The sequence below is a fragment of the Helianthus annuus genome, chromosome 16 (assembly GCF_002127325.2).
Source record: "Helianthus annuus cultivar XRQ/B chromosome 16, HanXRQr2.0-SUNRISE, whole genome shotgun sequence".
Taxonomy (NCBI): domain Eukaryota; kingdom Viridiplantae; phylum Streptophyta; class Magnoliopsida; order Asterales; family Asteraceae; genus Helianthus; species Helianthus annuus.
This window is the reverse complement of record NC_035448.2, coordinates 105876785-105948873: the sequence shown is the minus strand read 5'-3', so window position 1 is coordinate 105948873 and position 72089 is coordinate 105876785. Positions and strand designations below refer to the sequence as shown.

Below are 72089 nucleotides of genomic sequence, written 5' to 3'. Positions count from 1 at the left end.
GTTGAAAAAGAAAAAGACAAAAAGATCCTATATATGTTTCTCATTCAACTCTGTAGGGGCATTTCCTGTGTGTAGCAGGCAGTTTCGCTATCAAGCCATTCATCGTGGTCAAATATATGACCAAAAAACATGGACCCTTTTACAAATTAGATTTCAGTTAACAATATTATCATTAGGCAGAGGAGGCGGAGGAGCGGCGGCAGCGGCTTGCCGCCGTTGCCGCTCACGAAGGTATAGAACTGTCAAGAGACAGACAAATAGGGTGAGAATCGTTGCGTTTCCTTCCTCCATTACAACATTTTTTTATCCATTCATCGGCTTTTGGGTACACACTTGGTAAAGAATCTATAAAATCCACCTGTAAAAAATTACACAAGTAACAAAAATATAATATAATAACAACAATACACAAACTATAAATACAAATTTCTTACAGGTTGCTTATTAAAACTGTTTATTTGTTTACCGTGTTTGGGAGGTGATCCGGGTTATGGCTAGGGGTGTTAAACGAATCGTGTTCGCGGGTTGGTGGGTTCAACCCGACCCGAACCTGAAAATTTTAGACGAACCCGAACACCACCCGTTCAACCCGAAATTTATTACAAACTTTTTTTTCCGCAAAAGTAACATTTTAAAATTAAATTTTAATAAAAAAAACACAAATGTACATAATACAATTACATTTAAATTATAAAAGCTTCTGTCAATTTCTCTATTTAAGTTATAATTATAGCATAAAGTACACACTCAATTTAATTTATGACATAAATCATATTGTAAAATAATAAATAGGTTAAACGGGTAAACCCGAACCCATTTAGACTAAACCCAAACCCATGAATTTCGTGTTAGGTTCGTGTCGTGTCAAAAATTCACACCCCTAGTTACGGGAGAGAAACAAGTCAAGTGGGTTAAGAGCCACCCCACCCAATGTGTATATTTACAGCGTAAACCTCGTGTATCAATTTATTTCAGATATTATTACTAAAATAACTTAAATACTGGTTATTCATTTAAAGGTAAGTTAAAGATTTAGACAAAAAAGTCTTTTGGATCAACCTGGCCGCTCTCAACCCGTATAAAAACTTTCCCGTTTAGACCATTAAAAAAAGGAAAATTGGATTTTACTAATCCCAACTATTCGTCATTGGCCGCTAAGAGTCTCAACTTCAAAAATAACCACTGTCAGTCCCAACTATTGACATATTGGCCACCAATGGACCCTGACTAACAGAACCCTACCGCCGTTAGTCTCCGGTCGCCGGAAAACCGTTTTTGCCCGGAAAAAGGTTTCTAAAGGTTCGATCTAAGGTTACAAAGAGGTTTGGGACGAAAACGTTGAGTTTTATGGCCAAAAAGTTGAGTTTTCCGGCGACTTTAATAATTGGGGCTTTTACTAGAAAAAGGTTTCCAAAATTCCATAATAAGATTACAAAGAGGTTCGGGACAAAAATGTTGAGTTTTCCGGCCAAAAATGAGTTTTCCGGCGACCGGAGACTAACGACGTTAGGGTTCTGCTAGTCAGGGTCCATTGGAGGCCAATATGTTAAAAGTTAGGACTGCCAGGGGTTATTTTTAAAGTTGGGACTGTTGGTGGCCAACGACGAATAATTGGGATTATTAAAATCCAATATTCCTTAAAAAGAATAAAATTGCAAAGGAAGCTCACGAGGAAAGTGTCTGCATAGTTTCTTCGGACCCACAAGCTAGCAAGTGCCAGCATTACAGGTAACTGGGCAGCAGGATCGATTTCTAGGGCTTGATCATAGTAACGTTTGGCAAGATGGAGATCCAATGGAAGTCCTTGCCCGTGCTCATGCATGTATCCTAAGTTAAACATTGCTTGAGCATTTAATTGGGATTTTGCATGCATATATGCATCTGCTGCACGATCATAATCTCGTTCAGTACCCTACATTAACCAACAATGTAAAACGGGTTAAAACCAAAAATCAATGCCACAAACAAATATACAACAAAAACGTGGCTGTGGGTCAACAGGACCTGACGAGGCCTGTTTGGACCCCTTAACCCAATAAATTAAACCCATATTTTTTCTTAATCACAATTAACACAAATTCTTAATAACAAAGAACAAAAATCTGTTTGCGGCAACCAGGACCGACCAGGCCCATTTTGACATGTACTATAAAACGACATTTTTCAATCCAACCCCGTTCTGTCCAGCCTAACAATCTTGCACCTCTAGTCATTTGGAGGAATGTTCTCGAAAGCAATTGGTATACCGTGTTAGGATCAAATACAAAGTCTTCTAAAAATAAGAAGTCGTAAGAAGGGTATCAAATGGACTCCGATTGACCTCATTCAAGCGGCACTAGAACTATCTCATCGAACTCTACGATATGGGATTATAGGTTTTCACTTTTGGATTTATAGCTTGTAGATTTTAGAATTTTTGTTTATATCATTGTGTCTTTTTATTTAGCATTGTGTCTTTTCTATATTTGCGTCGTTGTGTCTTTTTTCCTCGACATTGTGTTATAGTTTGCGATCCATTGTGCCTTTATACACTTCTTAGATTTAGAAGACTTTGTAGGATAACTTTACCCATGGTAGGCTTCCCTATAATGCAATAAAAAAATGTGCAAACTCAGTAGTGCCAGAAAAAGAACATACCCTGCCATAATAATACGCATCCCCAATTAGCAACGCAGCATGTTCATTTCCCTGCTCAGAAGCTTGCCACCATAAAGAATGTGCACGTTGGTGCCTTTCTGAATCTGTGCATAACCCTAATTCACCCATGCACATGCTGGATTCACCATATTTATCAAGAATCCAAGCGGCATTACTCTGTGCCACCTCATATCCTAATTCCGCCATTCTTGAGTACAACAAGAAAGCCTTCCCGATTTCACCTCTAAGGTACGATTCTAACGCCCATCTAGATAAGGAACTCCATGGCCCTCTTTCTGCAACTAGTTTATACAATGATGTCGCCTGTAATAAACATTAGAAAGAAAAGATTTTAATTAGGGCTGCATACGAACTGAACATTCAGCGAACAGTTCGTGAACCATTCAGCGACAAGTTTGTTTGTTTAATAAATAAACCAACACGAACAAAAAATTCCATTCTTTTAGTTAAATGAACGAACATAAACACAGGCCTTGTTCGTTCACTTATGTTCGTGAACGTTTGGTAACGTGCTCGTTTATGTTCGTTTGTGTTCGAGAGTTCATTAGTATTTTTAATTTTTATATTTTATATTTTATTTGTATACTTTAAAATTCCGACAAATAAAATATATAATAAGTATCAGTACTTTATATGTTATGTCCATGAACACTTGTTTGTGTTCGTTTGTTTTCATTTGTGTTCATGAACATTGGTTTGTGTTCGTTTGTGTTCATGGACGTTCGTTAGCTAAAATTAACAAACGAATACGTTCATTTCCTTAAAGAACGAACACGAACTGAAAATCTCGTTCGGTAAGTGTTCATGAACTGTTCGTCAATGCATATATTCCTTAACAAACGAACACGAACAAGATTGTTAACCCCAACAATATTGAACAGATGTTATAACTGTACAATTGTACACACATACCATTGGAAGATTCTTCTTTAGCCCTATACCAGTGTGGAACATTTTAGCCAACTGATAAAACGCTTTTGGTTGACCAGCATTAGCTGCTACTATGAAATACTTGCAAGCTAGTTTCACGTCTTTCTTCACTCCAATTCCTTTAAGATGCATTACACCCAAGTTGTAATGGCCACCAGCTTCCTCGTTATCAGCAGCTTTCTCAAAGTATTCTTTCGCCTGCAATCATAATGCTATTAATTTAACAAGATGTAGTACTACAAAGTAGACTATCTAGTGATTGATGTAACAGTGCAAATATATGTGATACTCCTAGAAAAAAAATTATGTTCTCAACCTAACAATGGTGCTTTATATTAGTTACCATATTCCTACATCAAACTTATCAATTCTACAACAGTCTTTGGTCTATAATACGAACGTTTTTCTCAAAAGCTAACCAGGACCCTAATACTGCAAGTTAGAGGCTAATGTTTTGTATCTATCGAAGTTTCCTTTTCAAAATACTAGCATTAACCTTCATGTAAACTCCATTTTAGTGGAAGATGATCACATTAAAGGGTAAATGAGATATATTTCTGGTTAAATCCAACACAACACACTGGATAAGAATGGAGTATAAATGTATAACGATCTTAAAGCAGTATTATGACCATTATGTAGACACACATACATAACAAATTCATGCGTGTATCACGTTTTAGCTTATGGATTCAAATGAGTTTAAAGAGCTATCCCTTTTCTTTGATTAACTGAAAAATAATATGCTTCTTTTACAATTTCAACGGCTTTTGAAGTCTGAAGTACATGGTAGCTTAAAATATATGAATTTCGACTCATTTGATAATCACCACTTTATATTTCCTTTGGTACGGTTAATTACTTTCTTAATATACTAGACCCAAATTAATTATGTTCTTAATATAGTAGACGCAAATTAATTATGTTCTTAATATAGTAGACCCAAATTAATTATGCTCTCAATTTAGTAGACCTAAAATACTAAAATCCTAAATGTCAATGACTTCTTTTTGCACCTCATTCAGGTCTCAGAGGCCATAAAATTCATTTGCACAACAATTAACAAAAAATAATAAAAAAAACTAGAATTTGACTATGAAAAATTGACTGGATGGATTTTAAAATTAATTGATGTGATTCCAATTGTTGTGGGAAATCTTGGCAAATGGATTAACTTTATGAAAACCATTACCGGCTCAAATGTGTCCGTGGAACGTCTGTGACAATATCAATATCAAAACTGATTTTCGGTAAAGTTGATGCATAGCTCTCTTAGTATAGTTCAGATTTGACCCAACAACCATAATACCACCTACACTATATATAAACCTGAAAGTAAAGGATAAGAAAAAGACGGTACAAGAATAAGATGGAAAAAGACTATATAGCTAATAAGAGCATTCACATTGGAACCTTTATATCTATCACTTCTTTAGAATATAGAGGAAAAAATTAGAGAACACAACTAAAACACCACCACATTGAATTCTCTATAATAGAGAATACTTTAGAGAAAACTGAAGTACACCTCTGCATTTAGAGGCTTATATAGTACACTACACATCTATATTTTGTTGTGAGCGTATAAGAAAGAGAAACAAATAATAAAATAAGTGTTTGTGAGTATGATAGAGATAGAGATAAAGAGTTGGATGTGTGAGGTTTTTGAAAAACAAACAAAATTTAAAGAAAAGTGTGGTTTTTAGTTATATTATTATATAGATGGAGATGAAGGCTCAAATGTGAATGCTCTAACAATAACAGTGTGACTTGTTTCCATACTTTTAGATAGTCTAAAAGTGACACTCAACAGACACTGATAAACAAGTGTTGCTAACTCAACCACAAAAGAGCATTAAATGTACATTCCTAAAACGTGTATTTCAAAAGGGTAAATTTGGCATTTGTCTATTATATATACATTCCTAGAACTGTATTTTTTTTCTTGTGGACACTTACTTTAGGACCTACGGAGTACGAAATTGATTCTAAGTTTCAACAAACTTACTTTCGTGTAATTCTTTTGTTCTACTCCATAACCCTTGACATACAAGTATCCCATCCCATTGTAAGCAGAATAAAGCTGCTGTTTGGATGCTAAGGTTAGCCATTCGAGAGCCTCTGTGTAGTTCCGCTTGACACCAGCACCTCTTGCATAAATCTCACCAAGAAGCTCCATGGCTCTAGGTTCACCCTTATCCACCGCTTTTGAAAACCATGATAATGCTTTGGCATGATCACGCCTTACTCCTCTTAACCCGAAGTAGTAAAATATGCCCATTTTATACATGGCTACGGCATTTCCTTTCTGTGCCTGGTATTCCAAGATCAGAAAATCTTCATCGTCTTCCCCTTTCGACTTCCTGAGAGCATCTTTGTTCTCTTCAGCTCCATTATGAATTCTAACCGGTTCGATCACTGGAGAGTCTTTCGAGATCAAGAAGCTATTAACAGCAGCTTCAGCTAGTTCAGCATACAAAATAACTGCCTTTTCATACAACTGCAACAGATGACATCAAATCATACACTCAAAAAGCGCAATCAAATCATATGCACATGGAAACAAATCATCAATTAAATGTCAATAATTCTAGGTCACCAGCTGTATACATACAAAACGGATATGATGTGTGTTAGTTAACAGACAGGTTACCTCTTGACGAGAATATGTATTTATATGATATATACATGCAAAACCTAACAGATATACAAGAATATGTATATGTATAGACAGATATATACATAGAAAACTGAAGCCTATATAAGATAATTCATTGAAGCCTATATAAGATCATTCTAATCTTCCTCCCAATCTGATATTATGGTGCCGGTATAGACCGAAATTCCGTTATCGTTTAATTCTGACCGGTAATAAATACAGGGACTCTGCAATATTTGAATGATCACAACTCTATAGATTCCATTTACTATAAAAGCTCGCAGAGAAGTCACTAGAGGGATCTTTCCGATCAAAATTGTGTGTTCTTAGATATACCTATGCCTATCGTTTTTTTTCCAAATGAGTCTCGTCTCGCGGAGATGAATATGTGAATTATTCATACACAGGCACACAGCAACTAAATCTATGAATAGAAAGGTCTGAATGATCCACACTTCTTATCGCTCATTTGAAAAAATTGAAACCCTTCTTATTGGATGATCATGAGAAGTTCCAAGAATAATTGGAATTCTTGATCAATGGGGTAATATCACCAATTTGTCCAATAAGATACCAAAGTGGATGATTGTATATATATGATATATACATACAAAACCGAATAGTATATATATAGACAGATATATACATACAAAACTGAAGCTATCATATGATAACTACAAGGAGGCAAATCATCAATCTAATTTCAATAACTCTAGTTCACCAGGAGCCACTAACAAACAGCAAACAGTTCACCATAATCAAACAAATATATACAAACAAATACATACATATGAAACCGAGATGATATGTGTTATTTAAAAACGCCTTACCTCCTGACGAGAATAAGTATAAGCTCGCGCCAATTTCGATTGCGTATTGCCGGAATCAGCAGCAAAGTAATGATACATAAAAGCTTTTGCACCGTTACGAGCCCTAGCCATGCCCGTACTATACAAAAACCCTAACAATGACTGCGCGTGGGGATTACCGGTACCGGCGATTGATTCAATCTCCAACGCAACCTCTGCCATATTTCCACCACCTTCGCTCACGGCGGCGACTAATTTCCTAACGGCGGAGTAGTACTCCTCTAACCTAGGGTTTAATACGAGCTCCGATTCAGAATTCGATTCATCAGGCTCGAATATAGGGCGCCAGGAGCCAGGATCGAGATCTTGTTCTGACCTAGCGTCTGATTCGCCGAATTCGTCCCAATCGGCGGTGGAGGATTGGTCGTCGGAGGTAGGATCGTCCTTGAGGTCGTCTTGAGAGAGGACGAGGACGAACGGCCGGGAAGTTACGGTTGTGGAGAGGAGGAGGAAAAAGAGGAGGAATAGTGTCCGGTGGGCGGAGTACGGTGGTTTCCGGCGAGTTCGCATATCTCCGGTGGGGTGGTTTGTTGGCAGTTGGGTGAAATGTAGGGGATAAAGTCGTCATTTAAAAGATTCCGGTGAATTATAAAAGTTAACAGGTAAAAAAAGATATCTCTACAGAAATATCAGTCTTTTTTTTTACGGCAAATTTCACTTATTCCTTTAGTTTATGGGACTTAACCCAATACATCTCCCTTTCAAGGTGTATAAACGCTTTGTCTTTATCAATGGACCACCATCATATTGGTAAATTTCAGTCTTTGATATCATGTTGTTTTTATTAAAATGAAACTTAATTTAGATATTATGTTGTTTTTATTAAAATGAAATTTAATTTATGTAAAAATATTTAAATTTAATTTATGTAAAAATATTATTTACTATTTTACCAATGGGTTAGGGTGTAAGGGGTTGTCACCCCTCTACAAGAGGTAAACTTCCACCATAACCAATTACCAATCAAATCATGTCATCTCAACTCTTCTCTTGCACCCAAACATAAAGGTGTAAGACCACCCGTAGTGGGGCGTGTTTTTTAAAAAAAATAAAAATAAAACGCCCCAAAACGCCGTCCCCACCACTATACCGGGCGTTTTGGGCGTTATATTTGACAAATTTGCATGTTTGGCATTTTCATTAAAACGCTTCATTGTCTGACATCCATGTTGGGTCCTCCAATCATTTTTGCCCACCCACACTTTTCAAGCTGACATCTTTGACTTTTTTTTTGCATTAAAAATAATATGGGCATTATAATTCTTCACCACTATACCACTTTATGCTATAATGCCCCATGCTGACTGGGATGACACATGTCGAATAATGCCCCATGGTGGGGGCATTATAATTCTTCACCACTACACATGGTCTAAGGGGCACTCCCCTAAGAGGGGGAGTCCCCTCTCTTACGCACCACCAATCAGCTAGTGTCACGTCAACTCCCCTCTTAAACTCCTCTAACACCCCATTTTGATGGCGGCACTCCCCTCTTAGGGGACTTGGTTTTTTTTTTTTCTTGTAAAATTATGCATGTTTATAAATTAAAAAAATATTAATAAAAATAAAAATTAAATAAAACCTAGAAAAATAAAAATTACATTCAAAGTAGAAAAATAAAAAATACATTCAAACTAGAAAAATAAAAATTACATTCAAACTAGAAAAATATAAAAACAAACTACTCGTTGTCCGAACTCACTTCAAGGTGAGGCAGATCTAAACTTCCGAGATGCTCAACGAGATCGTGTTTTAGTCTCCAATGCGTGTCTTCGTCAATGAGCTCGCTATAAGCTGTATCATCGAAGACGGGTTCGACTGGAGGATCTTGAATATGTACCGGTGCTATCGCCCTTCCGTCGTCTTTTATAATCATGTTGTGTAAAATAAGGCACGTATACACGATGGACCTTATATTTCTCACCGTTTTCGAACGTATTGAACGATTTAGTATTCCCCACTTCGCCTTTAACACACCAAACGCCCGTTCCACATCTTTTCTTGCGGCCTCGTGTTGCCTCTTGAACTTTTTTTTCATTCGGGTCGTGAGGATATGGAAAAGACTTCACAAACACGGACCAGGTAGGGTAGATCCCATCAGTAAGATAATACCCGCGTTTGTATAAGTGGTTGTTCACTTGAAATGGACAATTTGGCGCCGTTCCGTTTCGTTGAGCAAGAAATAATGGAGATTGTTGCAGCACGTTGATGTCGTTTTGTGAACCCGCCGGGCCACAAAAAGCATGCCAAATCCACAAATCTTGAGACGCCACCGCTTCTAACATAACCGTCGGGTATTGATGATCGCCTCTCATGTATTGTCCACGCAATACTGTGGGGCACATTCTCCAGACGAAGTGTGTACAATCCAGACTACCCAACATACCAGGTAGGTGATGCCTCTCCTCATGAGCCTGATACAATAGCACAACGTCGTGGCTCGTTGGTCTACGTAGGAATTCACCGGCATACCTTTTACAGACCGTCTCGCAGAAATATTCAAGGCACTCACGAGAGGTCCTTTCAGACATATTTAAATATTCGTCGTTTTCGTCTGGTGGGTTACCGGTTGCAAGTTGCTTAATCGCCGAAGTAACCTTTTGCAACGGCGTGAAACTTTTCTTCATTCTCCCGTCAAAGCCCTCTTTAAACCACTCGTCATACGCTTCCACGTCACTAACAATTTTTAGGAACAAAGACTTGGACATATGAAATCTGTGACGAAAAGTATCGGCATTAAATTTTGGATTTTCAACAAAATAATCGGCCATGAGTGTCTCATGGCCTCCCTCACGATCTCGACGGACTACTTTTTTTTACTAGACGATGTCAGTCTAGTAGCTCCGCTTGTTGGATGAGATTTTGGAAGAAAATTAAGCTACCATCGCTTGACGATGCATCTCCATCGTCGGGAAAGTCGGGTAGGGTAGAAAGAAACGGAAACTTGGAATCCATTTTGTGTTGTATTTGAAAGATTTGTGAGTTTGAGAGTGGTGGGTGTGAGTTTGAGAGTGGTGGGTGTGGTAAAAAATTTGATTTAGGTTGGTTTATATTTATATTGTTAAAAAAATTGATTTTTTTTTAAAATTTGACCGTTTGACAACGGTCCATTTTGGAAAATCGTGCCAAACCAACGCGGTGACTCCACACCGCTCACCCTCACCGATTCGGGTCCCCGCTTGGATGGCGGCGGTGTTCCCGATCGGTGACTAGGGTCACCGAAGCCCTCCCCGCTGAACGCCCCGTGCACCCTAAGGGTGGTATGCCCAAATAAAAAAAAGAGTAAACTGCAATTTTACCCCATGAGGGTAGCGGTCATTCGCATGTCTACCCCCTAAGGAAATAAATGCAATTTTACCCCCCACTGTTCACTGTTATGTCGCAATCTTACCCCCCCCCCCCCCCCCCCGCGGCCTCAAATTTGTTGACTAATCTGTTGACTATAACTTGAAATGACTATAATGCCCTTTCATATTACCCCCTGTGTTTTGTGCACTCTGTGATATTACCCCCTGCCACCACTGCCACCGCCATTCACCACCACAACCACCACTGCCACCTCCAGCCACCACCCACAACCACCACTGCCACCGCCATTCACCACCCTCACCCCTTTTCTTCTTCTCCCTCACATAACACAGACAACCATCGCCACTGCCATTTCATTATTTCCAGCCGCACACCCACGAACCATCTCCTTCCAATTCACAACATTCCCTATCCAAAACCTTACCCTCTGCAGCGACTCCCACCGCCGTACCGTCGTCAACTTCCCCTGCCAACACACCTCTGTTTCTCCCTCCACAATTCATCTGGTTTGCCTTATTTAAATGAAATGCGGTTTAGTTTTTTTTTTAAATAATTGTGGAATCTTCGTATGTTATGTTCCTGAATCTTCATGATTGATTGTAAAGTGAACTTTTGATCTACTTAATCCGTTTGAAATGAAGATTGGTTCAGTTTTTGTTTAAAAACGGGTATATGTTGTTCTTCTGCATCTTGATGATTACTTGTAAACTGAATTTCAATCTACTTGGTCAATTTTTAAATGAAAATTGGTTTGGTTTTTGTGAAAAGAACTGGTAGTTATGGAATTCTCATATGTTCTGTTTCTGCATCTTCATGGTTAACTAGTAAACCGAACTTGAATCCAGTTTACCTTTTTTCTGAAATGAAATTTGGTTTAGTTTTCGTCAAAAAAACTGGCAATTAATCATGGAGTCTTGATATGCATCTTCATGGTTAATTATAAACCAAATTTCAATTTAGTTTGTGGTTTTCAAATGAAAAGTGGTTCAGTTTTTGTGAAAATAACTGCTAATTATTCACGAAATCTTCATGAATTTATATCCAGTTGTAGTTTTTCAAATGAAAAGTAGTTCAGTTTTTGTTAGAACTAATAGTTAATCCCGGAATCTTCATAGTTAATTGTAAACCAAATTTCAATCGATTTCGTCATATTCAAATGAAAAGTGGTTCGATTTTTTAAAAACCGGTGATTAGTTGTGGAATAAATATGTTTTGTTTCTCTATCTTCATGGTTAATTGTAAACTAAATTTCAATTAATGAAAATTGGTTCAGTTTTTGCTAAGAAACTGGCAATGTATCATGGAATGTTCATGTTTTCTTCATTGTTATTATGTTTTGCAGCTTTTACAAGCTCTATCATGGTTTGCGATTGCATCTTCACCCTCTTCAACCATTTCATTTTTCACTATCACCATTTATCTCCTACTGGGAAACCTTGGTGCTGCCATTGTTGAAGTTGCAAATGATGCTGTAGTTGCAGAATGTGCAAAACAACCCACCAACAATAACAATTCTGTTGATCTTCGGTCATTTGCGTTGGAGAAGATGACCGGAGTTGCAGGTTTCCGGTGACGGAAGTAGTGGTGGTGTTATATATGAAAGGGATATTAAGTTGTGGTGGTGGCTGGAGGTGGCAGTGGTGGTTGTGGTGGTGAATGGCGATGGCAGTGGTGGCAGGTGGTAATATCACAAGAGTGCACAAAACACAGAGGGTAATATGAAAGGGCATTATAGTCATTTCAAGTTATAGTCAACAGATTAGTCAACAAATTTGAGGCCGGGGGGTAAGGTTGCAACATAACAGCAAACAGTGGGGGGTAAATTGCAATTATTTCATTAGGGGGGGTAGACATGCTAATGACCCCTAACCTCAGAGGGTAAAATTGCAGTTTACTCTAAAAAAAAATTAAAAGAAAAAACAAAAGAAAAAATTATCATTGGTTGAAAGAGGGTGGAACCCACCATTAACACACTCACTCTATTCTTCCTTGTGCGATGATTAATCACCGAAATCAACTCCCCCATAAGGTAAAGTCAGATGGCAATGTGCACAAGAGGTAAAGTACTTTACCCCACCACTTTACCGCTCCAAACGCATGCACCCTTATTTTAGTAAGGGTGACCTATTATATTAAATTAAACTAGGAAGGAGAAGAAACACATAATGAGTGATAAAATTTAAAACCGATTTTTACCTAGATAAAAGCTTGACTTTTCTGTGAAAATAGTCTAGATGGTGACTTAGAAACTTCATTATTTGAGGTCTAGAATATACGTTAATGTACATCTATAAAATTATTGACCCATAGTATCTGTATACCGATTGTGACACCCGACATTTTTTTGATTCACTCCATTAACACAAACTCCATTATCTCAAACACTCATTCATGCATTACAATTGATTAGGGTAAATTAAGCGTGTCGGTTATCTCACAAACACTCACGTAATTATAGAATCACACATGAGTTTGTACTTGAACGTCGATAAACAACCAGAATAGCATTCCTAAACAAATAAATAAATATAGATTAGGTGAGTTTATATGCTATGTGACTCTATATGTTATGTGACTTATATGTTTATTCTATTAACCTTGGTGAAGCCACGTATATGTGACTTATATGTTTATTTTACTAACGCGTAACATATTTTTTTTTTTGAACGTCCAACATAAGAATCGCCGGGTACTCCGTACGCGGCACCCATTGGCCGAAAGGTAGCCCGCGGCAGCCCAACCTGCACGCACGGAGCCCCTAGCCCACCATGCCACCAGTTCCGGGGAAAACCCGACCCTGCACCCGCCCGAGGGCACGACAATGCAAAGCCGGTAAAACCCGGGTGGATCAGGAATCGAACTTGAGACCTTTCGGTCAAAAGTCTTCCCTCATTTCCATAACCACTGAGCAATAAGCCCAGGGTTAACGCGTAACATATTACTGATGAACTCATAACTAGAGTCTAGAGTGTACTGTAGCCTAAATTTCGAGGACGAAATTTCTTTAACAGGGGAAGGATGTGACAATCCGTATTTTCGACCCTGGTTAATTACGGAAATTACCCGTAGAAATGTTATGAATTATTATTTAGTAAATAATAACAACGGGCGAACACGTTATTTAAATGACAATCATAATGACGCCTTGGTTTTCAATCAAATCAAAATCAATACCATGGGCAGGGTCAGTTTGTTAGTGGGGGTTCGAATAGTCAAGGTTCAAATAACCAGGATTTGGGTAGTGGGTTAGAGGATATTAAGACCATGTTGGCAGAATTAATCGTTAGAGACCAAAACACCTAGAACACCTTAGAGGAGCATGCTACCATGTTAAGGAACAATCATTCCAACTTTCTAGATCTCCAAAGACAAGTATGGGAAATCTCTCATCAGTTACAAGAACGACCACCAGGTCAGTTCTCAGGCAACACTCAAATCAACCCAGCCAACCATCACGTTAAAGCCATAACCACTAGGTCGGGTAAAGAATCAGGGGAAGTTGATATGCCATCGGTTCAAGTAGAGGAAGAAGAACCAGTTGATGAGGAGATAGAGTTAGAGTCCCCCCTGTTAGAGAAAGTTGTAGGAAACCGGTTGAGTTAGTTAGATGGAGTCCTGAGATTGATCATGCTCGTATTGCTTATCCTGAACGTGTAAAGAATGAAAAAATACACTAAAGAATACAGGTATTTCCTAGACATGTTTAAATAACTTAAGATCAATATATCGTTAATCGAAGCCCTCAAGCATATGCCGAAATATGCTAAATTCTTAAAAGATCTCCTGAAAGGGAAGGATAAGTTAGAGGAGCTTTCGAATGTCTCGTTAAATGCTGATTGCTCTGCTGTGGTGACGAACAAGCTACCGGAGAACCTCACAGATCTGGGTATCTTCATGATCCTGTGTTTGTTTGGTGGTGATGTTCAGAATCACGCGTTAGGCGACCTTGGCACTAGTATTAATTTGATGCCATATTCATTTTAGGAAAAACTAGGCCTTGGTGATCTTAAACCTACTCGCATGACCTTAGGCTTAGCTGATAAAACCGTTAAGTATCCTCGGGGAATAGTAGAAAATCTGCTTATAAAAGTTGATAAATTGGTTTTCCCGGTGGATTTTGTAGTGCTAGATATGGAAGCGAATGAGAATGTACCTCTAATTTTAGGACGTCTATTTTTGTGCACTGTTAAAGCCCTCATATATGTTTTTTTAGGCACTATTACACTTAGAGTGGTTGAGGAAACGATATTCTTTAAGGTAAATAAGACGAGACGTTTGAATGATCGAGCAGAGGCGGTAGCATCGGTAGGGGAAAGTGAAAAGGAGGTGAGAGATGAGAAGGGGTGGACGAGTGATCCTAGGCTAGAGAGGGTGATCGAACCCAAGTGTGGGGATCCATCAGATAGAAAAGTAGAGGAACTAGAGAAGAGAATCTTGTGGTTACAATCTAAGATAGAGACACTGAGCAGTGTGGGGGTGGATTTATAAATCAAACATTTAGGTTCAAACCACCTGACCACCTGATGATGAGTTGAGAGGTTGTGAGAGGTATGAGGGATTTTGGAGAGATTTGGGTAATCATTGTTATGATAGTGCTACAGCCCGAGAGTTAGGATACGGAGGTGAGCTGGGTCTACATGATCCTCCGTGAGTGTTAGAAAATTTGAGAATTTAGGGTGACAACCCGTTTGTAGAGTTTGTAGAGTTTGTGTCGTTATCATAGTTTTAGGTAGTTTTTTGTATTGCGTTTTCGTGTTTGAGTTGTTTTGCAGGTAATCATGTCCGTAGTGGAGTTCAGAATGCGAAGAAACGGAGTTCCAAAGTATTTTCTAGCAAAAAATTTGGGTTAGAAAGTGTTTTGGAGGAGTTAGGAAGATTTTGAAGAAATTTCTAAGGCATGGAGGTAACAAAAATAAGAAACCTTCTCTGAAAATAAGCCCTTTGCATCACGCAAAAGGTAGATGGTAGTTGGTTCGCGTAACGCGAGCAAGGGAATTTAAAAATGCAGAAATTAAGCGGGCCGCGACACGCGAAGGGTAGATGGTAGTTGGTTCGCGTAACGCGAGCAAGGGAATTTAAAAATGCTGAAATTAAGTGCGCCGTGGCACGCGAAGGAATACAGTGGAACCCGTCGCGTAGCGGGACGAGTGTGTTTCGCGGCTGATTTGTTTCCTTGTCCGGTTTTACCTGTTTCTTGCATCAACTCCCTATACGGTACGTGTTTGCTTATATTTAGAGTCATTTATTTTGTACTATGAGTCTAATTTAGTGTTTTTGAGTTGGTTACTTTTGTGTCGAGTCAGTATTGCTCTGGTTTTTACTTGTTTTTTGTTTATGCAGGTTTGAATCGTACTACCCGTACGCAATCTCCATTCGGGTGATTTCGGAGTTGTTTATCAAATTTCAAGGCATTAACCAAGTATACCAGTCAGAGTAGCCGATCATGAATGAAATGTTATACGATCGACCCGGTTTCTAGGTTCCTTTGATATTAAAATACTTAATTATTAGTTTGCTAGTGGGTTCTCATCTAGGAAAAGTAGATAGCCGGAACCGCCAAAAATAATGTAAGAAATGCCGTTATAAGATAAAACTGGTAGAATTTTTTATCAAAAGAAAAAAAAATAGAATAAATGAGCTAGATTGAAAGAACGAGGCCTATGTAATCTTCGTTGGGGATGATCACTCTGACTTAGATTGCCTCTAGGTTAACTTAAGAAAAAAAAATGAAAATTACCGACCCTCACGTTATCGCCATCGGGGATGGTGAATCTGGTTGAGACAGCCTCTGGGTTAGGTAACACAAAGTTTAGTGCTCAAAAGAAAAAAAGAAGAAGAAAAATAATAATAAAAAAATGATGTTAAATTCTCTTAATTTTCATATAAAACGGTTAGGAAAGAATCTAGTGATTCATTCCTTTTGTTTCATGAGCTGAGGCGGGATTAGGTGAACTGTGGCTTTTAGTGTAAGACCCTAGGTAGATTGACCAAACTTAAATATGAATTGCTTCATAAGGGCTTGGAACCGAGTTTGGGTTTAAGTGGACAAGTATATTTGCAATCGCGGTTAATAAGAGTCCTAATTGTTATAAAGTAATGTAAATTTTGAATTTGAATACTTGTTTTGACTATGATTCCATTTGCATAATCTTTTCGGGGACGTAAAAAAAGTAATTGGGGGGATATTTGATGTATTACAAAATACATCCGTTTATCGTGTAAAGCTTGTTTAGTTTTCGTTAGTTTTTAGTTAGAATTAGTTACTTCTGAATCATTTATATTTCACAGGTCTTGGTTAGTGAAAGTAGCTGAAAAGGGTGAAAACGAGTTAAAATGTGCTAAAATTAAGTACCGGGACGTGAACGAATAATCGAGAGTTGAAAAGAAAGGAAAAAAATCAAGTGTTAATGTCTGTCGTGCCAGGCGACCAAATTAATGAACACCTCCGCGTGTCGCGAGGATCTTAAGTTGACTGGATTGACTTTCAGCATGCCGCGTGACGCGAAGAAGATGGATCAAACCCTTCGCGTAGCGCGAAGGGGAGTAATTACGTGACAGAAGTTGTTTTGGACCAGGATTTTTATTCTAAACCATATTTAAACATCTTAAACCCCAAATAAACCCTAGTTACAAATTAACAGCCTTTGGGAACGAAATCCAGAGCAAGTTTGCAACTTTAGGAGTGTTTTTGAAGGCTTGAAGCATCGGGTTGAAGATTGGAACCTGAGGAAGTCATCCGGGTCATCTTTGCATCATTCGGGTTTCTTTGTCAATGTTTCTTATTCTTTAATCATGTTTCTTGCACTTAAAAATACTCGTATGTTTTCAATGACTTTGCTTGGCTAATTTTTTTTTTACTGCCTAGACTATGATGATGGATTTATAAAGTTTTTATTTTTATTATGTTTATTTAATTAATTATGGATTTTTACAAAGGTAGTCGGTTTGGTTTATTGGTTTAATGTGTTTGCATGCTTTTAGTTGTTTTATTGTCTTTTATTACTTCGTATGAACTTTGGTGGATGTCTTTCACAGAATAGATTCATGCTAAGTTATAAATTAATTTTATAATCTTTAGGGTTTATTGCGCAATACACCTTAGATGTAATAATTGGTAATTTAATAAATTAAAGTGTTCTATTAATTTCAATAGCTGTGAGGTGCGAAATTATTGTTAGGTCTTCGTCATTAAATTGCTAGGTAGGGTCTTTGTGAGGAGTCTGAACTAGTTTCCTTAGTGATAGTTGTCTAACAAGTTAAACTGAAATTCCAAACTTATCCTAGGTTCATAACCTGTGAGGGAGTGAATCGTATTAGGGTACCTTTGTAAACCTAGATAACCTGTGAAGGAGTCTAGTTAACCCGTAAACATAACAGCCTCTAGAGTTTCATAAGTGTCTCCTTGGGAAGGGTTGAGAGTCTTGTTCGGTTTCTCAATAGGTTTAGAATATAAAGATCCCGGTTCCATAAGAATTAATAAACTTAATAAGTCATTACAGTCATAATCCAGGATTCCAGTCTAGGCAGTCGTTTCCATCAATTGATTAAAATCCAAGTTAATTCGTGCTTAGTTAATTTTAGCTAATTAAATTTAATTTAAATTGCAATTCTTAGGATATTTAGAACCCCCCGCCCCCAATATAAAAATGGTTAGTGTAGTGTCCGTGTCCGTCTAGGTCTAGATAGAGTCTAATTAGCATAATTAGAGAGTCTCGTAGGTTCGATACTCGACTTACTTTAGCTATACTACATTGATCAGTACACTTTCCGGTCGTGTGGTCTAAGTTTTAGAGAGTATGTCTTTATAAATTTAAAGCTTAGCGTGTCTAGTTTAGGTTAATGTTAGTAGTTTTTATTTGACCACTTTTAGCACACCAAGAAGTTTCGAGTCCTAGTTTTGTTCTTGGATCAAATCAATGAACTAGAATGGATGGAATATGAAATTGATTGAGGGGAAACTCGTAAAAAATGCGAGGATTGGAATGGTGTCAATTTTATATGCTGGGATTGACGAATTAGAGCGAGTCCGACCGTGTTCTTGATTAGGAGTTAATGGTAGTGTTAATGGAATTTAATTAGGGCAGTTATGGAGTGAATTATATCGGTTAAATGGTATACATTTCATTTTGGCACTTTTTTGATAAGTTTGGGACCGTTTGGAAGTCGAATAATCACGTAAATGTGGAGTTTGGGTCGGGTTGGGTTGGGTTTGTGACTAGTTTCTGGTTTGGTCGGGTAAGGGAGGTTAGTTGGGAGGTTTTAGGGCGTGTGGGGGTGAGTGTGGTGGGCGCGTGAGGTAGGGTGGAGGTTTGGGTTTTTGGCATTTTTGCCCCTAACACGTATAACTACACTAACTTAATAAGCTAACTTTGTTAATTCTTTCCTTTTAAAAAACTAACCACACTAACTGATTTTTTTTATAAAATTAACGTTTTTAACCCTAATTTAATTAAACTAATACGTATCAATATTAAAAACACTAAAATAATAAAATTCTCATTTTTCATAAATTTTCACTTAGGATCTGGTTTACAAAACGAGTCGGGTTTTAGGATCCATTCTTAACGAATGTTACAGATCGTTCAGTTCGGTTCAGCTGTCTTGATTTATTTTTTAATGAAATGACTAGAGGCCTGCATTAACAATGTTTGGTCCAACATTTGATTAGAGCTCATTTAAGTAATTACCAATTGTCCATTGTCAGATACTTTAATGTTCATTTGAGTAATTGAGTCAAAATGACAAATATTGAAATGTGAAGCGTCGATTAATACTCAAGTCTCAACCTACCATTTGATTTAGATGTACAAGATCCTAATCAACCCCCCATAGACTATCATTATTCGATTTCTCCATCGCTACTCGCCAACTCGCTAGAGTTTTCCTTCAATCAGTCAGTTCATGTAAGACCCTTATTATAATTTAATGGTTTTCGTATAGTTTACGAAAATAAATATGTAATTAAGATTACAAATACATTGAAAAATACGGGCTTTTTAAAACTTTTCAAATTTCAAACTTTACAACATAATATATAAGAGTTCGCCGTTTAAACATAACGACGAAAACAACGTGCGGAAGCTTGTATCTAGGTCGTGTTCGGTTCTTTGACGAGCTTGATCATCACCCGGCATCCTAGATATACCTACATTTCATAAACATGAAATGATTTTAGTTATATTACGTTTATAACATATATATATAAACTCATCAAAATATCAAAACGAACAAAAATCAGCAAAAAAAAACCCAACTTTTGCGTCCCTCGCGGGGCGCGACAGACTTAGGCAAGTCCTTCACGGTGCGCGACAGCCCTCGCGCTACGCGACCGTGTTATCAGGTCCTCGTCGCGTGCCGCGACGACCCATTTTCGACAGGATGTTCATTTTCTTGATGCTGCAGATGCCCAGCTCAATTTTAGCCAACTTACAAACTTATAATTGCCATAACTTTTGATCTAGATGTTCGTTTTACACGATTCTTTCTCCTATGTGATCGTAATTTAATTCTCCATCATATGGAGTTATAACCCGACGTCTGAACTCATCAAATATTAGATTTCAATCCCTCGGCTTGAAATTAATTTATAAGGAGTTTTGACCTGTTCAAGTTAAAAATTACCAACTTGTTTCTAAATAATCAAAATACATACGCCAATGTATTTAACTCAAAATCTCTATCTCGAGTTCATACTTTTTTAGTGAATTACGCAACTAGTACCCAAGCTATGCGCACAAATCCGTTTTGACCCATTTAGAGTATTTTTATGCATTCAAGCATCTGACTCGTTCTTTTCATCTCACACTTCGTATTCCCATATTTGATTAACTACTTATATTCCACCACAATTATTTTTGTGGTGGGTTTAACAAAATGAACCCATTAACCCACTATCGTAAATTTTTACCTTTCGGTTAGTCATTTTACGCGAATGACCCGTTCTTAGGTATTTGACCAACGAAAGTTTATGCCTATACTCTTATACGTATCTAAAGGGTTACATAATCATAATACAAGTTCCTAAACAACCTCTAAGGGTCGTTTGCCCGGTTTACCCATAGAGGGCTTTTTGGTCAATTTTAGTCCCTCATTTTACTGCAAAGGACTCTCACTAATTAATTTACCAAATATCACCTTTTTTTTTAACTATAAATCTATTCATGCGGACCTGGCTCGGGTCAACATATTGACCCATTTTAATACCTTGTCTCAAGATTGCTAATCAATTGCATCACTAATCCATAAGCCGTCTTATCCTGTGAGTGTATATCTCAACAAACGCTTATTAGTCGTTAATTGTCAAATGGTATCAACGTTACCATTTGACCCGTTTGGTCTAAACGACCAAATATTTTGTGCTTATAATGAATGGTAATTTATTTTTTACCATCTCATTAAGTAACTCATTTCGGATTTTTCGCTAATTTGTTTAGGTTTCTTAAATCCGTTTCTTACGGGTTTATCCAACATGGCTTATGCCATTTAGTGCCGTTCTAAACATTGACTTTGATTCATTTATACCTGACTAAATCACCGTTCTACAATTTTTATTCGTTTAAGCTTACTCACAAAGTAGCCGTTCGAAAACTCATTTTTACCTTAGCTTTTTCATGGCTAATTTACTGTTTTACCTCTATTTACCATTCAACATGGTTTTTATCATTTATATTAGTTCTGATCCGTATTATTTTGCGTCGGAAACCATATCTTGAATTTTATCCTTATCGTATTTGCAACTTATAGAATAAACACGTATTCTACAAAAAGGTGTAAGTTTCACTTACCTTGCATTCGGTTATGCTCTTTTCCGCGTACTCGATCCGTTTGACCCGCTTCTTTCCCAAGCCTCCACCTAGCTAGTTAAGCGTCAAACTAGCATCATAATTCGTAAGACGATTAAATTAGTCATTTCTAATTACGACTATTCCATCTTATGTGTTTTACGTCAAAATTATTATTCGACCTTAGCATTGGTTGATTTGACTTTTAAAAGTCAATTACCCTTAATCGTATGAAACATATATTTACATTCAATAACTCATTTAGGAGATCTCGTCAATTATCCGGTAGACATTATAATGATGCTACCATTTTAAACTACTTTTCTATCCATGTCCATGCTATTATTAACATCAAGTTAACCTAGCTCCCACTTATCAAGGACACTTTTTTCATTCATTACACAAAATCTACGGGTTTTCATCTATAAGTGAAACCCGTTTCGTCATGTTATTAGGCATTCCTCCGGATACCTAATCTAATCTAGTTCTACTTACAACCGAGTAGACGCGCGATTTCACTTAGGCATTTTAACAAACACCTAGCGGGCAAGATTTTTATACATCTTTTATCTAGTTCTTGACTAACATTTTAACCAAGCTTTAACATCAAAAATCGAGCTTCTATGTCTAGTGTACATGAACAACATCTAGAACTTATATCATATCAGCAAATTTCACATAGTTATCACCAATTTTCAAGTGTTCATCCTAATACCATAAAACCCACTTATCACACATATGGGTAATCATCGAATCCCTAGTCATTAATACTAATTCAGCAAGTTTTCGACTAGGGTTCATTTTCTAAACATAGATTCATCCTAATTTCACCCAAACATCAAGCATTCAAGCTTGAATTTCAATTTTCATAAGTTTATCAAAAATCTCAACTTCATAAATATCAAAAAATTGACATACCTTATGATCCCTAAGCTTAGGTGATCACGAATTTGTGTTCATGCATTTGATTTTGGCTAGATTTGACCTTCAATTTTGTTAATTTTGGGTGAACTAGGGTTTCACCCATTTTGGTCGCCTGATGATCGATCTCCACACACACACGTCTGTTTTGTGTGTTTTTTGTAAATAAAGTATAAAGTTTCCTTTAATACAATTTTGGTCCCTCAAGTTTAACTCTAATTGTTTAAGACTACAATTCCATATTTTATTACTTATTTACATATTAATAACTAGGTAAATATATTCCTAGTTATTTTTGTTTACGGGCTAGTTTTTACCATTAACGGTACTTTACCCGTTTCCTTATATTTACTGGGTTTAAAATACCAAACCCGTTTTCGGGGTGTTACAGTTCATTCAATTTCGAACTTCCGATAGAACAAGAGTCTGCTTCAATCAGTCAACAATTTACCTTCTCGCCCTGTTCATCTCAATACAACTAGTTTAGTGTTTTTGGATTTCTCGATATTTGTTAAAATTATACTTATGTTCTAATTAGATCTAACCTCTGGGAAGAAAACTACACTTTATTCTAATAATTAGCACCCACATCGTCACTTTCCTTTTTTTGTTATGCTTGCTCGACGTTCGTTCGAAAAATGCTCGGATCGAAAGATGCCCGCTCTGTCACACCCCGAAATATCAGAGCTGGCGTGACTGGACCGGTATCTTCATTGCACAGCGGAAGCAAAAGGCTAAGACTTCTAAACAGTAAACGCCTGCTAGGTACCCGAATTCCCATGGGTTCTCCTATTCCAACCGTTCCATAGTTTTGATAATGCAACCTGAGAAAGAACATGCGAAAAGTCAACATAAAGTTGAGCGAGTTCATAGTTTGTTTTGAAAAAGATTTAAAATAAATCTTTTTGATAACCGGTTTTAAAGTTGTTGAGAAAATATAGTAAAATCATTTTCTTGGCATGATATATGAAAAACTGTGAGGCTAGCCCACAATAGTCTTTGTGCATTGCACGAGAGAGAATGGGCCAAGCCCAAACGAACCTTTGTAAGCAGGATCAGCGCGTCCTCTTACTTAGGCATAATTTGAAAAACGTTACCAAAGTTTATAAATCCATGTATTTCTGAGTTTCCATCAAATGAATCTTATGAACATATGAAAGTTTTAGTGTTGTAAATGGGTATGTAAAGCGTCTATGAACAGGTTGATCGTTAATGTTTCGCGAGGACATTAACGTATGCGGCGACATAGGAAGTACTCAACCTGTGTAGACGGTTTTTAGTGTCGAATCACCTCGACTGTGTCGAATCACCTCGACTGTGTGAATCACCTCGATTGTGTCGAATCACCTTGACCGTGTGAATCACCTCGACTGTGTCGAATCACCTCGACTGTGTGAATCACCTCGACTGTGTCGAATCACCTCGACTGTGTCGAATCCCCTCGACTGTGTCGAATCACCTCGACTGTGTCGAATCCCCTCGACTGTGTCGAATCACCTCGACTGTGTCGAATCACCTCGACTGTGTCGCCCGTACCCATTAGAAAATCATGCACGTTTCGTAAATAGGCGCGTGTTTTGTAAAACCGGTATGTTTGATCGAAATCATTCGTAAACCATTTAAGTTCCTTGAAATTCGTTCGCAACACGGTTTAGAAATATGAGTTTTCGTTCATCGAAAAGTTGTTTATTTTTGCAAAACTTGCATGTCTTTCCACCCCCGAAAACATTTATAAAAATGTAACATAGTAAAAAGTGGGGGTTATGAACTCACCTTAACATTCCTGTGCAAAGCTAGCTTAACGTGATTCCGTGATGTCATTCCAAGAATGTGAACTCGCTAGCATGCATCTATAGCATCCCTACGAAGGAATACTTGTGAGTTTTCTAAATAAACATAGCTAAACTACGCGTTCGAGCTCTACCGAGTCGTTAATAAAACGACTTTACGAAGGTGTTCTTATTTTGATTTAGAATAATCGATCTATGGTTATGTGACCCCATTTATGATCGGGATTACGCCAAGTCTCGGAAATAACCTAGTCTTCCTAGTGATTTAGAATATATATATATATATATATATATGAATACACTTACGAAGTCGTCATGAATAGAAATACGTAAATCGATAATGGTACGTAGTTTGAAATGTCGTATATGTACCGTTGTAGTTTTCGAAAGATGGAAATAAATATATATGTATATATATACATATGTGTCTATATATCGAAAGCTTAATGTTTGAAATGAATTCAAACATTTGAGTCGCTTTATAGGAATATTCGGTCTCTAAATAATTGAGAGTAATATAAATAACTATATTTGCTTCGTAAGATTTCCGAATACTAACGTTTGAAATAAATACAAAAATTATACTTAGTTCTTTAGAAAGTTTAAAGTCGACGTTTAAGATAAATATAAACCGTTATATTTCTTTTGTAAAGATATTCGAAATTACTCGAATTTTCGATGTTTTGAAATATAAATAATCCTATTCATTTTGTATAAGTAATAATCGGGTTTCGATGTTTCTAAACGTTGGAAATAAATATAACTAGTTATATTTATTTTATAGAAATCCTTGAGTTTCGTTAAGTATGTTATAATAAAAGCTTGGATTTTTTAACAAGTGCCGTTTTTATAACAATATACGCTTCGTGAACCAAGTTTTTAACGAAAATCGGACAGAGTTTCCTTTGTTTTTGGACGATCCCGACAAGTAGGTGTCGATATATTTTTATCAAAATCCAACAATTTTCAACCATAGTTCACTAATATAATCCAATTATAAATTTTCGTCAAGTAATAATGAATGTAAACTAACACCAAAACGAAACGAAACGGGTCGAGCTCGGTCGCGTTTAACTATTATAAAGTCAAAAATCTACGTTAATTTCGCGTCGTTAAACTTTACCGGGTCGCGTGTTAACTTTCTGTTGACCCGGCAGTTGACTGTTGACTGCCTGTTGACCCGAGTCGTTGACCCGAAAGGTGAACCTGCTGAACCGTGTGAACCGCACAAGCCGAACCAAAAACCAAATCAAACAAAACCCCGAACCATGTCCCGAAACCAACCCGCACCCGTAACCGAACCATCTGACCCGCTTGAACTAAAAGTGAACCACGAGACTTGACTCGCAAAAACTCGAACATGAATCTGAACTGGAGCCCGCATCTAACCCGAGACTCGAATTAACACCACCACCATTACGGTCACCAATACCCAGACACCACCGTTTCCATCAACACCCCCCCTCGTGCTGCAGCCATGTCCGACGTCAGCTCGGTCCATCGACCACCACCATTACCTCCTGAAACGAGAGCCAAACATGCCAGAGAAAGATAGATCTTCACAGATCTTAAAGAAAAGAGAAGAAAGGATGGGTTGGGGATGTTACCGGTGTGATTGTGACTGATGGAGCCCTCACCGTCGCACGTCGCCGGAAAAACAGGCGGTAACCACCACGCCGCTGCTGTGGCTCCGGTGGTGCCACCGTCGGTCGATCCTCCCCCCCTCTCTTCGTTTCTGTCTCTCTGTCTTCGCTGCTACAGCAGTGCGCCGCCACCATCACGGTGGTCGGCCTGTCATACAAAAAAAAAGGGGGTGTGAGGGTTGCAATATTTCGAGAAAGAAAGGGTGTTTGCCGTCGGGTTACACGACGCCGGAGCGCCAGACGTGAGAGACGAGAGGGGAAGCACAGGGTGTGGTGCGACTGTGTTGTGTGAAGGGGATGAGGTTCTAATCTATTTGTTTGTGTATGTTAGATTAGGGTTTGTGGATAAAGAGGATTTGGGAAGGAAATGCAACGAACGGCTGAGCAAAATGAGGTGTAGGGTTACACTACAATTATATATACTAGGGTTTACTCATGTTTTAATGGGCTTGGGCCCAAGGCCCACAAGCCCAATCCCGTGTTTTTAGTGGCCCGTCCGCATAAACGAACATGTTTCTGTAATTGTTTTTCTAAAAATTGTCGGAATTTTATTGTTTTAAAGTCGAAAGACGTATAATAGTGTCGGTAGTCGCGTTTGATCGTTAATTGCGGTATAAATCGCGTAAAATCGCATTGTTGTCGTTTTAATGCGTTTTTTTTCATCTGGTCTTGACTACGGATATAAAATTTAATTACGAATCTAAAATATATTGCAAGAATTTAATATTAGTCGGCGTTGTCAGTATTTCGTACGGTTTCAGTTTGTTATCGTTTAAAGCTCAGCAGATTTCCCAAAAATCATCAAACGCGCATTGTAACGTCCGATCAGCGTTCCAAGGCATTCCAAGAGCCTAATTAAGTTAATTCGTGCCTTAAACACTACTTATTATCTCCTTAAATGTTTGTTAATCGCGTAATTAAGAGGCGTTAATTACCGGTTGTCACATTCTCCCCCTGTTGCAGAAATTTCGTCCTCGAAATTTAGTCTATGTTATCTCCTCAGAGTTGTGTCGTTCCTAGGTAAGTCCGAATAACACCAAAGCGAATGACCGTGTAATCGAACCAAAACTTGTTCAGATTACGTGATTGCAAGAACATTTTGCATCAATAGGAACCCAATGATTTAACTGATTTTGTTCTAGAAATCGATGTCAAGTGAATGAGATGTTGTGATACTATCACCAATGTGACTAGGTTTACTCGGTTCAATAAAAGAGGAAATTCAACCAGTGGAATTCCAAATGAACGTTCACTAACTGCAAGTCAATTTTTTTGAAACGATAGAATTTACTACCAACGGAATCTAGCGTTGGTTGTTGCATAAGTGAAACTCGAATTCAACAAACTCAAATAAGTAGAATCATAAAAATAATTTGTCAACAATCGAACCGTTAAATGAATAAAATCAACGTGTTGTAAGGATACACCGAAATGAAATACAACCGAACCTGGTGTATCATCGTCTTAATACATAGTTGCATTAAGACTGTTTAAATGGTGAGTCGAACGAAAAGCATATGTAATTTCGCAGGAAACGATTTATCAAAATTAGCGCAAGCTACAAGTTTATATCGACGCCACAAGGTGTCGTAGTGAATGGAATAATTCAATAATAGCGGTGACCGAACAAGTATAATCGCGTTTGCAATCAAATGAAGGCTCAACGAAGTTAATTTTGAATGCTCGTTCCAACAAATATCAGAGGATTTTCAATTGATAATGAAACAAATAAACAATGTTTTCGAGCGAAGATGAAAGAGCAATAAATATCACAAAATGTTTGATCGATGCTGAAAGAACCGTTAAGAGGCACACCGAAATATGACATGAACTTGTGTACCATTGTCTTAACACACAATTGTATTAAGACTGATTTAATACGATAAATCAACAAGGCGGATTTAATATAATTAAACAAATAAATAAATAATTAAATCCGTACATGATGTGAGCAACGAGATTAGCGCAAGCTTCAAACTTGTGAAATATGCCACCACAAGGTGATCGTGATCAAAGAAACGATTCAATGAAGTCGAAGACCAAACAAGCCTGTTATGGTTCAAAGCAAATGAAGTGCTTGTTGTGATTATTTCGAATATGATGGCTTCAATCCATCATATGGAATCTTGAATCGAATATATATATTACGAGCAAGTTCAAACAATTGAACTTGGTTTAAGCACCATCCAACAATGGATGCATGTATCAACAAGAAAATTTCGACATGGTTACAACGAAAAAAACCATGTATGTAGCTTGAAAGGAAATGAGTTTCAACGAGTTCGTTGACCCGATATTAAGGAGTCAACATTTTGCAATAATACGGTCATCCAAATCACAATGTAAAATTTGACATAGCGAAACAATATTGAACGATGATAAAGCAACAATTTCGAGCGAAGCCACATGCGTAACGAACAACGCATGTGTAGCATATGAATTTGTCAAGAATGAAGCAATTAAGTGTTCGTTATCATGGAATAAAATTTTCGTGATGCAATGGCCATTAGGGGGAGTAGAAATGCAAAAATCTACTCACTATATGCAAGAAGTCGAAATTTCAACAAAAGAAATTTAAGGACTTTACCTGGAAGTTCACGTGATGATTGGTTGTTAGATGACATTACCATGGAATGTCGAACGTTGCGTATTTGCCATAAATGAAATAGGGGGATGTGAAGACATGTGACTTCTTTTGCAGCGCCAATAGCTGTGAGTCCTATTAGACTAAGCATCGACTGTTGTGAAATCTTGCTTTAACGTACCTCAGCGAGATTCATGTTGTTTGCCGGATCACATGCCAAAGTGTCGTATTGCGGTCGGTAGTTCTCCCGCTGCCGGGATTAGCATCGTTGTTATCGTGACCATTTGTGGCTTCCCCAAGGCCTTGCCTCGAAAGTCGTGTGTGATGTACTTCGACGTCCGCTGACGTATAGTTTAAGTTTCACGTATATTCGCGCACTAGCGTTTCGTTCCGCGTAGAATGTGATGTGCTCCGACATCCGTTGACGTATAGTTTGAGTTTCATGTATCATCGTGCACTAGCGTTTCGTTCCACATAGGTTACCTGCTCGGGTAAGTCAAATAGCATAGACGACATAATATAATGGCGTTTGCTCGAGTTGTTAGTCACGGTTTCTAAGTGAGGACCTTTAATGAGTTTCAAAATAAGCTTTACAAAGGTCCTAAATGCATGTTATCCAAAACTCTCTCAAAGTCTTGCTTAATGTATGAATATGTTTCGTGAACCGTGTATCAACACAACACTTGTGTTTGTTTAAAAACAAAACTGTTGACTCATTGTTCTCGGCAACGGTTGGAACCCATATTCGAGTCTTAGGCGTTCGGTATGCGTTTAAGTCTTAATAATCTAAGACCCCAGAGTATAGTGTGGTTAGAGCCTAGGTATCTCTACAGAAACCTAATTCGCTGTAACCTATAGCTCTGATACCAATCTGTCACACCCCGAAATATCAGAGCTGGCGTGACTGGACCGGTATCTTCATTGCACAGCGGAAGCAAAAGGCTAAGACTTCTAAACAGTAAACGCCTGCTAGGTACCCGAATTCCCATGGGTTCTCCTATTCCAACCGTTCCATAGTTTTGATAATGCAACCTGAGAAAGAACATGCGAAAAGTCAACATAAAGTTGAGCGAGTTCATAGTTTGTTTTGAAAAAGATTTAAAATAAATCTTTTTGATAACCGGTTTTAAAGTTGTTGAGAAAATATAGTAAAATCATTTTCTTGGCATGATATATGAAAAACTGTGAGGCTAGCCCACAATAGTCTTTGTGCATTGCACGAGAGAGAATGGGCCAAGCCCAAACGAACCTTTGTAAGCAGGATCAACGCGTCCTCTTACTTAGGCATAATTTGAAAAACGTTACCAAAGTTTATAAATCCATGTATTTCTGAGTTTCCATCAAATGAATCTTATGAACATATGAAAGTTTTAGTGTTGTAAATGGGTATGTAAAGCGTCTATGAACAGGTTGATCGTTAATGTTTCGCGAGGACATTAACGTATGCGGCGACATAGGAAGTACTCAACCTGTGTAGACGGTTTTTAGTGTCGAATCACCTCGACTGTGTCGAATCACCTCGACTGTGTGAATCACCTCGATTGTGTCGAATCACCTTGACCGTGTGAATCACCTCGACTGTGTCGAATCACCTCGACTGTGTGAATCACCTCGACTGTGTCGAATCACCTCGACTGTGTCGAATCCCCTCGACTGTGTCGAATCACCTCGAATGTGTCGAATCACCTCGACTGTGTCGAATCCCCTCGACTGTGTCGAATCACCTCGACTGTGTCGAATCACCTCGACTGTGTCGCCCGTACCCATTAGAAAATCATGCACGTTTCATAAATAGGCGCGTGTTTTGTAAAACCGGTATGTTTGATCGAAATCATTCGTAAACCATTTAAGTTCCTTGAAATTCGTTCGCAACACGGTTTAGAAATATGAGTTTTCGTTCATCGAAAAGTTGTTTATTTTTGCAAAACTTGCATGTCTTTCCACCCCCGAAAACATTTATAAAAATGTAACATAGTAAAAAGTGGGGGTTATGAACTCACCTTAACATTCCTGTGCAAAGCTAGCTTAACGTGATTCCGTGATGTCATTCCAAGAATGTGAACTCGCTAGCGTGCATCTATAGCATCCCTACGAAGGAATACTTGTGAGTTTTCTAAATAAACATAGCTAAACTACGCGTTCGAGCTCTACCGAGTCGTTAATAAAACGACTTTACGAAGGTGTTCTTATTTTGATTTAGAATAATCGATCTATGGTTATGTGACCCCATTTATGATCGGGATTACGCCAAGTCTCGGAAATAACCTAGTCTTCCTAGTGATTTAGAATATATATATATATGAATACACTTACGAAGTCGTCATGAATAGAAATACGTAAATCGATAATGGTACGTAGTTTGAAATGTCGTATATGTACCGTTGTAGTTTTCGAAAGATGGAAATAAATATATATGTATATATATACATATGTGTCTATATATCGAAAGCTTAATGTTTGAAATGAATTCAAACATTTGAGTCGCCTTATAGGAATATTCGGTCTCTAAATAATTGAGAGTAATATAAATAACTATATTTGCTTCGTAAGATTTCCGAATACTAACGTTTGAAATAAATACAAAAATTATACTTAGTTCTTTAGAAAGTTTAAAGTCGACGTTTAAGATAAATATAAACCGTTATATTTCTTTTGTAAAGATATTCGAAATTACTCGAATTTTCGATGTTTTGAAATATAAATAATCCTATTCATTTTGTATAAGTAATAATCGGGTTTCGATGTTTCTAAACGTTGGAAATAAATATAACTAGTTATATTTATTTTATAGAAATCCTTGAGTTTCGTTAAGTATGTTATAATAAAAGCTTGGATTTTTTAACAAGTGCCGTTTTTATAACAATATACGCTTCGTGAACCAAGTTTTTAACGAAAATCGGACAGAGTTTCCTTTGTTTTTGGACGATCCCGACAAGTAGGTGTCGATATATTTTTATCAAAATCCAACAATTTTCAACCACAGTTCACTAATATAATCCAATTATAAATTTTCGTCAAGTAATAATGAATGTAAACTAACACCAAAACGAAACGAAACGGGTCGAGCTCGGTCGCGTTTAACTATTATAAAGTCAAAAATCTACGTTAATTTCGCGTCGTTAAACTTTACCGGGTCGCGTGTTAACTTTCTGTTGACCCGGCAGTTGACCGTTGACTGCCTGTTGACCCGAGTCGTTGACCCGAAAGGTGAACCTGCTGAACCGTGTGAACCGCACAAGCCGAACCAAAAACCAAATCAAACAAAACCCCGAACCATGTCCCGAAACCAACCCGCACCCGTAACCGAACCATCTGACCCGCTTGAACTAAAAGTGAACCACGAGACTTGACTCGCAAAAACTCGAACATGAATCTGAACTGGAGCCCGCATCTAACCCGAGACTCGAATTAACACCACCACCATTACGGTCACCAATACCCAGACACCACCGTTTCCATCAACACCCCCCCCTCGTGCTGCAGCCATGTCCGACGTCAGCTCGGTCCATCGACCACCACCATTACCTCCTGAAACGAGAGCCAAACATGCCAGAGAAAGATAGATCTTCACAGATCTTAAAGAAAAGAGAAGAAAGGATGGGTTGGGGATGTTACCGGTGTGATTGTGACTGATGGAGCCCTCACCGTCGCACGTCGCCGGAAAAACAGGCGGTAACCACCACGCCGCTGCTGTGGCTCCGGTGGTGCCACCGTCGGTCGATCCTCCCCCCTCTCTTCGTTTCTGTCTCTCTGTCTTCGCCGCTACAGCAGTGCGCCGCCACCATCACGGTGGTCGGCCTGTCATACAAAAAAAAGGGGGGTGTGAGGGTTGCAATATTTCGAGAAAGAAAGGGTGTTTGCCGTCGGGTTACACGACGCCGGATCGCCAGACGTGAGAGACGAGAGGGGAAGCACAGGGTGTGGTGCGACTGTGTTGTGTGAAGGGGATGAGGTTCTAATCTATTTGTTTGTGTATGTTAGATTAGGGTTTGTGGATAAAGAGGATTTGGGAAGGAAATGCAACGAACGGCTGAGCAAAATGAGGTGTAGGGTTACACTACAATTATATATACTAGGGTTTACTCATGTTTTAATGGGCTTGGGCCCAAGGCCCACAAGCCCAATCCCGTGTTTTTAGTGGCCCGTCCGCATAAACGAACATGTTTCTGTAATTGTTTTTCTAAAAATTGTCGGAAATTTATTGTTTTAAAGTCGAAAGACGTATAATAGTGTCGGTAGTCGCGTTTGATCGTTAATTGCGGTATAAATCGCGTAAAATCGCATTGTTGTCGTTTTAATCCGTTTTTTTTTCATCTGGTCTTGACTACGGATATAAAATTTAATTACGAATCTAAAATATATTGCAAGAATTTAATATTAGTCGGCGTTGTCAGTATTTCGTACGGTTTCAGTTTGTTATCGTTTAAAGCTCAGCAGATTTCCCAAAAATCATCAAACGCGCATTGTAACGTCCGATCAGCGTTCCGAGGCATTCCAAGAGCCTAATTAAGTTAATTCGTGCCTTAAACACTACTTATTATCTCCTTAAATGTTTGTTAATCGCGTAATTAAGAGGCGTTAATTACCGGTTGTCACACGCTCGACATCGGATTGGTTGAAAAAATGCTCGGTTTGGTTTCTATTGTAAATGAACCGAGTACGAGTAAATGTCCGACAATTCAGCTCATGAACAACCCTACTCCTACGCTTTCTAAATGCCAGTTCCAAGCCCACTTATGTAAGTATTTGATTTTTTCTTTCTTCAATTTCTATTTGGATTGAGTATGTGGTCAAATGATTCACAATGTCACAATTAATTTTTCTGTTTGAGCCTACATTTTCTCTATAGTTGGTTCATAAGATGGTTCGATGAGTTTGCCGTCTGTATATTAAATTTACGTTAGCTGGCTTTGATTATAGGTTATATGGACAAAAAGCTGTATAATATTTGAAAGAATTTATAACTTAAAAAATCTCGGTGAATAATATTTTTATTAGCCGAGTTTATTATCTGTTAAAGTTATTGTTATCTAATGAAGGTGAGCAAACATACAACACAACTTTACATCGTGACGTCTGACACATTATATACTCTTAAAAACAAAGGTCGGTGATTCCGGCCTTTGTTTTTCCACTTCACGCCCTCAAACTTTGGACATGAGACACTATTAACTCTCATCTTTAAGTAAGTTACACATTCACTTCTAACTTTTGGTAATTGACAACTTTGACCCGTCAACTTTTCTACTTAATAACTTGATATCTAATTTTATTTATATTACTTTTAAGATTTTACACCATAGCGTGCAACATATTGTTATACCTTTTTTTTTATCTATGCTTAACCACGTTAATGTCTGAATAACTTTTACGAGTATACAACGCTGTCTAAAATACTTTTACAACTTTACACTGCAACCTCCGAGACATTATACTCTTATTTATGTTTAATGACCTTAATGTCATGAATGTAACATGTGTAACCAAGTCAAAAAACCCGTAACGTCATGTGCGTGTACCACACGTTAATGTCATTATCGTTATCGTTATGCGTGTAACAAAGTGACAAACGCGATGTTGTCAAACACGATGTTGTCACTGCAACACGAGGCACATGTCAAAATTCTAGTTTTTTTTCTGAATGACAAAATTGACCTTTCATTTATTTGAGTTAACAATAGTACGAAATTTAAGCACAAAAAGTATCACGATATCAGCTTGAAAAACTGAATATTAACTGCTCATGGATAAAAACTCACGAGAACACTATTGAGGGTAAATATTATGAAATTTTAAATATCTGTATAGACATTTATTATATCTTATAATCAAAGGTCGGTGGCACAAACTCCAAAATAAGTAAAATGTCAATATTGGTGTTGTGATTATGACACAAAGTCAAAGGTGATTTTCTTTTATGGGCTTACTGTTGACCAAGAAAGCATGATTGAATATGGGGATTTTTCTTGGAGTTTTTCTTGGGCCTGCCTTTTCGTGACACACATGACATACAAAATGGTTTTTGGTTTTGCTGACTTAGTAAGTTAGTACGTTCTTAGATCGGATACGTTGAAACACGTGTTTTCATATAATTAACGTATCACATAACGTGCCGCCAGCTATAAACAACTAAGACATTGCCGCCGCAACGCGCGACTATGGCAACAATCTAGTTTGAACTTCAATCTTCGTAATGTTTCTATCATTTTATGCTATGTATGTTACCCAAAATAAAAACTGGTTCTCTTTTTTACAACTTGCCCGATATATAGCTTTCTTTTTTAATAGGTTTCCCTAGGTGAGTCAGGATATACTAGTAAGTTTATTTGTGTAGAAAGACTGGGAATTAATCTTATCCATCTATTAAGTAATCAAGACTAAGATTAAATGGGTGAAATTGAACAAAAAAAGACGTGGATGAGTTAGTTCGAGGGTATTCTATTCCATCCAAGTCAATAGTTTCTCTCTTCTCCAATTCCTCGTCGTTTATAAAACGTTACCAACTTTTTCATACAACAATATTTTTTTATATAAATTGCACCATAAAAACGAGTGTTTTTTATCTTTAAAACGAGCACAGTATCGCTATACTTTTGAAAAAAAAATTTGAAAACCCAGATGTGTAAAACGCAATGCATAGAACAACACACTATAACCCAGGTTCTAAAACACAATCGAGTTTCATATTGTCGTGTTTATGTTTTAACATGGTCATGCCTTTATTCTAACATGACTTGTTTATGTTTTAGTATTAGTATGATCATGTTCTTTGCACTCAATTCTACTAAAACGCAATGGGTTTCACATGGTCATGTTTCTCTTTTAACATGGCCATGCCTTTGTTTTAACATGGTCATGTTTCTGTTTTAACATGGTTATGCCTTCGTTTTAACATGGTCATGCCTTTGTTCCAACATGATCATGCTTATGTTTTAGCATGATCTGTATTATTTCACCCCAGGTTCTAAAACGCAATGGGGTTTTAACATGGTCATGTTTATGTTTTAACATGGTCATGTCTTTATTCCAACATGATCATGCTTTCATTTTAACATGATTATTTTCTTTGATGTTCTTTAACACTCCAGTTCTAAAACATAATGACACCCAAAATCAATATTTTGCACTATAGGTTCTAAAAAGAAATGGAGTTTTAACATGGCCAAATTTATGTTTTAACATGGTGATGCTTTTGTTCCAACATGACCATGCTTCTATTTTAGCATGACAATGTTCTTTGCGCTCTAGGTTGTAAAACGCAATAAAACCCAAAATCAATATTTTGCACAAGAGGTTCTAAAAAGCAATGGAATTTTAATATGGCCATGTATATGTTTTAACATGGTCATGCTTTTGTTCCAACATGACCATGCTTCTATTTTAGGATGATCATGTTCTTTGCTTGTAAAACACAATGACATTCAAAATCAATATTTTGCACATGAGGTCCTAAAAAGCAATGGAGTTTTAACATGGCCATGTTTATGTTTTAACATGGTCATGTTTTTGTTCCAATATGACCATGCTTCGATTTTAGCATGATCATGTTCTTTGCTTGTAAAGCGCAATGACGCCCAAAATCAATATTTTGCACATGAGGTTCTAAAAAGCAATGGAGTTTTAACATGGCCATGTTTATGTTTTAATATGGTCATGCTTTTGTTCCAACATCTTCTATTTTAGCGTGATCTTGTTCTTTACACTCCAGGTTGTCAATGAAACTCAAAATCAATATTTTGCATTGTATATTCTAAAAAGCAATGTAGTTTTAACATAGGTTTTAAAAAGCATTGTAGTTTTAACATGGGTATGCCTTAGTTCCAACATGATCATGCCTCAGTCATAGCATGACCATGTTTTTTTTTTTGCACTGTAGGTTATAAAACACAATGGGTTTTAACGTGGTCATGCCTTTGTTCCAACATGATCATGCTTCTATTTTAGCATGGTCATGCCTCTACTTTAACATTCAGAATAACAAAAATGAAAAGAACTGTATCTAAAACATAATGAGGGGAAAAACGCAATTGAGCTTTGATAACCTAAAACGCAATGAAAAATAAAAATTAACACAACTTACAAAAGAACTCCGATTAGCGACGGTGGATGGAGAAAGAACTCCCACACACCATGGGGAAACTTGTTGCGGTGGCAGTGGGCGGTGGAATGGTGGTTTCAGATCTGGAAAACTCAACAGGTGGTTGAAGGTGGTGGTGGTTTTAGATCTAGTTTCCCTCAAGATGGTGGCGATCGTAGGTGGTGGTGGAGGTGGAGGTGGTGACGTGATAGTTTTTGCTTTTGAAAATGGTGGATTTGAGTATACGGGGAAGAGAAATGAATTGCAGATACTGAGTTTTTTTTTTAAGATGGTGAATTTTAACTAAAATACTTCTCCTTATGTTTTTTCAACTTTGCCAGATATACTCCTCTTATTGCTTTCTATCCAAACTAAAATTTCCATTTAATCTTTTCCCTATATTTGAATTCTTAAAATTGTGCCCGATAAATCGGGTGAGGATCACAACTATATTCATCTTTGCACAAATTTTAAAGTAATCCTTTAAACAGAGCTTATTTAAAAGTAATCCTTTAAAATTTAAACGCATTTCATGATATTTAAGCACAAACAATATCATGATATTTAAACACAAACAATATTATGATATCAACCAAAAAAACTGAATATTAACTACACTACCGAGGGTATATATTATAATCAAGGTTGGAGAACTCGTTAGTTGCTAGTTGGTCGGTGAGGTGGGGACTAGCGACGACTCGGGATTACTCGGGATTTTAATCGGGATTATCGAATTGGGGTTTTTATATGTAATTTTCACTTTTATGTATGCATATACGCATTTTTATAGGTAAATATTTTAAGTAGCTAGGTTTTAACTCGTACTCAACTTATTTTTTAAGTATAAAAGATTAATTCTTGGAATTCACATGGTTTGGTTGGAAACTAGCCGGAATTTATAGATTTTGGCCGGAATTTTTTTGCCGGAATCACCGATTTTTGGCTGGCCGACTAGGTCTGACTAACTATTAATAGACTGATTAACGAAAAATTACTCAGACTGACCGACTAACGATTAGATTCTTACAACAATGATTATGACAATTTAAACATCTGTATAGAAATTTGAACTTGGATCCTCTTTATGTTTCTATCATTCTATGCTATACATGTTACCCAAAATAAAACAGGTTCTCTTAGCTTTCTTCTACGGTTTTAATAGGTTTGAGTTCTTAGAATTATGCCCGATAAATCGGGTGAGGATCACAACCATATTCATCTTTGCACAAATTAATTAAAATGTAATCCCTTAAACAAAGTTTATTTAAAAGTAATCATTTAAAGTTTAAATGCATTTCACTCCAACATAATAATTTATTTATTTTTCATTTATATAGTTTATTCTCCTTCATCTTTGCATGAGATATACTTTATTTATTTTTAAGCTTATCCTATTTACGGGTTTTCATCCAATTACAAATGAAATATTTTTGAATAATTAAAAAAATAATTATCTAATCGAAAGACGTTCTACTAAACCTATTTAACAGTTAACACCCACACCCTCTCCCTCCCTCCCAAATCACATGTTACTCTATAGAACCAAACTGCACATACTGGTAAGTTCATTCTTTTTATTCTTGTTTCACTGCATATATGCATTCATTTACGTGTAGTTACATTATGATTCAGTAGTCTGCACTTTCAGAAGTTACCTACAATAATTGAAACATATAACGTTCTCCCTAAAAAGAACAAATAGTAACATATTGTTCTGATTGAAAAACTTGATTGAATGTTGCTACCAATCAATTTGCCACTCTTTAACAGTTTAATAATCCTAAATAAATAGAACTTAAGTAACTAAATATGAAAACTCAAAAAAATTCAATAAATACAAGATTATCTTAAAATAAGTAAGCTAACTGAATTGAAACCAAGCTCGAACTGTTTATATCTTATATACTTCTTTTCTCTCTTGCAGGATATAATTCTAGGATTATATGATTTCCCGCTCTATACGTCAATATACGAATACACATAAATTTACCCACATACGCATATATCAATTGAAACATGATGGGGTACGGTATTAAACCCGACCCGAGCGGTCAGACTTCCCATTACGTATTGCTTTTATATTAATTATTTATTATTATTGCTACTAACCCAACCGCGAGGCCCAACGCGATGTAGTTTACACTACTTTGGGCCGGGGCTTGTAGAGATAACCCCTAACTGGGCATGGCCCATTGAGGTTAGGGGAGGCCCATATCCCCCTATATAAAGAGGTCTTCACCTCTTGAATGGAGAGGACATGGGGCCGCCACACTTTTTGTAGCTGGAAACAGGAGAATCTTCTCCTACTGGCAATCTCTACAGCTCCACTTTCTTCTCTTCTCCATTGCAGATCTAGGTTCAAGAAGAAGAACAAGGTGTGATTCTTCACCCTTATGTAGAACGCGGTCCAGTCATCCCGGGAGTGATTCCGTGTTTCTTCAAAACAATATGCATGCACAATGTTTTTTCATCAGTATAAGTAGCCACAGGGCAAGCAATTGAAACAATATGAGAAAGTCTTTCATAACTTGACATTAAATCTTCTTTTGCATATATTATAAAACTCGTATATACGGTTCATAACGGGCATTTGTGGTTAGCATATCTAGGTATTATTTTGTAGACAAAAATAATCCACACTAAAAATAAAATACCCAAATAATTTTTTTTTTTATTTTTTTTCGTTTTGCATGGTAACCAAGAATTTTTACGTCTATAAACCGTATGTAGTACGGGTTTTATGTTGAATGCAAAAGAAGATTTAATATCAAGTTATGGATGCCTTCTCATATTGTTTCAATGGCTTATTGCTTGTGGATGCTCTTATTGATGAAAGATTTTGTGCAAATATGCACGGTGACTTGTCACCTACCTTAGTAATTTGGATCAAATAAGAAATTTGAGGCAGCCACCACTGAAGTACATGATTGTGGTTTGGTGTATGATCTTCTTTGGTTGGATCTTTGTGTTGAGGATAATGGTTGGGCCGTTGGGGCATGAACGAGCGTGGTGTTTCTAAAGAATATGTCACCGAGTTTCTAAAGAATGTGATCTTGATCTTGTGTGTCTTGTTTACTAGGTATGGTATTTTTACTCTTGTTTATTACTTACACTGGCTTATAGACCCGTGTATTACACGAAAAACATGTAAGACATATATATTATTCGTATATATAAAATTACGTATTACGTTACATATAATAGTGTATATAAATAAAATTAGTATTTATTATCGTATGTCTTTTAAATATAACTTATATTTTAAATAATCTCCAAGGCCTCAATTCCATTTGGAAAATTCATTGCTTAAGTTGTCGGTAGAAAGCCAAATTTATTGGTATGATATATATTAGATTTGTTATTCTTGTTAATAATTTTTATGCGTATTTAATTAATAATTAGTTATTATAAAGTTATGATATAAGTTAACAGTTATATGATGAAGAATTGTTTTTTTTTTCATTAGAGTAAATTACATGTTTTGTCCTTTACGATTACGCCAAATTGGAGACGTTGTCCTTTAGCGCAAAAGTTAACGAGTTTTGTCCTTAATGTTTCAAAATCCCTGCACGTTATGTCCTTTGGCCCTAACTTAGTCAGATTTTTTGGTTAAATATGGTATGTGCCTTTTACATGAGGGTATTCTTGTCATTTCACCTTCCCACAGGCTATTTTGTAAAGAACTATTATGTGCTATTTATACAAAACTAAAAACTAAAAATTAAAATACTCTTTAATATATAAACTCTTTCTCTCTCTCTCTTTTATATCTCACTTTGTCTATCCTAAACCCACCACCACCACCCCAAAACCTTTGCCGTCACCACCCACCTCAGCCTTCACCGCCTGCACCCCCACCTACCAACCACCACCAAATTAAATGTTGATTTTCTTATGAACACCCCTCTAACAAGAATCAGTTTGATAAAATTCAAAATCCAACTTCAAATGAATCACCAATCATCAACACAACTAACAAGAACCTATGACCAAAACCAAAACAAATTAGTCACTTTCAAACAAAAACCCTAGAAACAAAACAAGATCAAACCCAAAAAAGTAACTACAAACTCACCGGAGCAACAACAGAAACGACGCCGTATACCGCCGCCGCCGCACCTGACCCACCACCACAACCACCCCTTCACCTCCACGCACCACCCACCCGGCTCCATGAACTTAGATCAATCAAAGTGTGATACTTCACACACAAAAAAAAAATGCAAGTACCTGAAAGTTTGCACCCTCAAAGACAGAATCAAGAGTACTAAAGTCAAGTAGCCAATCAATAAATAACCTAAAATACGGCCTAGGGTTGAATGATGTTTTCTTATCCTCAGCATCCTTTTGAATGAATCTCAGAGCCGTCGCACCTAACCCACCACCACAACCATCCCTTCACCTCCACCCACCACCCAACGCCGCCGCAACCAAATCACTCGCCGCCGCCACACTAACCCACCACCACATCCACACCTTCACCTTCACCCACCACTAGCACCGTCGAAACCAAATCACCCGCCGCCACCGCACCTAACCCACCACCACAACCACCCCTTACCTTCACCCACCACCGCCCCTGACCCACCACCACAACCATCCTTCACTGTTGTTGTCCGTTCAGATTGTCTTAGAGAGAAGAGAGAGAGAGATGGGGACTTTCAGTTTAGAGAGAGAGAGAGAGAGAGAGAGAGATTATATGTCTATTATTTTTAGTTTTTTTTCAAACTAGTCCCTAAATATAAGTTGTTTTACACTATAGTCCCTAAAGAAATGAAATGAAAACAATGCCCTCATGTGCAAGGCACATGACCAGATTTAACCAAAAAATCTAATTGGGTTTGGCCTAAGGGACATAACGTGCAAGATATTGGAACGTTAAGGACAAAACTCGTTAACTTTTGCGCGAAAGGACAGCGCCTGCAATTTGCTGTAAACATAAAGGACAAAACTTGTAATTTACTCTTTTCATTATTAAAGGTTAATTTACTATGTAAATGTGTTTGGGCTAATGTGAGGCTAACCCACTTGATATAGAGATAATTTTCTATTAGAGGAGAGGTCTCAAATTCAAACATAAACACAAGGAGTATTTTTAGTATAATTAATGTAAAATAGAGTATGAATAAGAAAAGAAGGTACTCCAAAACATTATAGAGAATGTTAAGGTTTTATAGTACCATTTTTGCAAGATGTCCTCCCGAATATTTGCTTTTTTTTAGCTTATATTAATATATGTTTAGAAAAATCGTATATCGACTTTTTTATATAATCTAACATATAGATGGCAACTTTTTGTAATTTAAATTATTCTATTTTAAGAAGTATTAAAATCATGTGTTTTAAAATGATAGATTATGTATTGTTTTTTAAACATTTATATGTTAAAAAAGTCGTATATCAAATTTTTGTATAATCTTAGATATTGATGACAACTTTTTATAATTTAAACTATTTTATTTTAAGAAGTATTAAAATCGAGTTTTTAAAATTATAAATCATGTATTTTCTTAATCATATATTAGAATTTGATATTAATCTTCTAATTCTAATAAAGAATAATAAGATCGTTGGGTGTGAGATTTGAGTTTGAGGCTTTGGTTGGGGGCTTGGGTTGACATGTAGCGGAGATGGGCTCCACCAGTTCACCCCAAAAAATGTGGGGTGTGAAGGGGGTGTGGGCTAGCTTGCGTGGATTGACATTTGGCAGGTATTTTTCTTTTTTTTCGGTTTTTTTATTTTAATCATAGAATTTAATATATTAATTTTATAAACACCTATTTAATTAATATTAAATAACTACAACAAAAAGATACATTACATCACAAAAAAAATCAATCATCTTCGTCTTCGTCTTCAACGTTGTCAAATCTAGGAAGTGTTGAAACATGTTGTACCAAATCAGCTCGAAGAATTGCATTTATTTGTCGTGACTCGATTAGATTTTGGTTTTGCGTTCCCTGTTCGTCACTAATGTCTTCGTTATTTGATTGGGTCTCCTCGGGATAATATTCAACTATTGCCCGGCCTTCATCCTCTAAAATCATGTTGTGTATAATGATGCACGCGTACATCACGTTTCTTATTTGATCTTTTTGATACACTCGACAAGGCATGCTCAAAATGCGCCACCTTTTCTTCAAAACACCAAATGCTCGCTCGATGTCTTTGCTTGCTACCATCTGAACTTTGTTAAACTTTGCTCTCTTTGGATCTAGGGTTCCATCTCTTGAGAAAAAAATTTTACAGGGACAACCCACTTAGGGTAAATTCCATCAACAAGATAGTACCCATGAATGTATTCAACATCATTTTGATAGTAAAATTTAGTAAGAATTGATTGATTTATATAGAATAATAGTTAAAGAATTTTTTTTATAAAATAGTCGTTGGCCAACGATTGGCTAACGGCTAGCCCAACGGTCACATGAACTCGGCCAATCCCATCCATCCACATCAGCTCCCAACCCGCCCCACGTCTGGCTTCATAGCCATGCCAGAGGGACAACACCGCTACCTAAGATGGCCCGGTGTGGCTAAAGCGGCATTGGTTTGGTTCCCACGCCCCAAACCCAAACCCACATCCCGCGGTCTAACATATGCCATGTTGCATGGTAACCAATAATTTACATCTATAAACCGTATGTATTACGGGTTTTATGTTGAATTGAAAAGAAGATTTAATATCAATTTATGGATGCCTTCTCAGATTGTTTCAATGGCTTATTGCTTGTGGATGCTCTTATTGAGGAAAGATTTTGTGCAAATATGCAAGGTGTAACAACCCGACTCTTCGGGTCATTACTTGTATCTGTTATTTCTTGCTTAATTAACTTGTACTCTCGAGATTCCGATTATCGCTACGGGTTAACTATTTTAAACTATATTTTACAACGCATTCACAACGTTTATTCAAAACGCAGTTATCACAACTAAACGCTATTTACAAGGCATACTACTTACACGCATTTTATCGCTTGTTTAGACTAAACGCTATCACAACGCAATTCGAAACGCATATTTACTTTATGCTTTTTATGTGTTATGTGTGTTATTTGTGTGATTACTTGTTTAATGTTATGTGGTTATCTCAACGCAACGCTTACTCGCAACTCGCTTAAACGCAACGCAACGCTTAACGCCCGAAACGAAAAGTTGGAAAACTAACCTACACAACTAGGTTGTCCGGATAACCCACGCAACGCTTACTCGCAACTTGTGCGACTAGGCTATGTATTGTGCGACTGGACCCTTATTGTGCGAGCCATAATAACTTGTGCGGCCCAGTGCTTATGTGCGATTCATAAATAATGTGCAAGGCCCAACATCATTTAGCCTAAATGGGTTGTGCGATCGAGACAAAGTGTGCGATGCAGGTGTGAGACTCCTCTTATTTCAGTTACCCATCCCATAATTCTCGGCCCATCAGTTTCACAACAATCATGCCCTTCCTAATTAACATTAAATATTTAACACAATTAGATAACATCATTGACTCTCATCCAGAACAAATGGTGAAATTTGTAACAGTTTCTAAACATCAGGAATCCATCTATGCGTTCTTATTCGAATTCAGATCATCACATATCTTAATTCTATGCATGCTCATCAACCCTAATCATGTAACCTATCCAAGAACATCATAACATACAAATCAACAAACTCCTATCATTAAACAGTACCGACTCTAACATCATTCATGCTAGGCGTTAAACACATATCAATGTTCGGCCATATTTAACTCAGTTCATGATCAAGACTCATCCGTGTTAATCTTACTTCTACGTGTACAACGCAACATAAAATCACGTAATCAAACATGACAACGAAACCGATGGACATACATACCGATTATCAGAACAAGAGAGATGAGGGACTTCGTAGGAAGGAGAGCTTCTTCGGCCCGGGTAGGTTGCTGGCCGATCTGAGAGGGATGAAGGAAGTATCGCCGCCCCATGTAGAAGAGATTAGGGTTTCTTGCCTTGTGAGTTTTTGCAACTAAATGATAACTGTTAATCATTAGTATAACTCCACTAGTGGGGCTTGCGGTTTGGGCTTAGAGTATGTGGGCCAAGTACAGTTCAGCCAACAAGGAGGAAAGTTCGGCCCAAGCTAAAGAGTGCGATTGGGTCATATTTCCTGGCTCGGTTTCATGAGATTATTTTACGCAACACCTAAATAGCTCGCATGCATTCTATAGAGTAAATACGACTAAACAGGTTTACTAGAGTATACACATAGTTACAATGTATGATGACAGATAAAACACAACGATACAAGTTGGTGATCGGGAAATTAGGTAATGATAACCGTGAGAGTTCGGGTTGTCACATCATCGCCAACTTGAAAGAAATTTCATCCCGAAATTTGGTAAACAGTCTCAGCGAAACGGGAGTGATAGCTCGAGTGATAACTTAGGATGACTGTGGATTTTCCTCGGGTGCCACATCATCCTCAACTTGAAAGAGAATTTTGTCCCGAAATTCGCAGTTTCAAACGGATTAGGATACTTGAGCTTCATCTGGTCCTTGCGTTCCCACGTGGACTCTGGTCCACGTCTTGAGGTCCAACGAACTCTCATAATTGGAATTCGACTGTGCTTTGGTTCCTCAACCACTGCAACTTATCGTCAATCTATGGTTCTTGTAAGGGTACTACAAGTGTTTCATGGGACAAACACTTCTTTAAGTTTGAGACATGAAAGACATCGTGGACATCACCTAATACACCAAGCAATTCAAGTTTATAGGCCACTATACCGATTCTTTCCAGAATTATGAATGGACTAACATATCGTGGATTAAATTTTTCGTGCTTCCCAAGCGCACCACGCCCTCCCCCGGGTAAAACTTTCGACATAACACGATTGCCTACTGCGAGTTCTAAGGGTTTCTTACGCTTAGCAACTTTTCTGGCGGTCACGCGCTGCCGCCATACGAGTTCTGATCGAAACGATCCTCTAAGGAGCTCCGAGTACAAGTCCTGGACCTGTGGTTAGGCTGTCACCCACCTCAGCCCAACAAGAGATTGACATTTTCGTCCATACAATGCCTCGAATGGAGCTGCCTGAATGCTAGAATGGTAACTGTTTTTGTAGGAAAAATCAATCAAGGGTAAATGTCTTTCCCAACCTTAACCCAAGTCAATCACACATGCTCGCAACATGTCTTCGAGTGTCTGGATGGTTTGTCCACTCTGACCATCCGTCTGAGGGTGATAAGCAGTGCTCATGTCAAGACGTGAGCCACAGGGTTTGCGTGCTGCTTGCCACAAATCGAGTATAAACGTAGATCACAATCAGAGGTAATAGAAGTTGACATCCCATGCCTAGAAATCGCCCTTCTCAGAGAAATATTCACAAACTGTGAAGGCTCGTCAGTTTCCTTGATTACAAGAAAGTGTGCTGGTTACGTGAGACAGTTAACGATCACCCAGGTGATATCGTTTCCTCTTCAGGTTTTTGATAGGCCAGTGATAAGTCAAACAAACCAGATGGTTTCTGATATTCCACCTTGACTTTCGCACAAGTCAAACATCGTTCATATGCATGGTTATGTGGGCCTCCATGCCCGGTCACTAGTACAAGATCCTTAGATCCTAATACCTGCTATCAAAACCCAGACGAGTAGAATATCGAGACTTGTGCGCTTCGTCCAACAAAAGTTTCCTAAGGTTGCCGTATAGTGAACCCATATTCGCTCCACCAAGTAGCGAATACCGTCCGATTTTAGCCACAAGTTGTTTTTCCTTGTCCCGCGTGAATTCAGCTAGGAGGTTCTCGTCCTATAAAGCTTTAGTCCGGGCAGGATGAATCTGATCGGTAGGTTAGAGATGATAGTTAGCTGCAAAGCTCGTGCATGTTTAGGTCTCACAGTCGTAATCGTTCAAGAGTTCCATCCAGCGATGCCATCACATGTTCAACCTTTCCTGATCCAGATATGCTGAAGGCCCTTGTGATCGGTATAAATTGTGCTTTTGGTACCGTCCAAGCAATGCCTCCAAATTTGAAATCCAAGGACCAAGGCTTCCACCCCAGGTTGTGAATTGTGCAATTCTTCTTATAAATCTACAACGGCCGAGAAACGTAAGCTATCACTTTCTCGCGTTGCATCAGCATGCAACCGAGACTCTGAATCGAGACAACATGGTACACTACCAGACCACCTGTACCATCGGGTAGGGACGGTATTCAGTGCATTGCAGAGTTTGGTTTCAAAGCTGAAAAGGCGTTCTCCTGTTTTGGTTTCCCCCACAATTACGCAGTACCCTTAATAAAGCAGTATAAGCTGGGCGATCTTCAAAAATCCCTTGATGAATCCGTGATAGTACCTAGTGAGACCAAGAAATTTTCCGCACCTCCGAATGGCTCTTTGGTGTTGATCAACTCCTAATAGAATGGATCTTAGCGGAATCCACATGTATTCCCAGTGTGTTGACTATGTGGCCAAGAAAGGGTACTTCTCGAATCCAGAAGCCACACTTAGTAAGACTTCGCATAGAGTTGCTCCTCCCGTAAGAGCTCTAAGAATAGATACAAGTGCCGCTCATGGTGTTCCTTTCTCCTGGAAATGATTCAAAACGTCATCAATAAACACGGTTGATGAATTCGGCGAGATGAAATTTACATATACGATTCATGTGATCCATGAGGTTGCTGGTGTGTTGGGTAACTTGAATGGAGCTCGATCCTTACAGCTGGTCAAGAAGGTCGCCGATGCAGGGTAAAGAGTGACGGTTTCCAACTGCCACCTTGCTGAGTTCACAGTAGTTGATTCGCGTACAAAAGGACTCACCCTTCTTTTTCACAAATAGAGCTCGGGCTCCTCAAAGCAAGGTGCTAGATCAGTTAAAACGTCTGCCCAGCGATTCCTGAAGTTGATTAAACAGTTCTTGCAACCTTCCTGGTGCGAGACGATAAGGAATACGAGAAATCAGGGCTGCTCCTGACGTGCGATCAATCTGTGATTCCACCTGATGTTGTGAAAGTAATACCTGGAAGTTCTTCGGGGAAACTCATCGGAAAAACCACGAATAACCGATAAATCTTCAATATTCTTTTCTTCAGGCTGAGTATCGGTAACCTATGATAGTAAGGCAGGGTAGCTGGAACACTTCTGGGCTTTCATCACTAAAGTGATACTGACCACCAGTGAATCTCCACCAGGGAGAGGTATACATGCGATTTTTTTTGTCTTTACAAAGGTTTCTGCTCGATGCTTGGACTACCAGTCCATACTGACGACTACATCAAAGCTTCCAAAAGTAACGGGAAAAGAGTCAATGTTAAACACGTGACCTACAAGTTTGAGTTCGCACCCTAAGCAAACGTGTGAGATTCAATTGGCTTGCCATCAGCCACTTTTACAACGTGTCTGGCATCAAGAGGTATCAGGGTTGAACGGAACAGAGACGAAGTTATTAGTTACCAAGAACGTACAGACCACTATGTTGCTATTATACCTGGCGTCGCCCACGCTAATCCTACATGCTCTTCCGCGAGCACCACTTCCAGTGTTGTTGTTATCATTACGAGGATTCCCAATACTGTCATCGTTCTCTAGGTTGTTGACGTCTCGTCTTAACAACGGCCAATCCTTGTCGAAGTCACCTTCATTTCCATACTGAAGATTATGGTTGCGAGCACCTTGTTGTCACCGTGGCCATTGCCCCTAATGTTGTTGCTTTGCAAGCAGATCTCTTCAATCTTTTGCCAATAGGGTCCATCTTCTCGTCGTTCTTGTCTCGTCCTAGGGTACTGCCCATGACGCTAGTAATTTACACACCCCATACTCCAGTTGATTTCCAGTGTTTACGCCCCAACCGATTCGTAAGAGTTGGCTCCCAAAGGTCGCTGACTAGGGTTAGTGACTTCATTGAAATCAATCTGCGGGTGTTCGTCGTCTGAAAGTAGGGTCATCCTAATACTAGGGTTGGTAATGTATCACGTTCACCTTCTTATCCATCGGCCTTGCTAGTCGATTGAACAATGCACGGTAAGTTGCTAGAGGTTACAGAAGTGATCATACTTCGGGATCTAAGGTGTCAATTCGTTGATTTCAAATAAACGAGGGAAGTGAGAAGAGTACAGACTAACCATTCGATGGTTTGATAACTAACTCAAATACGTTCACATTAATACCTAACATGCTTATACGGTTCACTAGACGTTCAGATAAGTGTTCAGGTAATACTCGATAGCATCGAGCTTCGTGGAGATGCAGAGGGAAGTGAAAAGATCACGCTCGAGTAGGAAGAAATTATCGCTATGACTCCTATAGATTTGTTGTGTTTCTCATTAGATCGAATAACGGAACAGAACCCCTTTTACACTTGTTAAGCCTCACTAGGACTCACATGCACCCCACATTATTATTATTATTATGTGTGCACCCACAATAATATTGTGATTTGCATGCTCATCTCAGTTCCTCCTAACTCATGTCAAATGGTTCCTCAACCTCAAATGTCAAACAGAAGTTGTCAAAATGAAAAGACCATAGAAATCTAAGGACTACGGCATACTAACAACACATCATAATATAAACAAGTAATTCATGAAATCGTGCTATGGTGACGAGTGTGTGTCCGTATGCTATATCATAAGCAAGTGTACGCTAATCATGTAATGTCTACAACAGGTTAAAAGACGAACCTTGCAATCTGGAGCTGAGTGTCATGGTCGTATTCACGTATTCAGAACTGTTCGGTTATATTCTGGTTTTATAAAGACATTTTTAAAACCAAGTTCACTATAACCAGTGGCTCTGATACCAAACTGTCACACCCCCAAAATACCACATGCGGAAACCCCCGCAAGGCGTGTGACGTACCAGGATCTAGCCACCAATCACATTGAACTCATAACAAAATTTCAGATAAAACTTTCATTTATTAAAATAAGCTTTACAAAACATTATTTATTATTCAGCGGAAGCATAATACAATAGTTAAGAATATCGTAACCTAAGTGTATAAAAACCATAAGTCTTGTCTCGTGATTCCATGTAACTCGACCCATGACCACTCTAGCATCCTAGACAGCAAGTTCCACTGATATGTACCTATAGGCCTGCAAGCATGCAGAAAAGTGTATCAGCATAACGCTGGTGAGTTCACAGTTTTGTTTACCGAAAATCGTGTTACATGTTTTGCTGCCAAAAGTTTAGTTCAGTTCAAAAAGCAATTCCAAAAACAATGTTGATAATAACTCGATACCGCAAGATGGCTCTAGATTGTTTGCCCTTCCCCAATGCTCTATCCGACATTGGTCGAGTGGTTAAGGTAATTAGTTCACGCCCGTCCTCCCCGGTACGGTGTGAGGGTGCCAAACCTAATAGCGCTATCAACTAAATACCCCGTTGCCTCCCCGACAACTAATTTGGTAGTAGATGGGACTTAAGTGATAGAAAATGAGTGTATTATCCAACATTTCAGGTTTAACATTCCACTCAAACCCATTACCCAATATTCCTCCCCATAATATTTACCAGATGTCCCTCCCCAGGACGCATGCTTGAAAAAGAGCAGTGAACTCACCTTTGATTGCTCGGTATGTAATGTTACTTGTTCCATATTAATCAACCAAATCCTAATGTGGTTACCAATGACAAATCAGTTTCGTATACACATGAATCACGTCTTCCACATTCACATTACACAAGTAGCGTACACATAATCACACATCATTATACCAGTTGTAACAAGAGATCATGTAACACAACAATTCATAACAGCATGTAATAAGTAGTTGAGTCTCATGCAAGGTTCACATCACATGTTCATAATTCACCATAGCACATATCGATAGTTTAGTTCTCATTCAAGTGGATATGCAAGTTCACAACCATGTAACAACTTAGCGGTTCAGAACATTAAACATTCAAGTGTGCGATTGGTTTATAATTGTGCGATCCGCCAAATAAGGCTTTTGCGATTCAACAGTTTAGGGCCCAATTAAAATAGTGTGCGGTTAGGTTTAGGTTCATGGGCCGGTGTGCGATTCACCAACTGTTCGGCCTAAGTGTTCTGTGTGTGTGCGACCCAACCCAAACACCCGACCCAAGTATATGCCAGTCCAAAGACTTGTGCGACTGGGCTATGTATTATGCGACTGGACCCTTATTGTGCGAGCCATAATAACTTGTGCGGCCCAGTGCTTTTGTGCGATCCGATTGTCTTATGCGATTCATAAATAATGTGCAAGGCCCAACATCATTTAGCCTAAATGGGTTGTGCGATCGAGATAAAAGTGTGCGATGCAGGTGTGCGACTCCTCTTATTTCAGTTACCCATCCCATAATTCTCGGCCCATTAGTTTCACAACAATCATGCCCTTCCTAATTAACATTAAATCTTTAACAAAATTAAATAACATCATTGACTCTCATCCAGAACAAATGGTGCAATTTGTAACAGTTTCTAATCATCAGGAATCAATCTATGCGTTCTTATTCGAATTCAGATCAACACATATCTTAATTCTATGCATGCTCATCAACCCTAATCATGTAACCTATCCAAGAACATCATAACATACAAATCAACGAACTCCTATCATTAAACAATACCGACTCTAACATCATTCATGCTAGGCGTTAAACACATATCAATGTTCGGCCATATTTAACTCAGTTCATGATCAAGACTCATCCGTGTTAATCTTACTTCTACGTGTACAATGCAATATAAAATCACGTAATCAAACATGACAACGAAACCGATGGACATACATACCGATTATCAGAACAAGAGAGATGAGGGACTTCATAGGAAGGAGAGCTTCTTCGGCCCGGGTAGGTTGCTGGCCGATCTGAGAGGGATGAAGGAAGTATCGCCGCCCCATGTAGAAGAGATTAGGGTTTCTTGCCTTGTGAGTTTTTGCAACTAAATGATAACTGTTAATCATTTGTATAACTCCACTAATGGGGCTTGCGGTTTGGGCTTAGAGTGTGTAGGCCAAGTACAGTTCAGCCAACAAGGAGGAAAGTTCGGCCCAAGCTAAAGAGTGCGATTAGGTCATATTTCCTGGCTCGGTTTCATGAGATTAGTTTACGCAACACCTAAATAGCTTGCATGCATTCTATAGAGTAAATATGACTAAACAGGTTTACTAGAGTATACACATAGTTACAATGTATGATGACAGATAAAACGCAACGATACAAGTTGGTGATCGGGGAATTAGGTAATGATAACCGTGAGAGTTCGGGTTGTCACAAAAGGTACTTGTGGTTCGTGATCTTCCTACTGTCTCTCCTGACGAATTACCCGGTCTACCCCCGTTTCGTGATATTGATTTTCGTACCGACCTCATTCCTGGAGCTAACCCTGTCGCTAAAGCCCCTTATCGTCTCGCTCCGTCCGAAATGCGTGAGCTTTCGAGTCAACTCTAGGAATTACTTGATAAAGGCTTCATACGCCCTAGCACATCTCCATGGGGCGCACCCGTCCTTTTCGTTAAAAAGAAGGATGGATCGTTTTGAATGTGCATTATTTATAGAGAACTCAATAAGCTTACTATCAAGAATCGCTATCCTTTACCCCGAATCGACGATTTATTTGATCAATTGCAAGTCGCTACGTGTTTCTCTAAGATCGATCTACGCTCTGGTTATCATCAGCTACGAATTCAGGAGGGAGAGATCCCTAAAACCGCTTTTCGTACCCGTTATGGCCACTATGAATTTTTCGTTATGCCCTTTGGTCTTACCAACGCACCCGCGGTCTTCATGGATTTGATGAACTGTGTGTGTAAACCCTTCCTCCATTGTTTCGTCATCGTGTTTATCGATGATAACCTTATCTATTCGAAGTCGAAAGCCGAACACGCGCAACATCTCCGTTTGGTACTCAAACTACTCCAGGGGAATCGCCTATATGCCAGGTTCTCCAAGTGTGAATTTTGGCTTGAGGAGGTTCAATTCCTCGGTCACGTCGTCAATAGTCAAGGTATTCACGTCGATCCCGCGAAGACTGAAGTAGTTAAGAGTTGGATTACATCGAAAACCCCATCCGAAGTTCGTTCTTTTCTCGGAGTAGCGGGTTATTACCGTCGATTTGTCACTGATTTCTCTAAAATCGTTGTTCCTCTCACCTCTCTGACGCATAAGGACAAGACTTTTGTTTGGGGAACCGAGCAAGAGGATGCCTTTCAAACTCTTAAGCGTATGCTTTGCGACGCTCCCGTACTCGCGCTACCCGATGGAAACGACGATTTTGCAGTCTACTGTGATGCCTCTAACCTAGGTCTTGGTTGTGTTCTTATGCAACTAGACAAGGTTATCGCGTACGTGTCTTGACAGCTCAAAGTCCACGAGAAGAACTACACAACCCACAATCTCTAACTTGGTGCAGTTGTTTTTGCATTAAATATTTGGCGACACTACCTGTATGGTACCAAGTGTACAGTCTTCACCGACCATAAGTGCCTACAACACATCTTGAACCAGAAAGAGCAGAATATGCGCCAACGCAGATGGGTTGAACTTCTCAACGACTACGACTGTGAGATACGCTACCACCCGGGCAAAGCAAATGTCGTTGCCGACGCTCTTAGCCGACGAAGCTATTTACATAGTATTTGTAACGTTCAAGCCCAACACGACCTCGAAGCCCTCATTCGCGACGCCCAACACGCCTGTTTTCTTGAGAACACTTTGAAGGAAGAAAAAATACTAGGAACCAAAAACCAATTAGTGAATAAACCGAATGGTATTTTTCACTATCTCGATCGCATTTGGATCCCCAATCGCAATAACCTTCGGGAGATATTGCTGACTGAAGCCCACAAGTCTTGATATTCCATTCATCCCGGTGCCGACAAGATGTACCAGGACCTCCGTGCCAGGTATTGGTGGCTAGGAATGAAGAAGGATATCACTCTCTATGTTTCAAAATGCCTAATTTGCTCGAAAGTGAAGGCTGAACATCAACGACCCTCTGGCTTACTCGTCCAACCCGAGATCCCGATGTGGAAATGGGAGAGTATAGCTACGGATTTCATTACGAAACTCCCTTGCACACCATCAGGTCACGATAGCATTTGGGTTATCGTTGATCGTGTTACGAAATCCACTCACTTTTTGCCGATACGAGAAGACTATAAGGTTGAACGACTAGCACAAATCTATACCGATGAAGTCATTTGTAGACATGGGACACCTCGTGACATCATCTCTGACCGCGATGGTCAATTTACTTCGCGTCTCTGGGAGACATTCCAATCCGCTCTCGGTACTACTCTTAACCTCAGTACCGCAATGTGTTCCACACCTGCGATTTAAAGATATGACTAGACAATAGGTCAAGAGCATTGTCACATAATGATGTGCGGATTAATAAAAACTTATAGTTTGTGGTGAAATCAACATCGATTGAGGATCGACAAGATTAGGAGCTCCAAAAGGATACATGTACCTGTTGGAACTTATGAGATCGTTCATACTTGTACTGGATTAGTTTTATTATAGTTTGTAGCTTGTTTTAAAGGTTAGGGGCATATTTTGTAATTAGATGAAAGTAGCAAACCTGACTTGGTGTAGTTAAGATTCCAGCATAATTATAATTATGCTGGCAAGTCAGGATCTATATAAGCTCAAGCATTGTTGCCCTAGCCAAGCTTTTGGCTCTTTTGGTTAATAGAAGTGTTGTTTACATTCAATCTCTACTATTGTGCTTTAATCTGATATCCAAGGTGCTTTATTGATTTACATTCTTGTTTGGATTCAATACAACACTTGTTGTATTCATCATTCCATTAGCTTCATCTTCATTCTTGATTCTTCTTAACTTTTTCATAGTACAAACACTTAATCAATAGGTGTTTTGGACTAAAACAATCAACCACTGTGATCTGGATTGATATTGGGATCTACAACTTGGTATCAGAGCCTTAGTGCTCTTGGTTGTTGTGTTTTTGTTAAGATTTTTCAAAGTTTTGAAGGTTTTTCAAAGTTTCAAGGTTTTTCAAATTTTTGGACTTAAAATGGATTGATTTGGTGTGTTTAATTGATAGGTTGTTGTTAATCTGTGATTAGGGAGTCATTTTGGACATTTTGATGCATCAAAACTTGGTTTTTGAGTCGTTTTTGAGTGATTAGAGGGTTTAAGTTCGTGTTAAACCCTCTAGTTGGCGAAATTATTTTGAATATAGCGAAATTATTTTGAACATAGCGAACTTATTTTTGAATATAGCGAAGATACTTTTGAATACAGCGAACAATATTTGAATACATCGCATAATCATCAATTTCGCTAACTAAAACTCGAGCGAAGTTGCTGATAGCCGGCGAAATAGTGCCATGTGTCCCTGTAGCAAAATTATCGAAGGCGACTTCGAGAACTGTGATAAAGAACCACAGCGTTTTTATTGTATCAGCGGAATTAGCTTCTTCGCTCGTGCAGGATTTCTCCGCGTACCGGCGAAGACAGTTGACCAGCGAAGATCATCGGCGAAATTGGTTCTGTTCCTCTAATTTCAGTCAGAGCTCCGGCGAAATTACCTACTTCACTGGCGAAATTGTTCACCAGCAGTCTATCAGCGAAATTAACCTCTGATCAGCTTTCTTAAGTAAAAAACAAGTCAAGATGTCGTTGAATCAGCTAAGTCCAATTGTTCAAGCTGGACTTGAGACCGGAACCACCACAAGACCACCAAAGTTGAAAGGAGCTGAAGATTTTGGTACTTGGAAGAATCGAATCAAGTCATTCTTCTAATTCACTGACTACAACCTATGGCTCTCTGTCATCGCTGGACCCCACGTTCCAACGGTGGTTCAAGGAGATGTGATAGTCAATAACAACGACCCCTCAACCTTCACTGATAAAGACAAAGCTCTAATCCAACGCGACCATCGTGCACATGCTGCCTTAACCATGGCTTTGTCAACTGATAACTGCAACATGTTTGAAGAATACAGAACTGCTAATGATCTCTGGCACGCTTTGATCGAACACTACGAGGGAAATGAAGAGCTAATTGATAGCAAAAGAGACATGGTGCAGAAGCAATACAACATGTTTGGTGGAATTCGTGGAGAAAGTCTCTCTGATCATATCAGTCGTTTTCTGAATATGATGACCAAAATGAAGAAGGCAGGAAATCCAGTCACAAATCGTGCCGCCATAAAGAAGCTTCTGGACTCGCTTCCAAAGGAATGGAGCCTTCAATGCATGATGATAAAAAGGGATTTCCTCAACAACCCAAATCCTGTCACTCTGTCCGATTTAATCAACACTCTGAAAGCTTTTGAAATGGACGTCAACAAACGCAAAATGAATACAGCTGGTTACTCTCCAAAGGCAGCTCAGACTTCTACTGGACTGAAGAATGTGGCATTTCTAGCCTCAGGAGGCACCAGTAAACAAGCCTCCGAGATGTCCTACTTTAACGTTTCCGCAAGCACGTCAAAGGCTCCACAATCTAGTGATAAGGCTGCTGTGGTTGGTGATACTCAAGCTGTGAAAGTGTCAACTGAACATGTAGCACTTTTTAACATGTTTTTGAGTAGCTATGAAGCTCTAATGTCGGGAGAACTCAAGAAGGAGATGCTCACTGCTGAAGACATGTATCAGGTTGATCCAGATGATATAGAGGAGATGGATTTAAAGTGGCAGATGGCTATGATCACTTTGAGGATGAAGAAGTTTCAGGATAAGACTGGAAGACGTCTAAGTCTTGGAAAAGCTGGTTTTGAGAAATCCAAGCTGAGATGCTACAACAGCAAAAATCTGGGTCACTTCAAGTGAGAGTGTCCTTTGTTGAAGGAGGGAAACACTGAAGCTACTCCTGCCATAAAGCCAATTGCTATCGAAGAAAACAAGAACAATGCTACTCCCAACACACCAAAAGCTCTAGTTATTGAAGATTATGATTGGGGTGAAGAAATTGAAGAAGCCAAGGAACAAGTCAACAAAGCTCTCATGGCAAAGATCTCAAGCGGTTCGTCCTCAAAACAATTTGCGAAACAGGCCGCTGGAATTCCAAAGGGGGACAACATTGCTGATAAGGGTCTGAAGAGCATTCTCATCTCCCCGGAGCCTGAGAAAGAAAAGAATTCTGAAAAAGCTGAAAAACCCAAGGAGGATGTTTCTAAGGAGTCATCTGATGAGAATGAAGAAAAGGGAAAAGTCTCTACAGCAGCAATGAAAACTGAATCCTCCAAAGAAAAAGCTGACAAAGACTTGGTAAATAGTATTCCACATAACTTTAAAGTAAAGTTATGCACACCAGCATGCGTTGATGTCGTGGCACATTACAAATCTCTTAATCTAGAATTTGAGAGGCAAAGACAATGCTTTAAAATTTAACAAAGAACTTAAACAGAACGAGGCCGCATATCAGAGAAAGTTGAATTCAACTTTAGCTGAAATGCAAACTCTAAAAGAATTTGTTTTTAGAAAAGATTTTATCATTAACGATCTAACAGATAGATTGGAAAAAGCTTTGAACGAAAAGAATAAATTGCAAATTATCATAGAAAAATGGAATGTCAATCAGAAGGCCTTTACTGACATCAAAAACTGCCAATGACCAACGTATGTAAAGGATGTGATCGAGTATAAGGACAGGCAGGGAAATGAAAGAAAACTTTTCTTTCCACCACATAGCAAAAACTATGTGCCTATGCCAACTCCTCATCCCGACAATGATTTCATTGATGAAAAGGCGTCTGTAGAACAAACTGATTCTTTCAAAAATGAAACAACCGCTAACGAAGTAATGCAGATCCAATTGTGTGTAAAGAAGATGTGTGCGATGAGGATGGAGACTGCGACGGTTCAAAAATAGGAATAGGTTATTCAGGCGACATTTATTCCACTGTTAACTGGTTCGCCTGGAACTGTTCTAAGAAAAACAATATTCGGGATGAATGTAATAATTTAACTAGGATGGATGACTATAATGGCCGCGTGCCTAAATTTAACTCTGTGGATGACTGTAAGGGCCATGTGCCTACATTTGAGACCCGTGATCGTGAATATGCTATGTTCGAATGTCATGATTTAAATTCTGCATTTTGTGATGATAAAAATGTGTGTGAATCTCCTGTATTTGTGCCAGAATTGAAAAAGAATAGCTTTGGAAAATTCCTCACCGAGGAAATTCCAGAATTTATTTCATCTCGAACAGGTATGACAGATTTAGAAAAGAAAGTCTCTGAAGATAGCATCAAGGAAGATTCAAGCTTTTCAGCCTCGGAAAAGAAAGAAGAGACTTCAAGTTCTGATGAAGAACAAGAATCAGAAAACTCAAGTGAAGATCAAACAACAACAGAAGGTGAAAGCCTTGAAGACTCAAGTGACGAAACAATCGAAGATCAAAATTCAGAAAGTTCAAGTGAAAATCAGAGCTCCGATGATTCAAGTGACGAAGCAAGTGAAGATCAAAATTCAAGTTCATCAGATTCCGACAATGATGAAGACTGTTCAGAAGATGAAAGCCGAGTTGACAAGAAAATGAAGAAAGCCGAGAGCTCAAGATATACTGCATCAAAAGATTCTTCAAAAAGCTCAAGACACTCATCACATACATCATCTTCTAACACCAAAAAGCCAGACGTGAACGATGTTTTTGCTGTGGTCATTTAGGACATACAGCGAAACATTATAAAAACAAGAATTTTTCTAAACCGGAATATGATTTTGTTTAGAATTTCACAGATCAGCTTGATTATCTTAAGAAATCTGTTAAAAATCTGGTTAATTCAACAGCTTATTTTTGGAAGCAAAAAGAGGACATCGTGGGTCAAAACCACGATAGATCCAAAGTGAAGCAAATTTGGGTTCCCAAATCAAACTAATTTGTGTATATTCTTGTATTTCAGAATAAACTTCAGAAATGGCTTCGAATGCTCATGGAATATATTTGGCATGTCAACAGCGGATGTTCAAGACACATGACAGGCTTAAAGGATCTTTTGAAAAATTTCGGTTTTATTGATGGTGATTTCGTGTCATTCGCTGGAGACGAGAAGGGAGGGAAGATCGTTGGAATAGGAGATGTTGTGTCTGAAGCACTCACGTTGGAAAATGTCAACTATGTTCCAGAATTATGCTACAATCTTATGAGCGTATCACAAGTCTGTGATAAAGGAATATCGGTGCTTTTCAATGACATGGAATGCTTGTTTCTCAAGCTGAATATGTTGTTCCTGCAGAAATGATCATGCTCACTGCTCCAAGACAAAACAACACATACGTGCTCAACATGAAAAACGCCAAGACAAATGATAACTTGACCTTTTTAATCTCAAAGGCTTCAGAATCGGAGTCACTGCTTTGGCACCGGCGATTGGGGCATGTAAATTTTAAGAATATGAACAAACTCTCTAAGTAAACTTAGTAAGAGGACTTCCGATAAAATAATTTCCTTTTTCTGAAAAAATGTATAGCATGCGCCCAAGGAAAGCAACACAAGAAATCGCACAAGTCCAATAAGTGTTAAAAGTCTTGCTAAAAGTTCTTACTGTTTGGTGATTACAGATGATTTCTCTCGTTTTTCATGGGTGTATTTTCTTGAAGCCAAGAGTGAGACAGCTGATATCCTTAAGTCATTCATTCCCTTGATTGAAAACGTGAGCAGATTAAAAGTGAAGTCAATCAGAAGTGATAATGGTTCCGAATTCAAAAATCAAACCTTTATATCCTTCTGTGCAGAAAAGGGAATTCATCTTCAATACAGTGCGGCCAGAACTCCTCAACAAAATGGAGTTGCTGAACGTAAGAACATAACTTTGATCGAAGCCGCGAGAACCATGTTGGTGGATTCAAAGCTTCCAATCATCTTTTGGGCAGAAGCAGTAAATACAACATGCTACGTTCTGAACAGGCTTCTCATCGTAAAACCTCACGGAAAAACGGCATATGAACTTCTCTTCAAGAGAAAGCCGCTTAATGACTTCTTCAGACCATTTGGATGTTCGTGCACTCTTCTAAACACTCAAGAAAATCTCATCAAGTTCGAAGCGGTGGGTGATATCTGCTATTTCATGGGATATTCATCCACGCAGAAAGCCTACAGAGTCTACAACAAAAGAACGAAGATGGTGATTGAATCATATTACGTTGACTTTCAAGTAGGAAACTACACTAACACTGGAAGTACTCCTGATTGGTTTTATGATGTGGGTGTGATTTTCAACACCTTTGAAATTCCAGAAGATATTCCAGAAGCAGAACCTGCTCAAGTTGAACCTCTGTTTGATTCTTCAGATATTGGTGTAACTCCTTTCACTACCCGTTTCTCTCCATTTTCTGCCGATCCACTTCTCTCTATGGATGAAGTAAATGGTGACACTTCGCCTGAGAACACCCCTGAAAACGGTGCTTCTTCTTCACAGGCAAATGTGGATGAACCAACTCAAGAAGATGACCCTCCAGTAATCTATGTTGACGAACACTTCACCAACCTTCCACAACAGATTGAGTCTCACACAAATGCAGGATACAAGACAAATCGTAATCGTCCTCTTGAAAATGTCATAGGTGCAGTAGAAGAAGAAGGAGTACGTACACGTGTTCAGTTATCAAATATCAACAAAGGTCTCTATGCAGCTTTTCTCTCGCAATCCGTGCCATGTGACATTGAAGAAGCTATTCAAGACTCCAGTTGGGTTCAGGCCATGCAGGAAGAACTATCCCAATTTCGCAAACTCAAAGTGTGGAAGTTAGTAGATCTACCTGAAGGAAAGTTTCCGATTGGTACAAAATGGGTCTTTCGTAACAAGATGGATGATCGTGGTGTAGTGATCAAGAACAAGGCTAGATTGGTGGTGCAAGGTTTTCGTCAGGAGGAAGGAATTGATTATGAAGAGGTTTTTGCTCCAGTTGCAAGATTGGAGGCAATCAGAATATTCTTGGCATATGCATCATACCGAAATTTCAAAGTTTTTCAGATGGACGTAAAGACTGCTTTTCTGTATGGGAAGGTAAAAGAAGAAGTCTACGTGTGTCCGCCTCCAGGTTTCGAAGATCCTCATTTTCCAGGTCGCTATTACAAGTTGGACAAACCCTCTATGGTCTTCACCAAGCTCCACGTGCTTGGTACAAGACTTTGTCAACTTATCTTCTGAAGTGCGGGTACACCAGAGGAACGATCGACATGACTCTCTTCACCAAACGAATCGGAGAAGACGTAATGCTGGTACAGATTTATGTGGACGATATCATCTTCGGGTCAACAAATGAGGAGTTATGTAAAGAATTCGAGACCGTGATGAAGGCCAAGTTCGAAATGAGCATGATGGGAGAACTCACGTTTTTCTTAGGGCTAGAAGTGAAGCAAAAGGAGGACGACATTCTTATTCATCAGGCTAAGTACATTCGGGATATTCTCGCAAAGTATAACATGAACGACTGCAAAGTTGCAAGCACCCCTTTCGCCTCTCAGACGGAACTTACGCTAGATCCTCAAGGAAAACCAGTGAACAAGTCCTTTTACCGCTCAATGATAGGCTCTCTGATGTACTTAACTGCAAGCAGGCCTGACATTATGTGGGTAGTTTGTCTCTATGCTCGCTTTCAGACAAATCCCAAAGAATCACATGAAACTACTATGAAGCGCATCTTCCGCTATCTCAAAGGAACTCCGAAACTAGGACTTTGGTATCCTAAAGATAGTAATTTTGATCTTATTGCTTATTCTGACAGTGATCATGCAGGTTGTAAAGTAGATCGCAGGTCTGTATCAGGAGGATGTCAATTCTTGGGAAATCGTCTGATCTCTTGGCAAAGCAAGAAGCAGACAACTGTGTCCACCTCCACCGCTCAAGCAGAGTACACTGTGGCCTATAGTTGCTGTTCACAAGTTCTCTGGATACAAAATCAGTTGTTGGATTATGGAATCAACATCATGAAGACTCCTATATTCATCGACAATGAGGCATGTCTGGGAATTGTGAAGAATCCCATCCACCACTCCAGAACAAAGCACATCAAAATTCGAATTCATGCAATTCGAGATGCCTACGAGAAAGGATACATTCAATTGGTGCTAGTGGATACAACGCAACAAGGGGTCGACATTTTCACGAAAGCCTTTGATAAAACCCGATTCAACCAGCTGGTAACCTGGTTGGAAATGGTTAATTTCCTTGAATGGAAATGAACCTAGTTGTCCAAAATCGTTCGTAAATACTCTATCTTCTGTTATAGTTAAAAAAAAACGTTTGTTAAAAGTAAAACAAGTATCGAAAAGCGTCGCCCACCAAAAAGATTTTCTGAATTTTAAAATTTCATTTTAGGGCAATGGATTTTTGAAAATAAAGATTTTAGAGGGGATATTCTAGAAAATCAAAAATTAAATGCTTGTGTCTGACTCCTGTTAGAGGAAATGATAGAAAATTGCTAACACTTTGTCATTTCTTGAAAAACAGAAAACAAAAGAAATCGGGGTACCAAGCAACGACGTGTCAGTAGATTCAACAACACCGACGAGTAAACTGCTGTTAGGGAGTAAAACATAACATCTACACAAGGATTCTGGCTTTTCTCAGGCTTTACGCATCTTGTGGGTAACACATTGCGGCATATGGCTTAATGGTCTTAAATCTTGCGTTGATAGATGGCCAAAGTCTGAGATTTCGGGTCTTTATGTTGGTATTTCATTCGGGGATATCATAGTTGTTCTTCTGCTGCATCCAGATACATGCTGACCTAGACGCTATGATATATTTTCAAGAAAAGAGCCCAAAGATGGCCAAATCCCAAAATTGAAGAAGCTTTCATAGAAAGTTATTCAAATGTGCAAAAATGCACAAATCGTACCAAATCTGGTATTTGTCTCCGCCCTCGGTAGTTTTCGGGATCTCTGCTGTACGAAAGTACTGACCTGATCCCCACTCTATCGCTGAAAAGCAAAACGAATGAATCCAATATACTCACGCGTTATGATGAACCTTTGTGCATACCTTGATCGCGGGGGTATGTCCTGATGTGGGACTCACGGGCGTAATGATTCTATTCTCAATAGCTTGTGTGGGGGCCATAGAAGTCTTGTCAATATTACCGAAAACATGATAAAAGCACTATCCGAAGGCATGTTGAAAGAAGGATGCATGGATTTAAGCGGACAAACATACTGGCAGTTTTTCTTGTGCCTTGATTCGCAAATAATAATAATAATAATAAATAAGAAATTGACAAGTGTTGACAATATGATCTTCTGCAGGTAAGTCGACGAGCGCAAAAGAATCAAGAATATCAGCAAAAATGAAACCTCCCAGAGTTGAAAATTCGAAGTTCGGAGTCAAAATGGCCCAAATTTTCTCAAGTTTGTGAATATTTCATAATTTATGGTATTTTAAACAAAATTGGGCATGTTTTCTGAGAAAGTTTGAAATTTACGAGCGTATTTAAAATTTGTTTTTAAAAATGGGTTGTAACCCTCAAATTTACGGCGAAATTAAGATACCAGCGAAATTATTAATTTCGCTGGTTATCATTTTTTTAATATAAAAGGTTCTAACCGTCCATCACTTTCAAATTTTTCATATCTTCTTTCACTCTCTTCTCTAATCATCATCATCATCACACTCAAAACTTACATTCTGTCCACGATTCACTCTCGTTATTTGTTGAAGATAATAGGTAAACCAGCTTTCGTTCTTTGTATAATAGACCTATGTGATAATCGGTTCATTGTTTGAAGTGCTTATGATCGGTTTCTTTGTTCAAAATCTTTGGATCATAAATCAGTAGTTTGTAGGGAATGTTGTGATAACCGGCTTATCTGATATTTCATGATGCTTGATCAGGTTCAGATTAGTCTGTGATCAATGATAATCACCTTGAGAAATCAGTTAGGGGTTTTAAAAGGGTTTATCATGAAATTTATGATGCCAGCGAAATAGTGATGAATATGGCGAAGATCATGGCGAAATTATGTAACACCCCGAAAACGGGTTTGGTAATCAAACTCCGTTTATACCTAAAGACGGGTAAAGTACCGTTAGTAGTAAAAATAACCCGGTGAATATTTGGATTCAGATAAGAAATCCTAATATTAAATACAAGCGAATCAAAGTTTTAAGGAATTGAGCTTATAAGAGCCCGAGTTAACAGGACTTAAAGTAAAATGGGTTATGACTCCCGGGACCCACCAAGTAACTAGGAGTATTAACCTAGTTAGTTATAATTCTGGGAATAATGTGAAAGTTGATTAAAATACCCCAAAATGAAATTCGAGAATAATAGAGGGGTCAAAAGTGTTAAAATTTAAAATGGTTTTATTAAATAAAATTTAATAGACAAAACACACATTTGGTGTGCTTGTCTGGTCGTAGAAACACAGGGGTCGACCAAAGCTCCCTCATGAACCCTAGCTTTGCAATTTCACCAAATTCATAGGGTAAATCGGCTCCAAATCGAAATCCAAACTCAGAATAGTGATCACCTTCAGGAAAGGATAATAAGGTATGCCTAATTTTGCTATTTAGTTTCACCATGAGTTCTAGGTGAAACCATGAAATCGAAATTAGGGCTTGCATGATCAAAGTTTGAATGAAATCAGGAATGAATATATGTCTAGGAGTAAACCCTAGTCATTAGTTTGATGAATTGATGCTTATAATTGTGAAATTCATAATCACCCATCTAAGTGTAGAATGGGTTTTGTGGAATGGTAAGAACACTAGGAATCTGATTGTAAAACAAGTGTTGTTGAGTCACTTGAAGTGAATCTAGATGTCATTAGGCATACTAGATATAATGAACTTACAAAAATTGTTTAAATTTGGCTAAATAGTTAGTCATGAACTTGATTGTTATTAGTATAAAATCATGCTCACTAGGTGTTCGTTGTAATGCCTAAATGAGAACAAATTGCGAGATGTAGAGTAAAAACGCATGTTCGAATCGTATGGCAAATTATGCGTTATAGGAAATAATAAGAGTTCTAAACACGATGTTAGTTGAACTCTACAGGCACGGTAGTTGAATCTTCAAGCGGTCAAGTCAGAGCGGACGCGCGCTTGAAGGATATGCTTTGAAAGGTATGTAACTACGGTTCCGTTACATTATGCTTGATTTCGTATTTTCGTTATTAGACTTTAAATTAGCATAATACATGAAATTGACATATAGTGGAAGTGACAAAGATCACTAGGTAAATAAACGGGTCAAAGGGCGAAATTATCACCCTTTGACAATATCGACTAATGGTTTGTCGAGTTACATGTTTATAGGAATAAATATCAAATGGATACGCACATCGCTATTGCTTAGCGGCTACTAAGTCAAGGTATTGAAACGGGTCAATATATTGATCCGAGCCAGGTATGTATAATGATTCAATTCATCATGTAGAACTTGAGGATTTCTAAGAAGTTAAACAAGGTCAAATTGGATATTTGGTTATCTTAAAGATAAACCGAATAATTCAAGTTATAATTGTAGTGTTTTAGAAACATAATGGCTTCTAAACAAGGTTATAGTTAAAAGATTGAATTTTTGGGTCAAACAAGTATCTGAAAGTCCTTTGTCATAAAAGAAGGACCAAAATTGACCAAAATGCCCTTGTAGGTTAAATTGAACAAACAACCCTTAAAAGGGGTTCGGAAACGAGTTTTATGATTTAATAGATGCTTAGAATAAGAAAAGTTAGTGAAAGATGTAAATTCTTGGGTCGGATGACTTTATATGAGTCTTTGACGTAAAACAATAATCCGAGAGGTAAAACTAGGGATTTATAGGTATCCACATTTAATCCACCACACGAATAGTTGTGGTGGAAGATTACTTGATAAGAAATGTAGGAATATGAATGCTAGAAATGAATAAAAGCGATTTTAAGCTTTAAAGCGCTTAAATACCCTTAATGGGTCAAAATTAACACTTGAGCGTAAACGGGTTCTAGCTAAGTAAGAAACCCATGACTTATTATTAAATTGATAGGAGATATTGGAATTACGATTCTCATGAGTTTATAGATTAAGTAAACATGTTTGTTTGTTAAAATCGCAAACGGGTCAAAATTTGGTAAGAAGGGAAATAAGCCGAAGACTTAAAAGTCTTAAATTTTGTTAATCCGGATGTTGGATTTTAACTCCATGTGATGGAGGATTAAATTACAAACACGTAGGAAGAAGCGGTAGCTCAAACGGACAAGCGGATTGAATGATACGGAAGTTTTCGTGTCAAAAACGGCAAAAATGAGAGTTCTGATACAGGGGCCACCGTAACTTACGGTGCCCACTGTAAGTTACGGTGGAGCTGAAAGCTTTACGGTATCTTCCTACTGATTTACGGTAGGGGCACTTTATACCAGGGGCCACCGTAACTTACGGTGCCACCGTAACTTACGGTGGAGGTCAGTTTTATATCCTCGTTTTTGGAATCAAGATATCCATGTTGGAATCTCTCGATTTCCTTGTTTAATTCGATTATTCGACTCAATCATCCTTATTGCACTAATTATTTAATTATCAAAACTAACTTTTAAGTTGGTTTTGATCGAAGGTGAATGTCAAGAGTCCCGGATGAAGATCAAGCATCGAGCAAGAACCGAACACACGTTATACGAAGCTTCCGCAATGCTATTTCGTCGTTATTCTAAAACGACGAATTAAACCACAACATGTTGTATCACCTTAAATTGTAAAAGTTTTTAATAAACCGTTATTTTAGCATGAATGTTTATTCACAATTACTCAGTAATTGTGATTATTTATGGAAATCGCTAAATAAAAACTATGGTTGTTACAAGTTGGTATCAGAGCCAGGTTTAAGAGATTCAAGTATGGTGGGGAAAACCATGCTTGGACTTAAACCTTATGCTCTTGACAAAGATTGGTGTTCGGTTCGATGCTTGATCGCAAATCCGGTAAGTATGTGTATGTTAATGGTTTAGCGTGTTAAAGTGTTGTAAACAACACATAGGGTTATCGTGTAATGCACGTTACCCTAATTAAAATGATTGATATAGTTGACGAAAATACGCGCGTTGATGCGTATAGTAGAAAAAGCCTTGTATTATAATACGAGTGATTATTGAAGTTGATATTATTAACTCTTGTAAATGTTTCAGTTGAAGGACACTCGCATCTAAAGATAGCGGGAGTCTAACAAATTGCGGACTTGACGGAGGAACGGTCCAAAGTACGACAAGTAGAACATGCTCACCAAGGACTAAATCGCGTAACGACCGCGAACAAGGTTAATGGCAAGGAACACCCGTCGGGGCAAGCATTACCAGGTGCACATTTTAAATTTAATTGCACAAATAGTAATATGCAACAAATACGTAGAGATTGAAAGTTGCATATGTAGATTAAAAACTTGGAAAAACCCGGATTGAAAATCTATCCGGGATATTGTTTCCAAGAGAAATAAATAGAGGTGTTACTTACATGGGGCGTGATGTGAAAGTTATAAAAGGGTCATGTATGTCATGTGTTGATCGCCTACTCTGGCCAAGTAGGTAGTGAACACATGATACCATGAACTTTTTATGATGGACACGCTTACACCCGATGTAGTAAGGACGGGGTGAGTGGGACAAATTAAAAAGTACCCGAATGAATCAGATAAGCAAAATATTTGATCATAATGTAAACGCACAGCCGAGTGACGGAAGCGTATTATATTAGTATAATGAGCCCGAGTGAAGGGACAAAGAAACATGTAAAATGATGTAGACATGTATTGGGAGGGGGTGTACTTACACTCGAACCCGAAGAATATAAACATGTAGACATGGAAACATGTAAAATGATGTAGACATGTATTGGGAGGGGGTGTACTTACACTCGAACCCGAAGAATATAAACATGTAGACATGGAAACATGTAAAATGATGTAGACATATAATGGGAGGGGGTGTACTTACACTCGAACCCGAAGAATATAAACATGTAGAATGATCAAGATATGCACTGGGAGGGGGTATACTTACACTCGAACTCGGAAAATGCGAATATGTCTCTAAATGGGTCGTTTTTGTAAAACGCCAAACTCGAGGACAAAGTCGGAATATAAAGATGAAGCGAGATCTTAATGCATACCGGGAGGGTTGCAATAATAATGACCTCGGTAAAACACCCGGTTGATGGGTAGGAATTAAATAAATGCGTAAACCGAGAAATGAGAGCTCGAATGAAAAGTTAAAATACTCGGGTTTCGAGTCATAACTAAAAGACGATAAGATAATGTAAATAGAAATTTCGAATAAATTATGTTCAACTATTTTAAAGTTGAATGGGTCGAATATAATATCATGCCGGACGGCATGAGTAAACGCAAGCGGGATAATGGTAACGTCAAATGCAAAAGAGTAATGAGCCCGGTAGTGGGACATAACCAAACAAGAATATATGCAAACCAAATAACAAAAAGCAAAAGAAGAACTGACGCATAAATGACGTGAGAAGTCATAAAGTCGGAAAATTGTCTGAAAGAAAACAATTGTAGCCACGGAACTACAATCAAGGTTAACGAAACCTAAGCTTGAAACCAAATGATTCTTCAAACAAAAACAAGGTGCTTTAACACCAGACATGTATTATAAGAATGAAATGAGTAAGGAATGATCTACGGGATCAATATAACCTTTGGGGTTATAAACAATGGAAAGGTCTATGAGGATAAAACGACCCACGGGTCATGATTAGAAAGAAATTATAAAGACTTTGCCTTAAAGAGGTGAAAGTCTAATCAAAATAGCCCATAAGGCTAAGTTATAAAACCTACGGGTTAATTAGATAAAGCGAGGGAATCAGTTGAGAATCCCCACATAAAACTAAGACTGTAAAAGAATAAATTATTGACTGTCAATATCCTGGTATGGATAATTGACAAAAGTTAAGAAAAGATCCTAAACTAAAACTTCTATTTTAGTAAGAAATAACGTTTTTACAAATATAAATTCTGATAGGAATTTAAATAGTAAGCATGAAAGATACAAGTCTTGACACTGATAGGCGCAAGACGATATATTCGAAAAGTTATATTTTCGAAAATGAAAGGTTGATATAAATTAAACATGACGTGACACGATCACGGTCAAGAAATGCCATGTGAAGTAGAATCACATTATAACCAAGCGAGCGGTAAAAAGTAACTCGACTAATAAGTTTAGTTAGTGAGACCGGTTAAGGTCAGCAATTCGAATCAAGAAATTTGGTTTGCTTGTAAGCAGTGGATTCGGTATAACTGAATCGAATAATTAAATTTGAAAACAAAAGATTTGGTTGCTAAAAGTGAAAGATTTCACTAAAAGACCTTTAAACGGGTCAAAGTAACGGATTCATAAAGAGTTCGATAATATATAAAAGCGATGGATATCGCTAAGTTAACTAAACTAGTAGAAATAACGAAATTATGTTATTTCAAGTTGCATTCTGCCGTATAAGATACATAGATGAATAGTAACCAAAAAGGATATTATCATACTTTTCTGGTAATACTAACAATTGATTAAAGTATGAGTAATGCTTAAAGGATTACTCAGGTCAAATGCTTTCAGTGTAGAACTCGATGGACTATGTAAGAAAGGTTTCGAGGACGAAACCTCTTTAAGGGGGGGGTAGACTTGTAACACCCCGAAAACGGGTTTGGTAATCAAACTCCGTTTATACCTAAAGACGGGTAAAGTACCGTTAGTAGTAAAAATAACCCGGTGAATATTTGGATTCAGATAAGAAATCCTAATATTAAATACAAGCGAATCAAAGTTTTAAGGAATTGAGCTTATAAGAGCCCGAGTTAACAGGACTTAAAGTAAAACGGGTTATGACTCCCGGGACCACAAATAACTAGGAGTATTAACCTAGTTAGTTATAATTCTGGGAATAATGTGAAAGTTGATTAAAATACCCCAAAATGAAATTCGAGAATAATAGAGGGGTCAAAAGTGTTAAAATTTAAAATGGTTTTATTAAATAAAATTTAATAGACAAAACACACATTTGGTGTGCTTGTCTGGTCGTAGAAACACAGGGGGGCGACCAAAGCTCCCTCATGAACCCTAGCTTTGCAATTTCACCAAATTGATAGGGTAAATCGGCTCCAAATCGAAATCCAAACTCAGAATAGTGATCACCTTCGGGAAAGGATCATAAGGTATGCCTAATTTTGCTGTTTAGTTTCACCATGAGTTCTAGGTGAAACCATGAAATCGAAATTAGGGCTTGCATGATCAAAGTTTGAATGAAATTAGGAATGAATATATGTCTAGGAGTAAACCCTAGTCATTAGTTTGATGAATTGATGCTTATAATTGTGAAATTCATAATCACCCATCTAAGTGTAGAATGGGTTTTGTGGAATGGTAAGAACACTAGGAATCTGATTGTAAAACAAGTGTTATTGAGTCACTTGAAGTGAATCTAGATGTCATTAGGCATACTAGATATAATGAACTTACAAAAATTGTTTAAATTTGGCTAAATAGTTAGTCATGAACTTGATTGTTATTAGTATAAAATCATGCTCACTAGGTGTTCGATGTAATGCCTAAATGAGAACAAATTGGGAGATGTAGAGTAAAAACGCATGTTCGAATCGTATGGCAAATTATGCGTTATAGGAAATAATAAGAGTTCTAAACACGATGTTAGTTGAACTCCACAGGCACGGTAGTTGAATCTTCAAGCGGTCAAGTCGGAGCGGACGCGCGCTTGAAGGATATGCTTTGAAAGGTATGTAACTACGGTTCCGTTACATTATGCTTGATTTCGTATTTTCGTTATTAGACTTTAAATTAGCATAATACATGAAATTGACATATAGTGGAAGTGACAAAGATCACTAGGTAAATAAACGGGTCAAAGGGCGAAATTATCACCCTTTGACAATATCGACTAATGGTTTGTCGAGTTACATGTTTATAGGAATAAATATCAACTGGATACGCACATCGCTATTGCTTAACGGCTACTAAGTCAAGGTATTGAAACGGGTCAATATATTGATCCGAGCCAGGTATGTATAATGATTCAATTCATCATGTAGAACTTGAGGATTTCTAAGAAGTTAAACAAGGTCAAATTGGATATTTGGTTATCTTAAAGATAAACCGAATAATTCAAGTTATAATTGTAGTGTTTTAGAAACATAATGGCTTCTAAACAAGGTTATAGTTAAAAGATTGAATTTTTGGGTCAAACAAGTATCTGAAAGTCCTTTGTCGTAAAAGAAGGACCAAAATTGACCAAAATGCCCTTGTAGGTTAAATTGAACAAACAACCCTTAAAAGGGGTTCGGAAACGAGTTTTATGATTTAATAGATGCTTAGAATAAGAAAAGTTAGTGAAAGATGTAAATTCTTGGGTCGAATGACTTTATATGAGTCTTTGACGTAAAACAATAATCCGAGAGGTAAAACTAGGGATTTATAGGTATCCACATTTAATCCACCACACGAATAGTTGCGGTGGAAGATTACTTTATAAGAAATGTAGGAATATGAATGCTAGAAATGAATAAAAGCGATTTTAAGCTTTAAAGCGCTTAAATACCCTTAATGGGTCAAAATAAACACTTGAGCGTAAACGGGTTCTAACTAAGTAAGAAACCCATGACTTATGATTAAATTGATAGGAGATATTGGAATTATGATTCTCATGAGTTTATAGATTAAGTAAACATGTTTGTTTGTTAAAATCGCAAACGGGTCAAAATTTGGTAAGAAGGGAAATAAGCCGAAGACTTAAAAGTCTTAAATTTTGTTAATCCGGATGTTGGATTTTAACTCCATGTGATGGAGGATTAAATTACAAACACGTAGGAAGAAGTGGTAGGTCAAATGGACAAGCGGATTGAATGATACGAAAGTTTTCGTGTCAAAAACGGCAAAAATGAGAGTTCTGATACAGGGGCCACCGTAACTTACGGTGCCCACCGTAAGTTACAGTGGAGCTGAAAGCTTTACGGTAGCTTCCTACTGATTTACGATAGGGGCACTTTATACCAGGGGCCACCGTAACTTACGGTGCCACCGTAAGTTACGGTGGAGGTCAGTTTTATATCCTCGTTTTTGGAATCAAGATATCCATGTTGGAATCTCTCGATTTCCTTGTTTAATTCGATTATTCGACTCAATCATCCTTATTGCACTAATTATTTAATTATCAAAACTAACTTTTAAGTTGGTTTTGATCGCAGGTGAATGTCAAGAGTCCCGGATGAAGATCAAGCATCGAGCAAGAACCGAACACACGTTATACAAAGCTTCCGCAATGCTTTTTCGTCGTTATTCTAAAACGACGAATTAAACCACAACATGTTGTATCACCTTATATTGTAAAAGTTTTTAATAAACCGTTATTTTAGCATGAATGTTTATTCACAATTACTCAGTAATTGTGATTATTTATGGAAATCGCTAAATAAAAACTATGGTTGTTACAAATCATTGTGAATCAGGAATCTCAAAAGTCTCGAACGCAAGTTTGAGCAACCGGCGAAATAATTTATTTCGCCGGTGAATTGGCCTAGACAAATGTCTTCGCTGATGAACATGTTCGTGACCAAACTCTGTCTGTGCCAGCGATTGTCAGCGAAATTAGATTTGAGTCACCTAATTGTTGCCGCGAAAACACACGGACCCGATTCTGTTGCCGGCGAAGTCACTCCTTTCTTGCTTCAGTCACCGGCGAAAATAACTTATCTGTGTCATAACCATCAGCGAAATCATGGATTATTCCCTTGAATCGTTGCCGGCGAAAACACACATGATCCGATATTGTCGCCGCGAAATTGCTAGATCTCGATATTTATCATCAACAAGATGATATTTTGGTTTATCAGCGATTCTAATTTCTTTTTATTACTAAAATCAAATAATATTTTATATATAACCTAAAATTTTTGTAAATAAATTCTAAAATCATATTATCTTTTATTTAAACTAAAATATTTGTAAATATTTTCTAT

General features: G+C 38.0%; 2 protein-coding genes, 1 long non-coding RNA gene and 1 pseudogene across 3 annotated transcripts; 1 reads left to right on the top strand and 3 right to left on the bottom strand.

The window, feature by feature from the left end:
- LOC110926432 overlaps positions 1-7874 on the bottom strand; it is a 7975-nt pseudogene extending 101 nt beyond the window's left edge.
- A 5878-nt stretch (positions 7875-13752) lies between these two features.
- On the top strand, positions 13753-14913 carry LOC110924023. The gene is made up of 3 exons (XM_022168068.1): positions 13753-14023; positions 14165-14311; positions 14420-14913. Exons 1-3 carry the CDS (start codon positions 13753-13755, stop codon positions 14911-14913), a joined length of 912 nt encoding a protein of 303 aa, XP_022023760.1.
- Positions 14914-24893: 9980 nt separating this feature from the next.
- Positions 24894-25954, bottom strand: LOC118488370. The gene is made up of 2 exons (XR_004884400.1): positions 25525-25954; positions 24894-25437 (listed from the first exon to the last, which is right to left on the bottom strand). It is a non-coding gene; the product is annotated as an uncharacterized LOC118488370 (long non-coding RNA).
- A 16101-nt stretch (positions 25955-42055) lies between these two features.
- Positions 42056-42403, bottom strand: LOC110924022. Its single transcript, XM_022168066.1, has one exon. The coding sequence runs from the start codon at positions 42401-42403 to the stop codon at positions 42056-42058; it is 348 nt and encodes a 115-aa protein (XP_022023758.1).
- Between the last annotated feature and the right edge of the window lie 29686 nt (positions 42404-72089).

Coding starts and splice junctions, on each gene's coding strand:
- LOC110924023 (XM_022168068.1), top strand. CDS start 13,753: ATGTTAAGGAACAATCATTCCAACTTTCTAGATCTCCAAAGACAAGTA. Junction 14,024..14,164: donor AGTTGTAGGAAACCGGTTGA/GTTAGTTAGATG, acceptor CGTTAATCGAAG/CCCTCAAGCATATGCCGAAA. Junction 14,312..14,419: donor GGAGAACCTCACAGATCTGG/GTATCTTCATGA, acceptor AGGAAAAACTAG/GCCTTGGTGATCTTAAACCT.
- LOC110924022 (XM_022168066.1), bottom strand. CDS start 42,403: ATGGTAGCAAGCAAAGACATCGAGCGAGCATTTGGTGTTTTGAAGAAA.